At 37.8% G+C, this 72,089-nt stretch overlaps 1 protein-coding gene across 1 annotated transcript; it reads right to left on the bottom strand.

The window, feature by feature from the left end:
- Nucleotides 38,679-71,795, bottom strand: NUP35 (nucleoporin 35). Its single transcript, XM_005675883.3, has 9 exons — nucleotides 71,662-71,795; nucleotides 65,775-65,945; nucleotides 63,470-63,597; nucleotides 59,871-59,931; nucleotides 46,134-46,275; nucleotides 43,352-43,421; nucleotides 42,477-42,605; nucleotides 40,307-40,471; nucleotides 38,679-39,324 (listed from the first exon to the last, which is right to left on the bottom strand). Exons 1-9 carry the CDS (start codon nucleotides 71,699-71,701, stop codon nucleotides 39,247-39,249), a joined length of 984 nt encoding a protein of 327 aa, XP_005675940.2. The 5' UTR covers nucleotides 71,702-71,795; the 3' UTR covers nucleotides 38,679-39,246.

The following is a 72,089-nucleotide window of genomic DNA, read 5'->3' as shown; positions in this document are numbered from 1 at the left end:
TTTCTCCGTTTATAGCCTTAGCTACACCCTTTGTCCTAACACATTTTTCATAACTTTCTACTCTTCATCTAACCTAGTATGGGTGTGTAGTCGCTAAGTCATGTCCAACTCCTTGTGACCCCATGGACTGTAGCCCACCAGATTCCTCTGTCCATGAGATTCTCCTGGCAGGAATACTGGAGTGGGTTGCGATTTCCTTCTTCAAATCTAGTATAAAAATATTCAGATTTAACCTTATCTTTAGGTCTTCATATATATCCTTTGATATCATGTATATCCTTTGGCTCAGATGGTAAAGCGTCTGCCTACAATGAGGGAGACCCGGGTTCAATCCCTGGGTCAGGAAGATCTCCTGGAGAAGGAAAAGGCAACCCACTCCAGCATTCTTGCCTGGAAAATCCCATGCATGAAGGAGCCTGTTAGGCTACAGTCCATGGGGTCGCAAAGAGTCGGACACAACTGAGCAACTTCACTTCACTTAGGTCTTCATATCCTTATGAAGCTTCCTGTGTCGCACAAAACATGAGTTTTACATGACATGGGAGGCTTCATAAGGAAATTAAATAAACTTGTATGCTTTTCTTTCTTTTTTTAATCTATCTTTCACCAGTCAGGGCACCAGCCAGAGAGAACCTAGGAGGTTAGAGGGGAACGATATTTTCCCCTCCCCTACACACACAAAGCAAAATGTTTTGGACTCATCCATTATTGGCAGGCAATTGAAATATGTTTTGTATGATAACCTCTACCCAGAAATTATGTCAAGTAAATTGCTGAATGTGTCTTTGCCTGATACCATTATGTCGAAATGTTACTCTTTATAGTTTTAATGGACTTGCCTTGGGGCTCAGCTGGTAAAGAATCCACCTGCAATGTGGAGGCCTGGGTTCGATCCCTGGGCTGTGAAGATCCCCTGGAGAAGGGAACGGCTACCCACTCCAGTCTTCTGGCCTGGAGAATTCCATGGACTGTATAGTCCACGGGGTCACAAAGATACTATAATGTTGAAATGTCACTCTTCATAGTAGATTTATTTAATGTATCTTTTGGTGAACAAGTCATTTTAGTGGGAAAAAAGAAGAATCATTTGATCAAAATGGTATCACTTTTCAAGAGTCATCATGGTGGGTGAAAAGCCATTGGCTGAACATTCATTATGGGGGCAAATCTGAATAGAGTTATAAATGTAAAATAGATTATTCATTTAACAAGAATTGCTTAAATGCTTACTTAAAGCAGGTTGGACTGCTCATGTAATCTAACCCTTAGGATTATTTAACTACCAGATGCTGAAGCTGAAACTCCAATACTTTGGCCATCTCATGCAAAGAATTGACTCATTGGAAAAGACTGTGATGCTGGGAGGGATCGGGGGCAGGAGGAGAAGGGGGCGACAGAGGATGAGATGGCTGGATGGCATCACCGACTCGATGGACATGAGTTTGGGTAAACTCCGGGAGCTGGTGATGGACAGGGAGGCCTGGCGTGCTGCAGTCCATGGGGTCGCAAAGAGTCAGACATGACTGAGCAACTGAACTGAACTGAACTGAACTGACTTTATCTTTCCTTGAGAGTTTGCTAGTGGAAATATAAATACCACAGACTTAACCTCTCTAACCTCAACTATGACTTTTCTCTAAGAAAGCTCTACAATACAAAAGATATATAATTTTTGCTACATTTAGCCTCATCTATTAGTAATTTCAGCTATATCAACCACACAATTCACAGATCAATCTCATACACTGAGCAACTATGATTATTTCATCTCGAAATCTCTTTCATTGGGGAGGTCAGGAAAGTCATGGGTGGAAAAGCACACTCACCTGGCCAGCCAGGGTCAGCCACCTCAACCCTGGCATGACTACAGCTGATTTCCCTTTCCTCTGAACACTATACTAACATCATCTCCTCCTTCTTCATAGCTAAGCCAAGTAGCTCCTGTTCCTTAGTGCTTTATACAGGTAGTTAATACTTCACCATTTTCGTTATCTTTCAAAAGCATATGACAATTAAATATGGACTATTGCTCCATTAGCTGAGTCTATTCAACTGTAAATTTCATTTAGATGTCAAGAAAGCAATATAGCCAACGGAACACAAGGCTGAGAGGTGATGCTGTTATGTCTACTCACAGTTCAAGTCCTTTAGCAACAAACTAAGGCAGTGCTAGCCAATAGAACTTCCTGCAGTGATGGATGTGTTCAATATCCAGACTGTCCAATAGGATAGCCACTAGCCAATTTCAATTAATTTAGATTTAAATAACCATATGTTCCTGTGAGGCAAAGGAGAGAAGCAAACAGTGAAAGGCTGGAAAGTTCTGGCAAAAGAGTCCATGTAGCATAGCACAGAAATTTAATGCAATGCAAACTGACATCTCAAATTAATGGTTTCAAGCAAGAGGCCAGAGCTGGCAAGCCCTCATCTCTTTATCAAAGAAGCAAGAGCCATAACTCTGCTTGTTCATACAGCTAGAGTTCATCTAACACTATTGAAGGGGAGAAAAAAAAAATTTCCCTCTACCCTCTTAGGTTCAGTGTCTGAGGCCTGTGAATTAAAGTGACAAAAGACAGATTATACATACAGGTAATTCACTTTGTTGTACAGCAGACACGAATGCAACATTGTAAAACAACTATACTCTAATAATTTTAAAAAGTGACTACAAATAGTGGCTCCTACGACAGTACACAAATAACAGCTTTTGTCTACGAGGCCTTCCCTGGTGACTCAGATGGTCAGAAATCTGCCTGCAATGCGGGAGACCCAGGTTTGATCTCTGGGTTGGGAAGATCCCTGGAGAAGGAAATGGCAACCCACTCCAGTATTCTTGCCTGGAGAATCCTATGGACAGAGGAGCCTGGTGAGCTACAGTCCATGGGGTCACAAAGAGTCAGACAAACCATTTTTTGAAATCTAGAAGTGGATTAATAGGGTAAGAGGATAGGTACTAAAATTTTATCACAAATCCTCTCAAGTCCTCAGAACGATGCCTGAGATTTACTAAACTATTAGACTGTAATATGATGGTTATTCAGGTGTAGATAGCAAGAACCCCAAAAAAGGAGAAGATAGAACAATATGAAGAAATAATGAAGTTATAGGACTTGGTGACAGAAGGAGTACAGGGGATGAGAAGAAACCATGAGATACTGGCAACAGGTAACATGACTCAAACCCAAGACCACACAGTTGCCAAGCAGTATTTGTCCATTTGGAGCTCTACATTTTACTTCGCTCACCTAGAAGATGGGTATAGCTAGAGCTTCCAAACCAAGGCGGTACTGTGAGGATTAAACGACGAGTAAATACGAGCCCTTAGAATGGTGTCTCAAAAAGTGTAGCTGGTTCAGGACACATACAAACTCTATTGAAATAAATTTAAGTAAAATGTCAGATATCTCATGTTTTGTTTTGACTTCAAATAATAGCAATTCCATATTGCAATCTAGGAAAATTGAAGTTAATATTTACAAGGTCTTTTCAATATAAATTTTGTTGACTTATATGGTTTAGCTGCCCCATTTTATTAACTTTAATTTTTTGGTTAGTTATTTTATACACACTCAGGTACCTCCTTTAGAAATAAATCTTGTTTATTCACTTTCTGGCTCCCTATTGAGTTTAATAAGATGTTTACTCTAATAATGTAATAATTCTAGGTAAAACAGCATGAGTAGTTTGAAATTTATTTTCTAAGTTAATAATATATTTAAATCTCTAGATAGAACTCTTTGGCAAGGCTAGGATCAACTAAGAAAATAACTGCCTTCAAGATGATGAATAAAGGTCTGGGGACATCAGACAAAAAAAGTGGCAGTCTTGTACTTTGAAACATCTTTGGGAAAGGTCAAAAAAGGAAGTATTTTTATCTGAAAGATGATTCATACTGCTCTTGCAGTGATTACAAACACAGTAGAAACTATTTCATTATATTTCAATACTTAAACTGTAAATCAAATAGCTATTTGGAGCCATAAGTATTTACAACATATAATAAAGGTTTCAGTCACAAGTGTTGATAAGAATCAAAAGTAACATTTCTATTCCTTTCTTTGTAAAATGATTAAATAATGAACATAGCTATCACAAAGGAACTTAGGGACTGAAACTGCTTTAATTGTTACTAAATCCTACATCCTGTTCTGAAATCGAATTTCTTCTTCTTTTAAATTTTAAAGCAATAACAGTTTGAACTTAGTCTCCTTTTTATATAAATGCTATTTATTTCTAGCAACTCTCTTTTAATAATTATTTTAAGTTATTTAAATGCATGCAGGCTTCTTACTGGGTACTGAAATTGTGTACCAGCACTTAAGGGTAAAATTAAACAACTCATTTCTTTTATGATCAAAGCTGCAAAACTTTTCTCATTATTGTGTTATGAATTCCAGCAAGTAACTCCACTTATTGAATTTTTTTCTTTCAGATATTCACATTCCAAGATATTGTATAGTAAGTGAACTGGTGACTTTTTTCAATGTACCTCAAAATTTCATTTTAAATGCCCTGCAGCAAAGACAATACAAGCTATTACCTAGCAGTGGAGTGAGCCAGTTAAGCCTTTCCAGATTTTGACATTTAAAAGAAGTCTAGAATCATAGATAAAGTACTTCTTAAATTAATGCTGTAGATCAACATCCAGTAAATAACACAGTTGCCATTAACTATTTCTGAACACATTTCCTCCTCTAAAGGAAAAAAAAAAAAAACCTGCTTTCCTAAACAAGGTATTCTCTTGTGAGTAACCTTGAAATATAATTTCCAAAGTCACAAAGCATCTTTGCTCTTTTTCTATAAATATAACAACTCTTATACCCCTTCTTACATCACAGCATCATCCCATTGAAAAAGAAAAAGAACCAGAAACTACAACTACAGCACTCAAACCTGGCAATTGCTAAATGGCCAGTCTCAAGACTCAAGAACAAAACATCAGTATTAAATGTTAAGAATCCTGGTAATTGTTTTTTAAAAAAATCTGTGAAATCTTGATATGACTATCTGATGGTGGTTCATCGAGGTAGCTTTCTAACCTCCTTTAAAATAAACTCTCTTTCCCCCTTTAAAATCTTACTCAAGATCAGTTTGCCTGTAGATGGAGAAATATTTTAACTCATCAATCACCAATAAAAACATGATCTTCATATGTCAAACAAATTGCATTTCTGGTCTTGATGAAGACAACAACAAGACATCAATTGGTTGACATGCCGTTCCAAAAGATCTCTTACGAGACAAATTAGGGCAATGTTATGCACCACGTGACTATTAAAAATTATCGGGGCACAGTACAGTGTGGCAGGCATCTTTCACTCTCTCCCTTCTGCTTCTGCATCAGCCTGTCGCCAGTACCGTCACTCTCTCGTCATCATCCTTTCCTTCGCTTTTCTTTCTGCTCCTTTCCCCGGTTCTTATCATCTTATGCCTGAATAATTATGATATTCTCCTAGCTCAGAAAATCCCAGCCATCGATCTGAGGAGTCACGCAAGTGTATGACAAAGAATCACTGGTGAAAGAGGAAATGAGAAAATAAGGACCAAATGCAGTTAGTCTTTAATAACACCAAGATTATTCATTTATAATGTTCTGTCCTTTACTCTGGAAGGACACTCTTGCCCTTCCTACCTATAATTTGAGGTTAAACTTCAATTCTTTTCTGAAATAGTGAAGATAAAAATATGGTGAGTTTTTAAAACATCCTTCCATAGGTAAATAAATATTTGACAACTGTATGCTGGTCCTCAACAATTCTTTTAGGAACTTCACTAGTCTATGAAACCAAAACTTTGTGAAATAGTAAAAGCTAAGCTTCTTGAGTCTGGTTACTTCCTTCCAAATTCCAAAACTCAAAATCAGGCCCAACAGATGTAATATACAATATGATGACTATAATTAACAATACTGAATCTTTTTTTGACAGATGCTAAGAAAATAGATCTTAACAGTTCTCATCACAAGAAAAATACTGTGTAACTATGTGAGGTGATGGATGTTACCTAAGCTTATTGTGGCAAATATTTTGTTTTATACAACAGTGCACATACAAATATCAATGAATCAATACATATACTGATAATATCAATGATATTATAATATCACTAGTGCTGTATGTCAATTATATCTAAATAAAACAGAGAAAGAAATAAATGTCTTTGAACAGAAACAGTTCTTTTCTGCATTCAACATGCATTCTAACACCTACAGCAGCCCCTACAACCTGGCCTTACTGTACCTGTCGACCTCCTGTAGAGAGGCAGGTGCCTTCACTGTTTTCCACATAATATGCTTTTAGCTCCAGGGTTTTGATCGTGCTCTTAGCTCCTGGAAGAGCGCCTCTGTCATTCTCAATTTAAACATGCCTGAAACAAAACAATTCTATTTCTTCCAGCAAATGATTGCTCATCCTGTTTCTTTGTTCTGCCTCTCTTCTAGAACCAAATTCTCTGAATTTCTTTTCTTGCTGAGTCAGCGATAAATGTTAATCTTATTGTCTTGAGTGTTTCCAGTAGAGTGTGCATATTCTCAAGGAGGCTGCCTTTGAGGCTTTTATTAATATAAATTTGAAGTGGGAAAAGTAAGGCCAGATTTTTGAATCTAGTGTTCACATATCTATTCCTTTAATTTTTAAAATTATCTTGAGAGCCTATTTGTTAATCATATACATATCAGCCTTACAGACAGAGTATTGTTTTGAAGATTCATAGACACAGATAAAAAAGCCAGAGATGCTGACAAAATTTTGTCATGAATATTTTAGGACAGACCAAAACTTAAATCAACAGTCTGGTGGGCTATATTTAAGATAACAATGATATCCAATTACTCTTCTTACTGCTGCTGCTGCTAAGTCGCTTCAGTCGTGTCCGACTCTGTGCGACCCCATAGACAGTAGCCCACCAGGCTCCCCCGTCCCTAGGATTCTCCAGGCAAGAATACTGGAGTGGGTTGCCATTTCCTCCTCCAATGCATGAAAGTGAAAAGTGAAAGTGAAATTGCTCAGTCGTGTCCAACTCGTAGCGACCCCATGGACTGCAGCCCACCAGGCTGCTTTTCTTACTAGCTCTACCCAAACTTCTTTAACCTCTTCTTATTGCTGAAGAGTATCAAACAAAAATAAACAAAAAAGAGTATCAAAACATCCATTTCTATGTTAAAGACAGTGTAACCATGTCTGTTCAGAGAAGGATGATACAAAAGAATATATACTAAAGTGCGCAACAGTTCTTTACTGCCAACCTAAACTCACCTAATATCTAAACTCATTCAACATGTAAGATCTTGACAAAATAACTTAAATTAGGAGAAATGTATGGTCTTGCCAGCTTTGAACAAAAATGTCCACTTAAAAAATTAATTTCCTTTGAAGTGTTACTGTATCTATGTTGTTAATTAGTACTCGTACTGCATATAAGCAGCTGAGGATAGTAAAACAGCTCTAAATTCAGAATCAGAAAACCCAGACTTAAGCAAACACACACTCATAAGCTGCGGCAATGTAACTATGGTAATTTATCTTCCTCTCTGAGTTTTCATTTCTTCATCTGTAAATAGGGGGAAAATAAAAAACCCTTCAAAAAAAGTTGTTTGAGGATTAAATGAAGAAAATCTTTGTAATGTTATTGCATTACTATAGAGAAGTCTCAAATTGAACGAGGCTTCATTATATGTGTGCTCAAGTATCGTGACTGTAAGGCAGGAGGAAAAAAAATTAAAAGCAAGCTGCCTGCAATCAAAATCCCAACTAAAATAAATAACAGAAAATACATTGGTACTTTCAAAACTTGCAACCAAAGGTAATATTTCAAGTGACACAAAAATACTTTTATTGTACAAGTTTCTGTTTACTGCTAATAAAAATGTTATTTCTTATTCCATACAGTTTGACTGACAGTTTCAATTTTCTCTCTGGCTAAGAGGAGATGAACTACTCAGCAAATAATTGCGCACTGTGTCATAATATAAAATTAAAAAGATTTATGCAGGAAGTGTAAAAACTAATTATATATGGTTTTTATGAAAAATTTCCTTGCCATAAGCCATTTCACTAAATCAATGAGGTCAAAAGTCAATTTGCAACAGGCTGAAGAGGTGAAAAAGTGCCGATTAAAATTATATGCTTCCCTTGTAAGAAGTTCTCCTGAGAAAGTATGGAGGAAGTTATCACAGATTCTAAAGGGCCCAACAGAGACAGGTAGAAGGGAAAGACAGAAGGAGGAGGGTGGTATGTAAGCTCAACGCAATCAGGGAAACGGTAAGGAGAAACTGGTAGACTCATAGCAATTACTGATGTTTGCAAAGTAAATGAGAGGCAAGGAAACGGCGATAGTAAGAGCCTCGCTCTTTCTGCAGTCCAGATCTGGATCTTCTCCCTTTGGTTGTCATGTGAAAGGTACTGTTTCTTTCACATTGCATAACTTACTAAAATTGCAAATGACCTCCTAAATGCCAAATCAAATGAACACTTTTCAATCTCTATCTTGCAATGGAGCATTATTTTCCTTCTTGAATCTCCTTGAGAATCTCTCTTTCTTATGGCCCTCTCTGAATCATTTGGATAGAAAAGGTTATGAGTTGTAACGAACAAAACACTGGTACTACCTAACAAAAGTGTCTCCCTCGATTACGCTGCAAGTCTGGGACCACTCTTAAGGAACTTTGATACTGATAATCACTCAGGGGATCAGGGTGACAGAGGCTTCAGCTCAATGCATTTTATAATCATCAGGACAAGGAAAAAGGAACCAGCTGACTCCTGTATTGCCTCTTAAAGCTCCTCCCCAGAAGTGATACACATCATTTCTGTTCACAGTCCAGTGACCAAAGCAGTAATTTCACAGCGACCTGAGATGCACAATACTACCCAATGTCCAAAAGGAAAAGAAACATTCCCTATAATTATATTCTTTCCCTCCCATTATAAATGTTTTACAAAATTAGACTCAATCTTCTTTTTCCACATTCTTCCTGAGTGACCTTGTTCACTTCCTATGTGACAGTAACACAAACCTCTCTCATAAACTCCAGACCCACTTATCTCTATTTGAATATCCCGAAAGCACCTTTAATTTAGCATGTCTAAATCCAAACTAATTACCCACCCTATGCCATCGCTCATACTGAAGAGAGATGTTTGCTGTCTTTTCCTTTCTATTCAACTGTAATTTTCTTTAGACTGCAGCTGTTTTATTTATGCTTGTATTCCCAGGACCAAGCAAAATACCTGTCACTTAATATAAACTCAAGAAAAAAATATTTGTCAAATGAATGAATGATGGAGGCCATGTTCATGAAGCTTGCATATATCCTTCAAAAAGTTCAAATTGGTTATACAAGTCTCAGGATTAAGTGCTTTAAATTAAGTGGATGCCTGGTACTAAAGAAAGCACTTAAAAATAAGACTAAGAAAGAGGCTTCCCAGGTGGCACAGTGGTAATGAATCCCTCTTCCAACACAGAGATGCCAGAGACATAGGTTTGATCCTCGGATTGGGAAGAACCCCTGGAGAAGGAAATAGCTATCCGGTCCAGTATGCTTGCCTGGAAAATTACATAGACAGAGGAGCCTGGTGGCTATAGTCCGTGGGGTCGCAAACAGCACGCATGACTGAACAACCACCCTCCCCACCGCCACACACACACACACACACACACGAAAGAATGAAGGGTAGAAACAGGAGACTGTTAGGAGACAGTGAAAGATGATAGTGGGGTAGAACAAGGCGGAACAATGGTAATAAAAGGATTTGGTGGGATTCTTGATATATTTTGAAAACAGAGTTAGCAGGATTTACTAAGAGATGAATAAAATGAGGACTATAAGAAAATGAGGGAAGTCAAAAGTTGACTAAAGTCACTTGGCCTGAGCAACCACGATAGAGGTATCATTCATTAACATATAGAACTGCAAAGGGAACAACCTTGGGGGTTAGCATGAGCAGTTCAGTTTAGACATTTTAAGCATGATATATCAAACATCTTCAGGAGAGACGTCAATTAAGCTGTTGAATATTTGAATATGAAGTTCAGGAGAAAAGCTGGAGAGAAGATATAAATTTGAAAGTTGTCAGCAAAAATGATGTTTCAAAGCATGAGAATAGATGAGCTCACCTAAGGAATGAGAGCGGACACAGAGGAGATGGCCTACGATTGAGCTCTGGGCACTTCAGTATTAAGAAGACAGAGAGAAAAAGGGACTGAGAAGGAGTAACCAATAAGATAGAATGAAAATAAGAAAGTATGCTGTCCTAGGAGAGAATAAAAGCATGTATCAAGGGGAGAGGAGGGACTGCTCTGCTGTATTAGTTGCTGTTAAATCAAGTAAGCTGGAAGGACTGACGCTGAAACTGAAGCTGCAATACTTTGACCACTGGATGCAAAATGCTAACTCACTGGAAAAGATCCTGCTGCTGAGAAAAACAGAAGGCAGGAAGAGAAGGTGGCGACCGAGGATGAGATGGTTGGACGGCATCACCAACTCCATGGACATGAGTTTGAGCAAACTCCGGGAGATAGTGAAGGACAGGGAAGCCTGGCATGCTGCAGCCCATGGGGTTGCAAAGAGTTGGACATGGCCTGAGCAACTGAACAACAACAATGACATCAAGTAAGACGAGGACTGAGGACTGACCGTGGAATTGAAAAGGTGCCAGACATTAGTGACCTTGTCTGGTGTAGTTTCAGAGAAGCTGTGGGGACAAACGCCTGAAAGGAATGAGTTTAGAGAAAATGGAAGGGATAGAAAGATCCATCCTCCACATGAGGAGCCAGGGCATGAGTACAACTAGAAGCTAACATATATACTCATCATTTTAACCAGTAATTAAAACCACCTTTATTCAATAAAGAATATGAAGTTTCAGGGATTTCATGCAACCTATTCAAACTGTGGGTTTGATGGGGATAATTTTCTTTCTCATTTGCCTTGCTTTGACCAATAATTAAATTGTCATTAAATAAAAAGTTATAATCTTATTCATGATTTTTACATAGGTCACACTCAAAGGAAACTTTTCATTTCTAGCTTTAAAAATTTTAAGCAACCTGTCTTGTCTCTGTAAATGTTCTCTTCCTTCCCCCCACCCCCTACCATTTTCTTCTTTCCTGAGCTTCGCTTTCAAGTGACGTGCTTAAAAAGTAAAATTCTACTTTTTTCTATTTTTATCACAGTCTCGATGTATTGATTGATCCCCAGTGATTTAAAGAATTTAAAAGTAAATATAATTGTTTTGAAAGGATTCAATTGTAGATGAGTGAGTAAGTGAAAGTCGCTCAGGCATGTCTGACTCTTTGTGACCCCATGGACTATAGAGTTTATAGAATTCTCCAGGCCAGAATATTCAAGTGAGTAGCCTTTCCCTTCTCCAGGGGATCTTCCTAACCCAGGGATTGAACCCGGGTCTCTTGCATTGCAGGCAGATTCTTTACCAGTTGAGCCATAAGGGAAGCCCAAGAATACTGGAGTGGGTAGCCTATTCCTTCTCCAGCAGATCTTCCTGACCCAGGAATCGAACAGGGGTTTCCTGCATTGCAGGTGGATTCTTTACCAACTGAGCTATCAGGGAAGCCCCTCAAATGTGGTTATATTTGTATAAAAATGTGAGTTAAAGTAAATGTTTAAAAATTAAATTATTCCTCATATATCTTATAGTTTATTTTCATCTTAAAATATGCAAAACCATTTCTTAAAATTAAATGGCATCCTGTATTGCAGGTGGATTCTTTACCAACTGAGCTATGAGGGAAGCCCACACTAATGGGTTGATTTTAATAGAAATGATTTAACATGAATAGATTTAACTTTTAAAACATTTATTAATATTATTAAATACTTTAGGAAAAAAAAAAACCATTCCCAACGTTAGCCTTCACTAGCCATCTAGTTGTCAATGTGGTAGCAACTTAATACATGCTGTATCTAAACAAAGAAGCATACAAATTTAAGAATAAAACAACTTGTTTACCACCGCAAAATATTCCTCAGCCATCATGTGCAACCACTGAGAATCCTAACTCATGAGTACTTCCAAAACCGCACGCTGGAACACAAAGTGAAACAAAGAAATGGCACTATTGGGTTCATGCTCTCCACTAGGAAGGACCTGCTAAGCTCATTCGTCTCTCTTCTCTTAAGCGTTTCCTGTTTACATTCTCTCCATGCCTTGAAGCTGTGTTCTTCTAATGTGAGCAACACCACAACATACAATCTTCCCAGCATTTTGCTTCCAGGACTTTGGGCAAGAGAAGTAGGGAAGCTTTCCCAGAGGCCTGAACAGCGAGTCCAGAGAGAATGCTGTCACTGAATTTCACCATTGGCCCATCTCTCCCCTTTCCCACCAAGAGAAAGTTCAAAAGGGATCAGAAATGTTCCCACTTTGTTTCAGCAGTAACCTTGTGTCCCCTACAAGGCCATGGGATGAAAATTAGACCCTCTGTTATCCGTACACAATCACCAAAGAACAAATGAAGAGCTTTGAGACCCAGGACATGCTGGACAGCTGAAGACTGTCACTTTCAGATAGAGGATTGAAAGTGGTGTGGCTAATCTCTGAATATTACTGGAAGCATCTCAAGTGATAAAGAATAAAGAACATGGAAACGTCTTTAAATGATATCTCTTCAGTTCAGTCCAGTCGCTCAGTCATGTTTAATTCTTTGTGACTCCAAGGACTGCAGCATGCCAGGCTTCCCGGTCGATCACCAACTTCTGGAGTGTATTCAAACTCACGTCCATCGAGTCTGTGATGTGATCCAACCATCTCATCCTCTGTTGCTCCCTTCTCCTCCCACCTTCAATCTTTCCCAACATCAGGCTCTTTTCCAATGAGTCAGTTCTTTGCATCAGGTGGCCAAAGGATTGGAGTTTCAGCTTCAGCATCAGTCCTTCCAATGAATATTCAGGACTGATTTCCTTTAGGATGGACTGGTTGGATCTCCTCGCAGTCCAAGGGTCTCTCAAGAGTCTTCTCCAACACCACAGTTCAAAAGCATCAATTCTTCTGTGCTCAGCTTTCTTTATGGTCCAACTCTCACATCCATACATGGCTCCTGGAAAAACCACAGCTTTGACTATTGGGAACTTTGTTGGCAAAGTAATGTCTCTGTTTTTAAATATGCTGTCCAGGTTAGTCATAGTTTTTCTTCTAAGGAGCAAGCGTCTTTTAATTTCATGGCTGCAGTCACCAACTGAAGCAATTTTGGAGCATAAGAAAATAGAGTCTGTCAGTGTTTCCACTATTTCCCCATCTATTTGCCATGAAGTGATGGGACTGGATGCCATGATCTCAGTTTTTTGAATGTTGAGTTTTAAGCCAGCTTTTCACTCTCCTCTTTCACTCTCATCAAGAGGCTCTTCAGTTCCTCTTCACTTTCTGCCGTAAGGGTGGCGTCATCTGCATAACTGAGGTTATTGATATTTCTCCCAGTCATATCCACAACTGGCCGTTGTTTTCACTTTGACTCCGTCTCTTCGCTGTCCAGCAATCTTGATTCCAGCTTGTGCTTCATCCAGCCCGGCATTTTGCATGATGTACTCTGCATATAAGTTAAATAAGCAGGTGACGATATACAGCCTTGTGTACTCCTTTCCCAATCTGGAACCAGTCTACTGTTCCATGTCTGGTTCTAACTATTGCTTCTTCATCTGCATACAAATTTCTCAGGAGGCAGTTAAGGTGGTCTGGTATTCCCATCTCTTGAAGAACTTTCCAGTTTGTTGTGATCCACACAGATTAAAAGATTTACTGAACATGTATTAAAGATTTACTGAGCATGGCCCCCACCCATCAGAACAAGACCCACTTTTCCCCACAGCCAGTCTCTCCCATCAGGAAGCTTCTATAAGCCTCTTATCCTTATCCTTCAGAGGGCAGACAGATTGAAAACCACAATCAGAGAAAACTAATCAAACTGATCACATGGAGCACAGCCTTGTCTAACTCAATGAAACTATGAGCCATGCCATGTAGGGCCACCCAAGACAGATGGGTCATGGTGGAGAGTTCCGACAAAACATGGTCCACTGGAGAAGGGAATGGCATACTACTTCAGCATTCTTGCCTTGAGAACTCCATGAATAGTATGAAAAGGCAAAAAGATATGACTCTGAAAGATGAACTCCCTGGGTCGGTAGGTGTCTATATGCTACTGGAGAAAAGTGGAGAAGTAACTCCAGAAAGAGTGAAGAGACAGAGGCAAAGTGAAAACAGGGCCCAGTTGTGGATGTGACTGCTGATGGAAGTCAAGTCTGATACATAGGAACCTGGAATATTGCATAGGAACCTGGAATGTTCCATGAATTGGTAAATTGGAAGTGTTCAAACAGGAGATGGCAAGAGCAAACATCGACATTTAAGAAATCAGTGAACTAAAATGGACTGGAATGGGTAAATTTAATTCAGGTGACCATTATATCTACTACTGTAAGCAAGAATCTCTTAGAAGAGATGGAGTAGCCCTCAGAGTTAACAAAAGAGTTCAAAATGCAGTACTTAGGTGCAATCTCAAAAACAACAGAATGATCTCTCTCTCTCTTAGCGTCCTAAAATTTCCAACACATTACTATTAAAAATTTCCAAAGGAAGATCTAGCGTAAGACAGAAAATCACCTCTAGTTTTGGCAGACAACTATTCTCTACTTGAAGATCCTTTTATTTTTAAATTCTGTCTTATTTTCTTTAGTTTAAATTTCTTTTAGTTCCTATAAATGGGTTAATTTATGTAATTGCATCATATCAGTTTTCACTCAGGAGAAAGTTCTGTAGTTTCACATATAGTCTGATGTATGGGTATAATTATGCAGAATTTTTTAAAACAATGAAGATTTAAATGTTAGCTTTTTTGGAAAAAAGATTTCTTCCAAGAAAGTGGTGTACTTTTTTTTAATAGTCACAGTGTTCCATACTTAATTCAATGAAAGGCTTAGTCTTCCATTGAGCACATGATAAAACTGATCCCAGATGCAGTTTTTATTTCACTAAATGCAACCTGAAAATGAACACACTCTTTCATCTGTGAACAAAATTCAATTATAGAGAAACAGAAAAATGCAATCTGAGATCAATAGCCTATTATAGCGCCAGCATGAAGGATAATTTCAGCTCAGTTTAATCTACTGAAATATGTGGCTGTATACTGTTTATCTGCTTGTTCATTCCTACATGCAAAGTGACATACATTTAGTTTAATTTTATTGAAATACAAAGGGTATATGTAAAATTGAGGAGTGTTCAAAAGCATAATAGAAAATTCAAACTCAACAAGCTAACAACCTGAGGCCAAAATATGTATATATATATGTATTTTGGTAAGGTATAGAGTGCCTCCTTAAAAATACAATTGGAATTTTAATATCCAGTAGTTTCACTCTAAAGAACACTATATTTTTTAAAAAAACAGTTAACTGAGAGGAAAACAGAAACACTCTCTGAGCTAGAAGTTAATTTTGAAGAAGCATATTTTTATTTCATAAATTTGTTTTTAAGGTAGGAGTTTTGTATAGATCATGTAATTTACTTCTCTGTTCTCATGGATAAGCAAACAAGATCCAGAGGGACTGACTTGTTAATTCAACCAGCTAGTTAGTTGGGATAAGAAGTGTGGTCTCCTAATTGGTTAAATGGGATAGAAAGCCTCCAGAGTTGAAATGTCTCTGACAGGGTTCAGGACATGCTACCCCCAAATATGGCACCTTGACATATTGGATATTTTAAGCTGAAGTTATTTGAGAAACTTCATGTTAAAAGAAATATCAAATTGGTTGCCAATTTGCAAACCAAAACTTAGGTAAGTTTCATGTCCCTGTAAACGTTTCATTTGACCAGAAAAGCCAGTCTCTGCCTGTTTTCTTAGTTATCTGTATATCCGTTTACGTATTTTACTACAAAAGCATTACACGCTTGTCGTAAGAATGAACAAAAGTTACTTTTTTTTTTTTTTTTTTTTTTTGGTTTCTTACAAATTTATCAGCCTGGAGAAAAGAAGTCAGATATAGGTCTTTTCCACATGTTCTAGAACGAGAACAAACAGGCTTCCACTTTTAACATTCTCCTTTCCTTTGGGGTACTAAATCTAATGCTCAGTCTGAATGGAAGAAGGGTTATTTTTGCTATTTTATAAAATAAAATGTTATATTAGTCCTCTTTGCACAATTCTAAGTAACAGAAGCCATGGGTCAACTTGGAACTAGGGATTACTAAAGATAAAAATACCCTGGTGGTCCAGGGGTTAAGGCTCCATGCCGCCAGTGCAGGCGGCGCAGTTTCCCTCTCTGGTCAAGAAACTAATTACCTGCGTGCTGCACAACACAGCCGAAAACTAAACTAAAATAAAGATGTATTGGTTTAGTAGCTCCATACCAACAACTATTTTCTGCTTGCTCTGTGTAACTTGGAGCCGAGTTGAAAATTCTTTGACTTTTCATGATGTCTTTAAAGGGTGACTTTTTCAAACCAGTATTTCCTTCTGTGATTGTTTTAGTTATTCATATTTTGTTGTCATTACTGTCTTTTGCTTTAATTTTAAAATCTGAGGTGATTTCCCAAAGGGCAAAATTTTTAAAAATCACATCAATAGATATGCTTTATTGCAACATTAACTGTAAACCCAAAGTAGTGCATCAAGTGATTATGGTGAGATTATTTATGCACTCCCTTTTAAAGGTCAGTCCTCTAAATCGAAGGCTTTCTATCAAGCTGACATTGCCTTTGTTTTGCTGATCATTGTTTAACCTATGACAATCTATTTTCCTCTTAGGAGAAGAAAACCTCCTTAATTCACATTAATACATCAGGTTTGACAGCCAATGTTGTTAGGACTTCAATGCTTATTAATAGTTACGTACCATGACCTTACTGAGAACTTTTCTTCTTATCAAATAACACACTGAAAACATTATATGAAAATATAGCTTCACCAAAGAGGCTTGCTTGAGAGTTAATGTTGTACCTAATGGATCAAAAATATTTACTCCATTGATTGTTCCTCTTCAATTCAAAGTTTAATAGACTAATTCATTAATCATACAGAGTTGTTGTATGAAAGAAGGAGTCAATTCATTTGCACTAAATGTGTTTTTGTGATGGGGGAACATGGACTTTTCTAAGCTAAACTACAAATACATTGAAGGTGAGATAGATGATATTGAATGGCAAGGTAGAAATATAAATTTTTATAATGAACAAACAACTTTTAAACCGTATAGCAAGAGAAACTTAATAATACTGTGGCTATAACAACCCCAGATTTTATATTTTATTGTAGTTTTTTAATGTTATATCTCATTAGTGGAATTTTTCTATTAATTCTCGTGCTTTAAAATCAAGTACTAAGAGGAAATGTTTGCAGCCCAAAGAATGGGTCATTTTTTCAAGCAGAAAAGGAAAAATGGAGAAAAGCAGAGGATCAAAGGAAAAGAAAAATCAGATAAGGAGACCTACCAGCAAGTTAAGGACTGTAAATGAAACATATTGTTCAAATTGATTGGTGTTATATTTATTCTCTCTAAACCCTAGAGAAGAGCATTAAATAATTTCAGAGAAATAAGTTTGTGATGTGCTGAGGTACTAAAAGGTAAGTAATTCTCTGACAAGCTATAAGTAACCCATTCATTCATTCAAAATCTACTCAGTGCTATGTACTCTGTGAGGGACTGAGGATACAGTTAAACAAAACAGTCCCTAAACTAATGATGCTAATTTGAATACTATTAATAAAGTCTGCCTATAAAGAAAACTGTCACTTTGTTCAAATTATGCTTGAATATTTCCTAATAGCTATAACTAGAAATGAGGGACAAGAGCAGCCCATATTTCTCATTCTTAGGTACACCTGCTTCAGAAAAGAAAAAGATAGTACCATTGTATTTGACTTGCCTATTCAGTTTAGAACTAGTGCTGAATCCCAACAAACAGTGAAAGTCCAACTGAAGTGAACTACTCAGCAACTGAGACAGCTATGGGTATGGATGCAGCTGTGTGACTTGGAGGTTAAGGGAATCAGTGAGTATATGACTTAATACAAAATTACAATTATAATTACTTACAATTCCAAAAGTCAGAAGTAGAAAATGGGTCTTACTGGGCTAAAATCAAGGTGTCAGCAGGACTGTGTTTATTCTGAAATTTCCGGGGGAATATTTGTTTGCCTATTCCAGCTGCTAGAGACCACCTTGCATTGGTCAGGGCCCCTCCGTTCATCTTCAGTGCCAGCTGCACCGCATCTTCAGACGCTGACTCTGACTCTTCACATTCCTGCCTCCCCCTTTCACTTATGACTGCCTTTGCAATCACATTGGGACCAACCAGATAATCCAGAATAATTGAAATCCCTAATTCTATCACATCTGCAAGGTCCCCTTTACAAGGTAAGGTAGCATAATCATAGATTCCAGGGGTTATGACATGGACATTTTGGGGGGCGATTTTCCTGCCTATCACACTCGAGTTTTATTTTATGGCTAGTTATCTATGAAACCTTTTCACGTAAAACTTCCCTGGTGGCCCAGTGGTTGAAACTCCACCTGGACTAATGTCCCTGCAGGGGACACTAGTTTGATCCCTGGTCTGGGAGGATTCCACATGCCATAGGGTAGCTGGGGCTGTGCACCTCAACTATTGTGCCCACGCACCTTAGAATCCATGTTCTGCAACAAGAGAAGCCGCCTCAATGAGAAGCTCGTGCATTGCAACAAAGACTAACCCTCACTCGCCTCAACTAGAGAAAGCCACGTACGGCAACAAAGGCCCAGGGCACCCATAAATAAGTAAATTTTTTCACAAACACTTCCAGGGGATGGAGTTTTATTAGGAGGTTTCAGAAATCAGCTATGTATGGAGGATGCAATATTTAAAGACGTAGCCTATGAAAAAGTCAAAACGAGAAAAGTAACAGTTAAAACCACCAAGAGGAGCCTATTGTTTTCAGGAGACAGATCTACAAGTAATTGTTGTATTTACCCTCTTCCTACCAACAACGTTTTCAGCTGAGACAGGACTATTTTTTAGTAGTTACTGCTACTGCTACTGCTGCTAAGTCGCTTCAGTCGTGTCTGACTCCGTGTGACCCCAGAGCTGGCAGCCCACCAGGCTCCCTGGTCCCTGGGATTCTCCAGGCAAGAACACTGGAGTGGGTTGCCATTTCCTTCTCCAGTAGTAGTTACTAGGCAGTTAGTTGAATATGTCAGTTACCTAACTGACGGACTGGAATGTTTTTGGTTGTCAAAATAATTGGGAGGGACACTAGTGGCCTTTAGACATGCCAGATACACCACAATATGAGGACCAGGACTGCACAAATTATGAAATGACCAAAAAAAAAAACACACAAGATTTTTGTAGGTAAAAACCTGTTTATGATTACTTGGACCTAGGAACTAATTCCATTTTTAGAGGATGAGATGGCTGGATGGCATCACTGACTCGATGGACGTGAGTCTGAGTGAACTCCGGGAGTCGGTGATGGACAGGGAGGCCTGGCGGGGTCGCAAAGAGTCAGACACGACTGAGCGACTGAACTGAACTGAACTGAAAACTATTCTTTGCATTCTTTTATCAAAGATCACACAGAAGGCACTAAGAAAATCAAGCAAAACATGTAGTATTTTTATCTGGCACTTAACCAAGAATTGCTTATTATTTTGGAAAATTATACTATCGTCAGGCATGCTTGCTCAGTTTATCAGTACGATACAGTCTGCCTCCTTAGCTACGGCATTCAGCACGCGTCTCTGTGTATGTGAGAGCCCCTCATGGCCTCATCATGTCTTCCAGTGTGTTTGTGTTCTTGGATTTACACACTGAAATATGTGTGCATTGTATATTAATATTTTTTGTTGTTGTTGGCTTCTATCCCACTTTTACAATTAGGGCATTATGTTTATTTTGTAAAGTAAAAGTAAAGTGTTAGTCACTCAGTCGTGTCCGATTCTTTGTGATCCCCTGAACTGTGCCCACCCCCCCAGGTTCCTCTGTTCACAGAATTCTCCAGGCAAGAGTACTGAAGTGGGTTGCCATTCCCTTCTCCAGGGAATCTTCCCGACCCAGGGATTGAACCCATGTCTCCTGCATTGTAGGCAGGTTCTTTACTGTCTGAGCCACCAGGGAAGCCAAACCCCTGTAAGGGAGGCATAATAAAACATGTTACAGAAAGGGAGCTGTAGGGCTGTACTGGATTTTCAGGGCAATAACGACCACTGATCCTTACTTTGGCGTGATTTTAGATGGCCTTGAAAATTAAGTAAGTAAGAAAGATGCTTCTTACTGTAATTACCAAATAATGATGAAGATTTTGCTTGCCACTTGTTATATTTCAGTTGGCTTCTGAGAGCTTTGTCATATACCATGACTAACTGTCTACAATATGCCTCTCTATTAGACCTCAGGAACTTTTTCTCCAATACTACTCAATCTACAACTGTGGATGGTGAAGGATATAAATGAGAACATTATTGAACATATTTCATTATACTGGTAAATACAGGGTGATGAAATTGTTACGCACCAAGCCCGTATCTCCGAACCGACCGAGAGAGCAAGTCCACCACAGTAATGCAAAGGCAAGAAGGGAGTTTATCTCTAGCGCGCTAGGGCCCAAGTCTCATCCAGCACAGTGGAATCCGACAAGAGCCCCGAACAAAGGAGTATGGCGGCTTATGTACAGGCAGTTCTTTGTCTCAGTTACAGGAGTAGCTGGCGTTACATGATTGGCCAGGCAGGATGAGCGCATGTCCTGTCTCTTTCTAGTAAACATGACTCAGGTCCTAGAGCCCGTCATTTGGTCCCTAATAGAAATAGCTCCCACTTTTTTTAAAATAAAGAAGGTTATGATATCAGTTACCTAGAAAACTACAAGAAGAATTTGATTTGTATAAAGTGTGTTTTATTTCAGTAACAAACAATATGCCCATTAAAAACGGGGCTAGATATTGAGTGTTAGGCAGTAGGTATCTATAAGTGACAATGATCTATTCTCTTTTTTTAAAAAATGAATTTATGTTGTATTCTTATCTCCAAATTTTGGATAAAACTTTTTCATTTCCTAGAGAATTTTTGATGTGGATGTTGAGTTTTTAGAGGGAAGAACAGTTCCTTTAAAAGGAAATATTCTGGATAACCCTAGGTAAAAGGTTGTAGACACATAAAGTATAATGGGGCTTCCATGAAGCCATGCTTATCAGCCAAGAAACAAACAAACAACAACAATAAAAAAACCAAGTATTGCATGAGCCTTGAGAAATTATGTCTTTCCCATGATTTTCCTGAAAGGGGCACTCACTAGGTAAGTTTTACATAACATATCACACAGCATGTTGCCTAAAATTCTTCTTAACATTTCTCTCTCCTCCTAAAGTGCCACATACATGCCTATTATTAAACTTTCCTCACAGTGTCTGTATATTTTCAAATTCTGATCCTTCTTACCAACCTCTTAGAATTATGGATTTGTATTCCATGATGGCTGCTTTTCTTAAGAGATCAGTCCCCAAGACTACTGCCAAACAAAATTCTTCTCAACCTTCCAAGTTAACGTTTATTAATCATACACCCCAATTGGTTATAAAGTTTCTGTTCCCCCTCTTAGGCTGTGTCTTACGGACTATTTCAGATGTTCTGAGCCCTCTGTACCTCATCAGTCTATACTACTACTTCCATCCTTACAAACCAGGAGCCAGACCAGAAGTCCCTAAATCTGTGATACTCTGTGGTACACTGTGATACCGCCTGGTAGCTGCGATAACAATCTCCAGAGACGACCTGCATATTTTCCTGTGCTTATTTTCTTCAAGTACTTTCTGTCTAGAATTTCAAAATCCTTCCTAGATGGACTTTCACTTCTTCAAGAACTAATCGCATTAAACAGATTAGGAAACAACCGTTCCAACATTCCCTTTTCCTACAAATTTATTTGCTTTTGATTTCTTAGGCGTGAGACCATTTAAACATTCATTTTAAAATTTTCTAAAATAGTTACTGTGAAATCATTTATATAGTCTTTACTGAAAGATAAAAATTAAAAGCTTTTTGTGACTCAAGTCTAATTAAACAAATACCCTTTTTTTCGCTTCAGTTTCTCAGCATATGGAGTTAATTAGTTTCTGTCCAGCACTGCCCTGAAGAGATTTTACATTTGGAAAACATAACTCAGTGCTATAACTAGAAATATGTACACTATACAGATGAGTTCTATACAATCTACATCAAGGAGACCACAGAATTCCTCAAGCCTTTTGCTCTAATTCTATTTCATCCCAAAAAATAATCAATGAATTGGAGTTAACTGTATATTTGATAAATATTAACATATGATATGGCATTATATCATATCTATTGATGACTTTCTAGTCCTGAAAATTCTGCTTTGCTTCAACCTCCAAATGGGTCAGCAACTTCTTAGAATATATAGTCTCATTATAAATTTGGTGATATCAACTTTTCTATAACATCTGATTTTCTACTCCATGCAAAAATATTCTTAAACAGAAAAGCAAAGAAAAAGAAAGGAATACACGAAAGGAAGAAACAATTTCCTTTTACGTTCTTCAATTGGTGTTCCCTCTAAATAATTTTCATCCTGTAATAGTATATTTTTAGGTACTTCAAATGCATTTTGGAAAGAACCAAAGTACAAGTATAGACATATACCTACACAACATAGTTATACTATATTTCCTTCTGACCTTTGACAGTGTAATCCCTATAAAAATATTTTTTCACACTTTAGAAAAATCTCTTTAACACAAACTGTGGTTTTAAAAAATAAAAAAAATTAAAGCAATATCTATCAAGCTTAATATAAAATGTAAACAACTATTTTAGGAGCCTCAAAATCACTATTTTTAGAAGGAAGAAAAGGGCCTTATAATTAGCATTATGCCCAGCATAAAAACCAAAGCTAAAATTTTAAGAATGTTTTTAAAGCTGCAAGGAGTTCAGGGGCTCTTTTTTTTTTTTTTAGTAGTCACACAATTGCTAACCTCAAACTTTTATATTCTAAAATCACTCCAGAAAGACTTCTTTAGAACATCTAACAGAATGTACATTTGCTCTGTGAACTGACCTGTAAGAGCTATTACTTTTCTACTGCCTCCTCCGTCTTTCTACCAGCAAGTAAGTCTCAGTAGCATTTTGAGTGCTGTGATTGGGAATAGAATAAAATATTTCAAGCATAGTAGATATATCAAACTTACTAATAAAATTACTCTTGAAGACTGACTTCTTTATAAGTAATTTAAGTGCATAAGCTTTGTAATTTCCCAGTAACAGGATGTCTGCATTTAATGAAACTAAGAATAACTTGCTTAACATTTACTTTTATAACACAGTTGACCCTCGGAGCTAAGGGCACCAACCCTCCACGCAGTAGATGAGGTGTAACTATTCAGTGGAACCTCAGTATCCACAGTTCCGCATCCACAGATTCAGCCAACCTCAGATGGCATCCCGCTCCAGCATGCATTTACTGGAAGAAAATTTGAGTCCAAGTGGACCAACACAGTATAAGTCCTTCTTGTTCAAGGGTCAGCTGTATTTACTACTTGCCGTGCACTCTTCTAAGCACTTGCTAAACATTAATTCATTTCACCCTTTCAACAGCTCCATGTGGTAGGCATTAGTATCATCTCTCAAGATCATATAGATCTTGGGTGGGTGGAAGACTCTATCCCCAGAGCGTGCACACTGAATCATTAGACTAAACAGTCTTTCATTTGTTTCTGTCTAAACGAATTACTGAATAAGATTTTTTTTAATAGATGCAAGTAATCAAAGGTAGAATGAGGGAGAGATGTGCCTTTGTGAAGAACTATGAACTTCTGTCACCACAAAAGTTGTAATACTGTACTTTGAATTTAATTATCTGAGTCTGTAACTCTTTTTTTACCTGTTTCCATGTAAACATGCTTTGAGTAAGTTTAGACCTGGACCACGTGTCAATTATCAATTATCATGTGCATTTTAATAAACTATCCCCCAAACTTAGAATCTTAAATAACAACCATTCCTGTTTCTCCTGTCAGCTGGGCAGTCAGGTCTTAGCCCACCTCACTCAGATCCCTGTCATCAACTGGGTTAGCCAGGCAGCTCTGCTGATCTGGGCCAAACTTGAGTGGATTCAAAATACCTGGGAGGTCTCAACTTTGTTCCACCTACTCTCTCATGTCCACTAGGCTAACCTAGGCTTGCTTTTATGGTGATGGCAGGATAATTGCAAGAGAGAGAAAGAAGAGTGCAAGGGGTGGCCTAGACTTAGGACTTGTACACGATCATTTCCATTGACTCCATTGGTCAAAGCAACTCACTATACCATCCCAGATTCAAAGAGAGGAGAAATGGACCTCATTCTGTAATGCAAGAAACTGCAAAGTCACATTCCAAAGGGGATATAAGGTGAATAATTGGGCTCTTTTGTTATCTATCTACCACTGCATACGTCATTTTTTTTTTGTATTATTCTGAAACATTCTAATATATGGTCTATTCCCAATTATTTCCAACGTATATGAAACATACAAGACAGAGCATCTTCAAGGCCATAAAACAAATAAGAGCTACTCTTAAGAATAGAAATCATAAAATTACATTTTCAAATCGTAACAGAACTATCTAGAAATCAATAGGAAGGAGTTTGGAAAATCCTCAAATATATGGTAAATAAACAATACAGTTCTAAATAAATAAGTCAAAGAAGAAATCTTGAGAGAAATTTTTAAATATTTTGAACTACATGAAAATTAAAATCCAACATTTTTAAATGCATAGAATACCATTAAAGCAATACTTAAAGAAAAATGTATGGCATCAAGCGCCTAAATTAGAAAAGAGGAAATATCTGAAACCAATGACTTAGGGTCTATGTTAAGAAACTGGGGGGGAGGGGACTAAAGAAAATGGATAAAAAGCTAAATATTAGGGCAGAAATCAGTACAATTAAAAATACAACTGAGAAAAATATTAAATCAAAGGTAGCTCACTCTAAATAATGCTGAAATAAGAACTTCCTTGAGAGACTATAGTGCGTTGGCTCTCACACTTTTTAGTCTCAGCACCTCTTCACACTCAGAAAACACTGAGAACTCCCCTGTCACCAAATTTAGAACACAAGAACACACAACCACATATTCCATTAGCCATCATAGAGATATTATCATCACATATTATTTAGCCTCTAAAGAACTCGAGTTCTCACGTAAGAATGGAAAAGGCAAAATAATGTCTTATTATTATGAAAAAATTTTTTGAGTTCATAGATACTAAACAAGGCTCTCAGCAACCCCAAAGGGTCCCCAGATAATACTCTGGAAAATCTGGAAGAGGAAGATACCAAAGGCTTAGACAGACTGGATGCTAGAATGAATTCGTCATGTAGACTTGCTCATCCACCCCCCAACTCTGTATCTCCTGAAGAGTCCAAAGGACACTCCTTTCCCCAAGACCATGTAATAAACACTCATGGGGGGTACCCAGGCATCTTCAAAGCTCTGAGCTGGCTGTTCTTTGCAGGCCAGAAAAGACAGGAACTGCTGCCACTTAACCGAGCTCCTTGAGTTCAGCAGGGACAGTAGCAGAGTGACAGTGACCAGGCCGCAATACTTAATTGTCAAAAACAGGTTGATGTGGTTGCCATAAAGGGTAGTAAAGTCAAAGCCTTAGTCAGAATAACTTGAAATAAATCTGTACCTTTGGCATAGGTAATTGATCATAGTGTTCTTAGGACTGAATTAGAAGGGCAACCTAATAATAAAGTCTTAATTTGCAGAAGTGGAATGTTCTAGGTCTGACTAGAGTTTGGGTCCCCCCAGATCTCAGAATGCAGCTTCTTAACTCATTATGAATAAGTTTACATTAAATTTTACATTAAAGCCCTCAATCTCCTTGGTTTTCAGTAATGCAAAGTACTAACTTCTCTTTCCTAAATGAATCATAATACTGATCATTAATATTTCAAATGTTTTAACTTAAATCTGACAATGTTACATTGGAGTTAGGGTTTCAGTAGGAACAGAAACTTGCTGCCAGGAGAAATTGTATTATGCTAAACATTCAGTGTGACCAGGCTTTATTGACCCTTATGAAAACCAACTGCCTGATGTTTGGTTCAATTTACAATGCATAAATGAAACTTAGTAAAGTGACTTCATATTTTTTAACTTTATAAAGCTGTGGAAGCAGTAATATTCACTGTGCCCAGCACTTTACCACAAAGAAAGGGGATTAAATTCTTTCTTCTCCAGAGAGATGGGAGTTTGTCCCTAAGAATGTTTACTTACTATAGATCTACCACTTAAAAATGATTTTTTTAAAGCTAGTGTCCTCCTAGTGCAGTTTTTAATTATTTTGAAACACAAAAGCACAACAGAGGACTAGCTTCCATCAATATGTATACTATTAATATACTGAATACAGATGATTTTGAGGAAATCTCTTTGAAAGAACATTCTCTGAGTAACTGCTGAGTCCCGTTTTGGGCCTTTCTGCATGTTGGCCTAGAGGTTTTCTTGAGAACTACAATTTCTTATCCATAGCTGATGGAGAAGCTCTGTGGTTCCAAGCCAAAATGTGGTGCCTCAAATGAACTAGGTTTTAGTAAGTTGTTATTCTATACAAACTTAAAAGAGTTGTTTACTGAGAAGCGACTCAAAAAACGCATATGCTGCTTCTGCTTGAGAAAGCCAAAGCGGAATGCTATGGAAAATACAACCAAATTTAAGAAATATTGAGACAGTAGTTTAAAGACAATGTTAATAGCTTTTTATTCCTTTAGTAACTTCAGTTTTATTAAGGACTTACTTTATGGGAAGAAAAAAATGTGAAAAACGGGCTAAAAAGGAAGTGGTAAAGACTGGCTTCAGAGACAATTGACTCTTTGCTACAGATAGTGTCGTTTTTCCCAAAGAGAACGAAGTAACTTTATTTAAATGTTCCAGATCATATTAATCTGGACTTCTTGGAAAAGAAATATATATATTAAAGCTGAAATTAAGAAAATGTAAAAGGGTTTTTCAAACTGTCAAGACAGTATCTGCTGTTAAGGATATAAATTACCCAGCTTTCAACTACCAAAGTCAGAAGGTGATTAACTTTAGTGAGAGATTAATTGTAAAAAACCACTTGTGTTGTGTCAAGAGAGCACAGAAATTTGCATAATTAGTAAAAAGGACGCAAGTCCTATCATAATACTCCTCTGCTAGAAAGGAGCCAATCGCTGTCATGTTTTCTGTTACTGCCAAATCAAATTATCACTAATTAGCAGCTTAAAACAGTGCAAATTTATTAACTCACAGATCCTACAGGTCAGAAGTCCAGAGAGCTCAAATGAATCTGAGTCTTAGAAGGCCAAAATCCAGAAGTTAGCAGAGATGTGTTCCTTTTCCAAGGTTTCAGGAGAGAATGTTTTCTTACCCCTTCTGGCTGATTCCAGAATTCAGCAGTTGTAGGACTGTCTCCAATTGCTTGCTGTCAGCTGACAGCTCTTCTCAGAAGCTCTATTTCTGACTTGGGAGGAGGAGGGGATCCTCTGAGCAGTCTAACGACTGATTGATTAAATTGGGTCCACCTGAGTAACCAATGTACTCTTCCCAACTCAAGGTCCGTACCCTTTTGTTTACTTGCTTGCTTTTTTTTTAAATTGATTAAAGGGGATGAGATGGTTGGATGGCATCACCAACTTGATGGATATGAGTTTGAGCAAGCTCTGGGAGCTGGTGATCGACAGGGAAGCCTAGCATACTGCATTCCACGGGGTCGCAAGGAGTCGAACATGACTGAGCAACTGAACTGATGATTAAAGGGGAAAAGGGGAGGGAGGGATATATTAGGAGTTTGGGATCCCCTGACGAAGGGAATGGCAACTCACTCTAGTATTCTTGCCTGGAGAATTTCATGAACAGAGGAGCCTGGCAGGCTATAATCCATGGGGTTGCACTGAGTCGAACCAACTGAATGACTAACACACAGACACAATACTATATATACAAAACAGATAACCAACAAGGATCTACTGTCCAGCACAGGGAACTATATTCAATATTTTGTAATAACCTATAAGAATCTGAAAATATATCAGTATCTCTCTCTATATATATATATCTGAATCGCTTTGTTGTACACCTGGAACTAACATGTTGTAAACACACTGTAAATCACCTATACTTCAATTACATAATTTTTTTTAATTGAAGTAAGATTGACATATAACATTTTATTAGTTTCATGTGTATAACAATGACTTGATATCTGTATGTAATAGAAAAGGATCACAATAATAAGCCGAGGTAACATCCATCACTACACATGGTTAAAATTATTTTTCTTGTGTTAACTTTTAAGATCTCCTCTCAGCAACTTTCATATGTGCAACACAGTATTATTAACTCTGTGTGTGCACTACACGCCATGACTGACTTTATAACTGGAAGTTTGTACAGAATCTTGTGACTCCTTTCACTCATTGTGTTCCCCCACACCCCATCTCTGGCAACCACCAATCTGTTCTCTCAGGCTGTGAGCTTGGTTGTTTTGTTTCATTTAACATTCCACATGTAAGTGAGATTATACATTATTTGTCTTCCCCATCCGACTTACTTCATTTAGCATACTGCCCTCAAGTTCTATCCATGGTGCCACAAATGGCAGGATTTCACTTTTCATGAAAAGAAAGTGAAAGTCACTCAGTCATGTCCAACTCTTTGCTACCCCATGGACTATACAGTCCATGGAATTCTCCAGGCCAGAATACCAGAGTGGGTAGCCTTTCCCTTCTCCAGGGGATCTTCCCAACCCAGGGATCAAACCCAGGCCTGCTGCATTGCAGGCAGATTCTTTACCAGCTGAGCCACATGGCTGAATATATTCCATCATATACATATATATCCCTCCATCATTTCTTGACCCATTCATATGTCAATGGACACATGTTGTTTCCACATCATGGCTATTATAAATAATGCTGCAATAAATAGACGTGCATATATTTCAGGTTAGTGTTTTTGTTGTCTTCAAATAAATAACCATAAGTAGGACTGCTGGATCACATGGCAGTTCAGTTTTTAATTTGGGGGGAACTCCATACCGTTTTCCACGATGGCTGCATCCATTTCCACTCCTCCCAAGGACGCACAAGGATTTTCTTTAATCCACATCCTTGCCAATGCTTGACATTTTTTGTCTTCTTTATAATAGCCATTCTAACAGGTGTGAGGTGGTATCTCACTGTGGTTTTGATTTGCTTTTGATTAGTGATGTTCAGTATCTTTTCATGTTTACCTATTGTCAAGGTCCATATCCTTAATCACATCTGCATAGCTCCCTTGCCATGTAAGTAACAGACTCCCAGACTTTGGGGACCACTAGTGTCTACCACAAAGAGAAAAGGGAAAGCCCTTATCAAGGTCTCTAAGATCCTATGTTATCCGAGTCTCCACTACCTCTGATCGCTTTTCCTACTAGTCTCCCCCTGCTCATGCAACCCTAGCTTCCTTGAACACACAACTCCTGCCTTTGTCCTTTTTGTTCCCTCTGGCTGAAGCTCTTCCCCAGATTCATCTGGAAATCTCATCCGTCATGTCTTTGCTCAAATCTCACCTTCTTAATGAGGCCTACCATGAGTGCCAGTGTTTGATTGTGTTTTTTTTACCCCATATAACACCTATTACCCTTCAGGAGTGCGTGAAGTAGGCTGTATACTGTCATCCTGTTTATTTAACCTCTATGCAGAGTACATTATTAGAAATGCTGGGCTGGATGAAGCAGAAGCTGGAATCAAGATTGCCGGGAGAAATATCAATAACCTCTGATATGCAGATGACACCACCCTTATGGCAGAAAACAAAGAGGAACTAAAGAGCCTCTTGATGAAAGTGAAAGAGGAGAGTGAAAAAGTTAGCTTAAAACTCAACATTCGGAAATCTAAGATCATGGCATCTGGTCCCATCACTTCATGGGAAATAGATGGGGAAACAATGGAAACAGTGACAGACTATCTTTTTGGGCTCCCAAATCACTGCAGATGGTGACTGCAGCCATGAAATTTAAAAAGACACTTGCTCCTTGGAAGAAAAGTTATGACCAACCTAGACAGCATATTAAAAATCAGAGACATTACTTTGCCAACAAATGTCCATCTAGTCAAAGCTATGGTTTTTCCAGTAGTCATGTATGGATGTGAGAGTTGGACTATAAAGAAACCTGAGTGCCAAAGAATTGATGCTTTTGAACTGTGGTGTTGGAGAAGACTTTTGAAGAGTCCCTTGGACTGCAAGGAGATCCAACCAGTCCATCCTAAAGGAAATCAGCCCTGAATATTCATTAGAAAGACTGATGCTGAAGCTGAAACTCCAATACTTTGGCCATCTGATGTGAAGAACTGACTCACTAGAAAAGAGTCTGATGCTGGGAAAGACTGAAGGCAGGAGAAGGGAGATGACCAAGGATGAGATGGTTGGATGACATCACCGACTTGATGGACATGAGTTTGAATAAGCTCTGGGAGTTTGTGATGGACAGGAAAGCCTTGCATGCTGCAGTCCATGGGGTCACAGAGTCAGACACAACTAAGCAACTAAACTGTAACTTATTTACTATGATTATTTCCTGTTGTCTCTTTCCACTGAGTATTAGTTCCACAAAAGCATCTTTATCCCTCTGATGTAACCCAAGGCTACTACTGATTAAACACATTGTTGTTTAGTTGCTGAGACGTGTCCAGCTCAACCCCCTCTTTTTGCGACCCCCTGGACTGTAGCCCACCAAACTCCTCTGTCCATAGGATTTCCCAGGCAAGAATGCTGGAATGGGTTGCCACTCCTACTCCAGATCTTCCCCACCCAGGGATAAAACCTGCAACTCTTGTGCCACCAGGGACGCCCTATAGTAGACACTGGGAGCTCAATAAGTATTACTTGAATTGGTAGTTGAACGAAGTTTTCGAAATATTGATGGATGGATGGGATTACATGTACATGCTCTCTGTTCTTTTTGTAAGTCAAGTGAACTGCCATAGAGCCGTCTGAAATAATGAATTATTTCCTTGATCCTTACCTTGATCCTTTTTAAACCAATGACATTACTCAGTGTTTTCATATTTTAATTCATTAAGATCAATATTTCTTTTATCCTGGCTCAAAAGAAAATTTTGGGAAAAAATGACTTATTTTTAAAGGGACTGTCCATTCCCTTTAAAAAATACTTTTGATCTTTTGTGATAAAAGTAAATAAACAGTAAGACTAACACCAAGTACACAAAAAACAAAAAAGGCAAAAAGAATCAAAGATGTAAAAAAGAAGCTGTCATTAGTTCCAAAAGCTTGAATACAACAATGCCTTTTTATCTCAGGTTTACTCTAAAACTTTTTCATTTTGGACACTTCAGACAGTCACCACAAGATGGAAGCACATCCGCAGTTTGAGTTAAACATTTTTCTGAAGTAATAGGAACACGAATGGATGTTTTCACAATAAAAAGATTTAACCAGTTAAATTCCACTTGAAATTACACTTCAAAAACTATGTCTGCAAGACTTAGCTACTTACAAGAAAACAGCCAGGAAGAGACAAGACAGCTTAAATTTATAAAAGTATCTTTACTGATTAATCAATAACCTGATCATTCAAGATATGACCCAAAGGTTCCAAAGACAGTTGTTTCACTGACACATCCCAGAAAAAGGTTTTGAGTCTCTTTCCAGTATCAGGGTCTCTACTCCAGCATACACTGCCCTGAGAGTTCTGACTGCAGAAACTTGGAGCTAAACCATCCACATGTGTCCTCTGGGCAAGAGATGCCTTTGTGTCCCCCAATTTCCCTCTGCCTTAATGAATTGAATGAATGAATCAAAATCACTCAGTCGTGTCCAACTCTTTGCTACCCCATGGACTATAGAATCCATGGAATTCTCCAGGCCAGAATACCGGAGTGGGTAGCCTTTCCCTTCTCCAGGGGATCTTCCCAACCCAGGGATCGAACCAAGGTCTTCTGCACTGCAGGCAGATTCTTTACCAGCTGAGCCACAAGGGAAGCCTAACCCTAGATAATAAGTGCTGGCACAAAGAGAATGTAGAATATTTAAATGAAGAATTTATCAAACTTTAATGGTTTAAATATTCACAATTAAATGTGTGCAGTGATTTATGCTGAGTTGATGCTTTATATATTGTAAATTCTTAAGAAACTTTATAAGACCAAAAATAACTCATGTATAGTTTTTAACTTTCTTTTTAAATATACTATTACATAATAGCTACTTTTACAGCCTCAATTGGAATCTAGGACATTCGTTAAAACACTTCTCAACTCCAAAGCATCTTAATTAAATGATTTAAAAATCAAATAATCTTAAGTTTTAAAGAAAATACACTATAATTCCACAACACTGCACTCTAAAAAGTCTGAGTGTCTGTCCAATTGCTGTCACTATATATCTATGTGATTTTAGGCAAGACATGTGTAATGTGTTCTTACCTTCTGTTTCATCTGCTCCATAACCTACCTCCCTTAAGCTTAGTAGCTTGAAACCACCACCATTTACTCTTATATCTCATGATCTTGTGAATTAGGAATTCATATAAGTCTTGGCTGGGTAATTCTCCTGTTCCATGATATGAATGGGCTCCTGGTGATTCTGAGCCGGCAGCTAGGCTATGCTAAGAGTCTGTGACACCCTCAGTGGCATACTTGGTGCCTTGTCAACAGAAGGCTTTGTTGAGAGCTAAGTCCCTCTCCCATTTCATGCAGTCTCAGGCCGTTTCCGTATCTCTCCCATGGGATAATGGGTCTTCCCACCTGGGAGATCAGGAGTTCAAGAGACCAAGGTGTAAGTTGCTGATCTTCTAATAGGCTAGTTCTGGGCCTGGCATACCATCACTTACACTGTATTATATCATTTAAATACATACACACACAGACACAGGAAGGAGAAACAGACCCTGTGGCTCAACAGGGAGGAATGTCAAAAATTTGCAGCCATCTTTAATCCATCACATACTCATTTTTTTAATGAGACTAATTAGCAAGCATATAAACTATTAATAGTTAATGTTTAATGGATGCATAGTGGATGCCAGATGCTAAGTAATTTACATGTAAACCACATTTAATCTTAACAATACAATAATGAATATACTATCATCATTTTATACATGATGAGGCTGAGGCACAAAAAATGTTAAGTAACTTATCCAAGGTTATATAGTTATCAGACAGACACAGGAGTTAAAAATAGTCTCACTCCAAAATCTATGCTTTTAATCATTATAAAAAGCAAATTCCAGTAACTTTAAACACTACCTTTTAATTAACCAGCTAGTATTATAGTAATTTGAACTGTATAGGTTATCAGCATGTTTACTGAAATTAATGTAAGAACACTGAGTCAAGAAAATGAGTATTAGACCAAGATAGTCAGATACCCACTTTGGAAAACTATTTAAAAATATCAGAGGGATTATTTTCACCTTACATTATTACATTACCTTTTAACAATCTAGTTAAAAATTTTAAGCTAAAATAATTTTGGTTCAACTTATTTACTAACATGAGGTGAACTTCCAAAGCTGAATCTCTGAGTCACAATACCTACACTTTTGCTTCATTAACATCCAGAAGTCTTACAAGCTTACTAAGAACTTTAACTTCAATCAGATTCCCACATCACACAGAAATCGCAACCCTTTCCAAGCATGACTGAACCTACAACGTACTAGAGTATTTTACGCTTAGTCTTTTCCTACATATTGAGATTTTTTTTAAATGTTTGGGAAGTACTTGAGGTTTAAGGGTATTTATATTTAAGGTAATGGCACCCTATGCCAGTACTCTTGCCTGGAAAATCCCATGGACGGAGGAGCCTGGTAGGTTGCAGTCCATGAGGTCGCTAAGTCAGACACGACTGAGCAACTTCAATTTCACTTTTCACTTTCATGCATTGGAGAAGGAAATGGCGACCCACTCCAGTGTTCTTGTCTGGAGAATCCCAGGATGGGGGAGCCTGGTAGGAGGCTGTCTATGGGGTTGCACAGAGTCAGACACGACTGAAGTGACTTAGCAGCAGCAGCAGCATATTTAAGGTTAACTGTGTAAATCACAGGAGTGTCTTCATGCCCTAAATCACACAGCTATTGCCAACCAATTCACAGGATATTGGAGAAACAGAGACTCACCTTTCTCCCTAGTGTCATAACATTAAAGTGTCTAGAACTATGAAAAGAAGGAAAGAAGTATAGGCAGCATTTGCCATTTAAGTTACCCTGGACATCTGAGACACAGATGGGCTAGAAAACATGAAACTGAAAAGGAAAAAAAAAAAAAAAAAAAATCAAAACACAATGTCATCTAGCTCAAGATTTGTCAATGGCCATAACCTTTATTTTACATGCAGGTTAGAAGAGAAGAAAGCTGTACATCAAACTTAAACTTTGATTCAAAAATCACAATGCAACAGTTTGTTTTTTTCTAGTATTCTATTTTTTCTATTATTCTTTCTTCATAGTGTGGGGAAAGATGAGGGGGGTGGAGAAGCAATAAAGGTGGTGAGACTAAAGAAGGGTAAACAAGGGTAAACTCTGGGTGTGTGTGTACGTGCTCAGACTCTTTTGCAACTCTATGGATTGTAACCCGCAAGTCTCCGCTGTCCGTGGAATCTTCCAGGCAAAAATACTGGAGTAGGCTGCCATTTCCTACTCCAGGGGATCTTCCTGGTCCAGGGATGAGACCACGTCTCTTGCTCCTGCATTGGCAAAAGGACTCTCTACCACTGCGCCACCTGGGAAACCCAAACTCTGGGTAAACAAGAGTGAAAATGGCAAAGGAGTGGAGGGAACACTAAATAAATTAATCATCTTGAATCTCGGGGAAAAAGATCGAAGTCCTATGCCTTACTGCTGCTCAATCTCCAGCAACTAGCATAATGAATAAGACAAAACAAACACTTTGTAAACATTTGACAAATGAATGGTAAGAACATTAAAAGAGTTAAGATCAGGTAGCAACAGGAGAGATGGAAGGGAAAGTGCTCCTTAGTTTTACAACACTTTATGAAACCTAATTAAGACATTTTGGGGAAAAAAAGCAAAAATATTTCAGAAAGGAATGAGGGGATTTAACTGCAAACTTTGAAGCTACAGATTACTTTTTAACTAAGATTGGTTTCTTTGCAGAACTTAAGCTCCTAAACCCATTTCTACATTTCTTCACTCTTATTGCCAAAAAATAGCTAGTAATAAAACTATTCCCTTCATGGATCACTGCCTTGTCATGGCGAAGGCGGGGTTTGTGCAACTCAATGAAGCTATGAGCCATGCCATGCAGTCAGCCAAGACAGACGGATCATAGTGGAGAGTTCCCACACAGAACTGTACAAAAAAGGGTCTTGATGACCCAGATAACCATGATGGTGTGATCACTCACCTAGAGCCAGACATCCTGGAGTGTGAAGCATCACTACCAGTAAAGCTAGTGGAGGTGATGGAATTCCAGCCGAGTTATTTAAAATACTAAAAGATGATGCTATTAAAGTGCTGCACTGAATATGTGAGCGAATTTGGAAAACACAGCAGTGGTCACAGGGCTGGAAAAGGTCAGTTTTCATCCTAATTCCAAAGAAGGGCAGGGCTAAAGAATGTTCAAACTACCGGACAACTGCACTCACTTCCCATGGTAAGGTTATGCTCAAAATCCTTCAAGCTAGGCTTCAGCAGTACTTGAATGAAGAATGTCGAGGTGTACAAGCTGGGTTTAGAAGAAGGCAGAGAAGCCAGAGATCAAATTGTCAACATCTGCTGGATCATAGAGAAAGCAAGGGAATTCCAGAAAAACATTTGCTTCATTGACTATACGAAAGCCTTTGACTGTGTGAATCACAACAAACTGTAAAATTCTTAAAGAGATGGGAATACCAGACCATCTTACCCGTCTCCAGAGAAACCTGTATGCAGGTCAAGTAGTAAAGTGAGAACCTTACATGCAACAACTGACTGGTTCAAAACTGGGCAAGGAGTACGACAAGGCTGTATACTGTCACCCTGTTTATTTAGATGTATATGGAGAGTATGTCACGTGAAATGCTGGGCTGGATGAGTTACAAGCTGGAATCAAGATTGCCAGGGGAAATATCAATAACCTCAGATATGCAAACAATACCACTCTAATGGCAAAGCAAAGAAGAATTAAAGAACCTCTTGATGAGGATGAAGGAGAGTGAAAAAACTGGCTTAAAACTCAACATTCAAAAAACTAAAGTCATGGCACCCGGTTCCTTCACTTCATGGCAAACAGATGGGGGAAAAGCGGAAGCAGTGACAGATTTCTCTTCTAGGGCTCCAAAATCAGTGGATGAAATCACTGCTGCCATGAAATTAGAAGACACTTGCTGCTTGGAAGGAAGACTATGACAAACATAGACAGCACATTAAAAAGCAAAGACACCACTCTATTGACAAAGGTCCGTACAGCCAAAGTTATAATTTTCCCAGCAGTCACGTACAGACGTGAGAGCTGGACCGTGAAGAAGGGTGACCGCCGAAGAACTGATGCTTCTGAATGGTGGTGCGGGTGAAGACTCTGGACAGTCACTTGGACAGCACAGGGATCAAACCAGTGAATCCGAAAGGAAATCAACCCTGAATACTAACTGGAAGGCCTGATGCTGAAGCTGAAGCACCAACACTTTGGCCACCTGATGCGAACAGCCAATTCACTGGAAAAGACCCTGATGCTGGAAAAGACTGAAGGCAAAAAGAGAAGATGAGACGGTTGGATAGCATCACTGATTCAATGGACATGAACTCAGGCAAACTCTGGGATATGGTGAGGGAGAGCAAAGACTGGTGTGCTGCAGTCGATGGGGTCACAGGAAGGTGGACACGACTTAGTGGCTAAACAATAAAACCGCAGTTCATCTGCAAAAACATCCAACAATTCTGCACACACATACTCATATATGTCATCTATTTCCCGGCTCTCTTTAAATAAATGATGTGATATATACGAAGGTAGGTCGGAGACAATACTGGGTAAAAAGAACAAACTCAACCATAGCAAACAACTATTTTTAGTTAGAAAGCAAAACTTCATGTTCCAGAGAGGTCTATGAAAATAAAATCCCCTCTCAAAACAAAAATCTACAGCCCTTTTACAAAAATGTAACTCAAATACAAATCCAAAAGTTTTAATGGGAGAAGTATCCAGTTCTACCTTGAATAACTGAGCTCTGTATGTAATGAAACAGGACATAAAATACAATCCTATTTTAAGTTGGAAAAGATTTTAAAGTTTCAGGTAAAATGTACTTTATAAATGTAATAAATGACTTTCCTCCACCCCAGCGTATTCTTTAGCATCCCTTCATCTCAGAGAACAAGTCTTCACAGTAGTTTGCTGCAATTTAAAAAGGGTGTCAAAACCTTCCACACACGGCGTTATTTTAGTTATTCTTTATATAAGGAAATATGCAGACTACCTAGATACATGTTCTGTGGTGAAATATTATGTCAATTAAAACCTCCTTTTCACACAAGTGCCAGCTTGAGGAGGTTTTCACTGGCCAAGGAGGATAATTTGAGTAAGACAACGTCTGCAAGCAATTGAAACAGTCAATTAAAAAAAAAAAAAACTTAAAGCCATAAGTACAGCGTGATACAAAAGGACAAAAAAAACTTTGTTTTTTTAACTCAGAACAGCAGTGGAGGTTGCCAGGGCACCAAAAAAAAAAAAAAAAAAAACCACTAATAAAGGAAACAAATATTTATCCTGGCATCCTGCCATGAATGTACTCCATGATAACCAAACAGCCCTAATGGATGGCCCAAAGTTCTTCCATATGAAAAGAATTACAGCTAATAAATGCAATAGGAATGAAAGAAAAGCATCATTTGACATACCTTAATAACTGATTCATTCAAGTATCATTAATGCATGCTTTTAAAAATGCTATATAAAAAGTTAATGGGGACCTTTCCAATGATCGTGTCCAGCTTTTGCCCACGTGCCCAGTGACCAACCTCAGGGTTATTAAAAGTGGGACCACCAGAACTAAATGTCCCCTGGTTTAACATAAAGTATCCCATACTACCATCAAGTATTCTTGCTCAAAAAAATGATATCAGAATCTAATTAACCTCCTCTAGATATAACGTCTAGGATACGGGACAAATGACAGAATAAGTAAAACAAAAAAACTACTGATCAAATTCTGTCTGGGGGATACTACAGAGGCAACTCACATGGTACTTTCAACACGTCAAGGTGTACTGAAGGGTGGAGAAGAACAGAGAAACTAAACTTCAAGACACACTCCAAAGACAAAACCAAATACACTGTGTAGACGTGGTCTCAATAGTGACTCACACCAACCAACTGGAAAATTCAAACAAATTTTGGAAACAACTGGAAAAGTTTTTTAAAGGACTAGATATTAGAACTTAAGAAATTATTCTTCTTTTAGGTGAGATACTGACATGATAATTACATATGGCAATATTCTTTCTTTGATATAACCTCAAGTATTAAAAATCACATCTCAGATATAGTTTAAACAAAAGAGAGATTAAGCTAGCATGGCAAAGTAGTGGTGGTTACATGGTTATTAAAGCTGGATTATAGGCAGATGAAGGTTCATGACATAGTTTCTCTATTTCTGCAAAGACTTCAAACTTTTTGTACTAATTAATAAATCACTCTCAAAAACTGCTCAATACATATAATTGACAAGTTTATTATCAAGAAACTTCAGGTTTTTTAAAAGATTGCATTGGCTTTACAAGGCTGAAAGAGGATCATCCAGGACAGGACAAATAGAAACAAGGATAATTAAAATATTAAATACTATCTAAATTAATAAAAGACCCTCATTCAAATTGTTAATTATAATCTTTGTGTCTTGTTAGAAGCAGCTGTACAGTTACCCTTCATGAAATTCACCTCACCAACTTATGAAGACTACAAAGGCTCACTACAAACTCAATTATATAATTTACAGTAATCAATTAGTTTTTGCAGTAAATCACACACTATCACAGAAAGCCCAAAATCTTCTATACAGGGATTTGTTTCTTTAAAATGTATCTCAAGCATCTTTTAAAGTGCGAGCTACAAGTATGCTATATTCTTAAAGAAAAAAGCTTCCAAAGGAAGTATGAGACAGCTATCCGACACTGTCAAGAGTGGTTATATAACTAACCGAAGAATCCAGCAGTACCCTGCTAACTCTGTTTTAGTGTGGCAGTCTTCTCCTTTATAGTTGGCGTCTCAGCTCTTCCTACACTACCAGCCGAACATGTATTCCATTGCTTTGGATACAAGGCTTTCATCTTTTTTTGGTGTTTGTCTGTCAGAAATCACCTATCAAAAAAACACACATATGTAAATTGTATGGTTATGGTTTTAGTGTCAGAGTCCATTCTAGAGTTAACAGCTAATTTTAAAGTACCAAACATTAAAATGGATTTGTAGCACTAAATTGTTTATTTAAAGATTAAAACACAGGCTTAGTTAGAAGATCCATATGCTTTTAAGAATGGCAAAATTATACTCCTTTGGCAAAGCAAAGTGTATCTGCTGCCCAATTAGTAAAGTGAACGAACACTAAAGTTACAGGAGATAAGGACTTTAAAATGATGATTTAAAAAAAAAAAAAAAAACAACTAAAAGGAAAAATTAAGCCAGTTCTAGAATTATCCCCAAATCTGAAGGGAAGTCCACCTGTTCTATAAAGTGTCTATTTGCTGTCTTAGGACTTGTGTCTGTAGCGGGACAAGTTTAGAACCCCTGGCTAATTAAGCAGGAGACAATTATATACTGAATGAGAGTCATAATATTTCTAGTTTTCTTCAATAAACATAATGAACTTTTCCTTTAAGCTTTTTTGAAATGGTAAGTTTTGAAATGGGAGCTGGGCAATGTTTTCTTTTGATCACCAAAACTACTTCCAATCTAAGGTTCTTCGTTTGTGATACTATCAGATTTAGTTATCACCTAATAGAGTTTTAACATTCTCCCATGCCAGAGATGTCCACAAGAAGCTTTTTATATATGCAAACATAACTTAGAAAAAAATAAAATAACAACTCTCAAAATGTTTTTTAAAATGACAAAGATTTTTTTCTTGAAAATTCAAGATAAATTTCCACTGGCCAAAAGTGTAATTTGTAAAATAGAAAATTTAAAAACACAAAGTTTATTGGTTTCATCAAGGTAATCAACTTCAATAGGAAATATTTAATGGCATTTAACTGCATACAAATCAACCCAGTGAAACAGGTAAACAAACACACTATGCACTGCAGCCTTTAAAGTGTGTTCTTTCATCCAGTCCTTAAAATACCTGATAGTCACTAGTAGAAGCTTTGTATGCTGTAGCAAGAGGCCTCATGGTAGAAATCCGAGGAGCACTTCCAGGTTGGGTTGGTGTACCTAAGGTTTTGATGGGTGGTGTGAAGGCAAGAGATGGAGATGACAAAGCACACCTGTCACTGTTTTCCATGACGCTCTGGAGAAAGAAAGAACTTCTGTTTATTAACATAATACATCTTATCCACTATTACGTCCAAACAAAACATCATTACAAGAAGCATACTTTATTTGATCTAATTCACCTTTCAAATAATTTTAGCCTTGATAAAACAATACCTGCTTCTTAGCTAGCATGAGATCTAATGCTCAAACAGAAATCTCACCTCAAATATCTACTATCAACTCTCAAGAGTAAGACTCTCCTAACAAACACTATGGAAAATCAGTAAGAAAGACAAGAGAATTTTGGGGGAAGTTGAGGTGGGTAGGGGATCAAAGTCCAGTGCTATTTTATACCCAGTTACCCCAAATTTTCCTCTAGCCTCTACGATGATTTGTTACAGCACAATGTAATAATTACACAACTACTCAGCAATCCTAGATTATAGTAACAGGAGCCATGTCTAATTCATGCACTAATGTATATATATAAGTATCAAGAACAGTGCCTGGTAGGCAGAAGTTCACGTATATTAAAGAATGATCATGATTTTACAAGCCACAAAGAAAGTTTAAAGTGTACTCAGTTTATTTAAAAGTATCTAAATATATGTCTGTGTGTATATATATGTGAGAGTCACTCAGTCACGTCCAACTCAGTACAACTCCATGGACTGTAGCCCACCAAGCTCCTCTGTCCATGGAAGTCTCCAGGCAAGAATACAAGAGTGGGTAGCCTTTCCCTTCTCCAGGGGGATCTTCCTGACCCAGAGATCAAACCTGGATCTCCTGCACTGCAGACAGATCCTTTACTGAGCCACAAGGGAAGCCCCATATAAATATTTAGTATTATTTAAATATTTTAAAACAGAAATGACTAATAAAAGAGCTTCACCTTACAACAGCCAAGACATGGAAGCAACCTAAACGTCCATTGACAGAAGAACAGATAGAAATGTGACATATATATACAATGGAGTATTACTCAGCCATTACAAATGATGAAACAATGCCATTTACAGCAACACAGACAGCCCTTGAGATTGTCATACTAAGTAAGTCACATAGAGAAAGATAAATATCATACATATCACCTATAAATGGAATTTTAAAAGATACAAATGAACTTAGAAAACAGAAAGATACTCACAGACTTAGAGAATCAACTTATGGTTGCTGGGATAAGGATGGGCAGAAGGGATCGTTACGGGGACTGACATGAACACACTAATATATTTTAAATGGACAATCAACATGGACGGACCTACTATATAACATAGGGAACGCTGCTCAATATTATTTAACAATTTAAATGTGGAAAGACTTTGAAAAAGAATACATGTATATGTATAACTGAATCACTTTGCTGTATACCTGAAACTATCACAATATTGTTAATCAACTATATTTCAGTATAAAACAAGAAGTTAGGAACTTCGCTGGTGGTTCAGTGGCTACACGCTGCACTGCCAACGCAGAAGACTCAGGTTCAATCTCTGGTCAGGCAACAAGATCCCACGTGCTGTGACCAAGACTTGGCACAGCCAAATAAAAATGCATTTTTTAGGAAGTTTTAAAAAATATACATGTAAATAAGTCTATTTGATATTACATTTAAAAAAAAGCTTCAGTCTTTCAAAAGGTAACCCTCAGTTACCATTCATATGGAACAGTTCCTTCTGAAATAGCACCACTCCTTTAAAGTACTTGAATCTGACGTTGCTTTGCACAAAAAACGGAATGGGTTAAAAGTTAAAAGACCTAGAATGTAGGCCTCACCTTAACAACCCTGGGTAAATTACCTAAGACCTCTTGACCTCTGTACCTACAGAGTGAAGGGGTTAGGATACATCATGCCTAGAGTATTGTGACTAAGCATCTCTGACTTATCATAAAGGAGTGCTATGACATCACCCATCACGTTCTTAAAGAGTAAGCAAAAGCAGCACAGTGAAGCAAAGTGACAGGCCACCAATGTTAGTACCTAGTTCTGTGTTCTTCATATAGATTAAGCTGTTTTCCTTACATCAGCAATAACTTACTTTATCTATACATGGTTTTACACCAATCATGATGGATTCTCCAAAAATTCTTCCATCTTTGCTTAAGGCTTTCCGGGCCTGCAGTTTAGATTGATAACGAATATGCATCCAATTTCCTGTGTTAGACATCTGCAAAAAATGATGTTTTCTCTTAAATTAAAATATAAAGTATATAAAATTCAAATTTTCTATTAGAAAACAGAAACATACAAAAATAAATCTGCTTCTACTTTTTATCTGATGCCCTGTAAAAAGCTGTATACTAGAATTCAACAAAAATTCTTTTTAAACAATTTCAGTATCTCTAATTTTTAAATCTCTTATATAAAGAATATGTGGCAAATATTCTCTACGAGCAAAGTAATTCTCAAAAGATAACTGTTTCTTACAAAAAGGTCTTATCTACACTTGCTATGAAATTTTTTTTTAACTGTATACATTGATCTGATTTTTTTGTAGGAATTAAGTCAATCTCTAGCAATTAAAAAAAATTGTTACTTATAATTTACTGTGCAAGGTAATTTAAAGAAAAAAAATGCTCTCTGTAAAACTAAAGAAACTCTAAGAACTCGAAGTCAGAAATATCCTTTCGTTTACCCCAATAAAAACAAGCTCAAATTGGAAAATTTGTCATATAATCTTTTTTAAGAGACTGTTAACTATTTTTAAAAGGGGGGAAGCCTGAAACTCTCAATTATTTATCTTCTCTATCTCTTTTTATCAAATACTATGCAACTTCTAGCCTGTCAGACTCCAATAGATATATCCTTTGAAAATTTTAAAAAAGAAAGAAAAACTTTTAAGACATTCAGCGGCAAATTCACAGGTTATCTTTCCTCAGCTTAAATCTTGAATTGAAAAAGATTAAGACTTACCACATGTTTTAAGATATTCCCATATTGTGCAAATTGTAATAGTATATAGGAAGCAGATGCCTGAGGAAACCTGGGGAAAAAAACTTGCCCAATCAACTTCAATAATGACGGATGCAAATTAACTTACAAGCGTTTCAAGATACAACTCCCCCCAGCTGTCTAGTACATTAATAAGAGACCCTTGATCATTCTGCTTTCCTCTATTATTAGTTAAATCTATTCATTTGCCCATCACCCAAAAGCAAATTATGTTAAAATTAGTTCTGACTCAGCTGCTTCTTTCCATCTCCAAATTCCACCCCTGAAATTTCTAAAATTCAAGTCACAGTTCTGCATATAACTTACTTTACGTGGGTATGTGTATGTGCATATATGCTTGGGGGCGGGGTGGAGATATACTACTATGGTTATTATAGAGCAAAGAACTTTACATTATATAGAGTCATATCAATATATATTCAGCACCACCTGAAAATCCAAAAATGTGTTCCTGAAACAAAAACTCAGAACCAGAATCAATGGTAAACAATCAATTAAAAAGATGGCTACCAAAATTTTAAATGGCCTTATCTCTGTATGGAAAATTCTAAGTGATTTTTACTTTCTTCTTCATAAAGTGCTGAATGCCTTGACTATAACAATGAGATATAACTTTGATAGTTCAAATAATAAAGGTATTCTCAACTTGAAAATCTGGAGTTTCCTTAACCAATAACTTCAGTTATCTGGAGCTTGAATTAGAAACTTGAAGGAAAAAATGTGAGTCACAAAAATAAATAAGAAACTTCATATATTAAAATCTATGTGACTAAAATACTACATTCAAGACTGGAAATTTATGTTATGTAAGTTTGGATGTAAGGTTTCTAACTTCAGTGAAAACATCAAAAAAGTTGGGGTGACTGCAAAGCAGAACTAAAAACTATCAAAACCAGAGACAGAAATAATGCCTGTACTTGAAGGAGGCACTTGAGAAATAAAACATAAATCTAAGGGTCTAGGACCACTCTGAGGAGAAACAGTCCAATATCCTGCCAAAGAATCACCCTACCTAAGAGGGAGGGGATATATGTATACTTATGGCTGATTCACCCTTTGTACGGCAGAAACAAACACAACACTGTTAAGAAACCGTCCTCCAATTAATAATTTTTTAAAAATCATTACCCTAAAACAATAAATGTTATTTCATGATGACCCTGAGTCAGAAGGAAAAAGTCAAATTATCAAAGGAAGAACATATGTAATGTATTTTAGCTGTACTTCCCTATCATCAAAAGATGATATTTTATCCCTTAGAAGAAAATGTTTCCGTTCTTGCAATTAAACTCATAAGCAGGTTACTAAAATATAAAACCAACAGAAAATACATGGGTGGGAAAGGATAAGTCTTAAAAATGAAGGACTAACAGAAGTGTAATACTTCAATTAATTTATCCAACTACTGAAGAAGCTTTAAAGTGACACCATTACTACTAAGCTTGAAAAACACACTTGAGTGGACGGATACATTCAAAAACAGACAGACAAGCACGTCATGAGAGAATACAAAAACTTAAACACAAACACAGAAAAAAAAAGCAGCAGCAGTCAGCCCAGTGGCTATGGACGTAGGGCTGAGTGTGGGCGTTCTGGAGAACAAGGAAAAGCAATATGACCCCGCTTTTTACCTAAACAGAATCAGCAATAACGACTCTCTCTGGAAGGTGACACAAAAAACAGGTGGCAGTAACTACCTTACAAGGAAAAAAATTGTAGCTGTTGGGGAAAAGGTGAGAAGGAAAACTCCACTATAATCTTACACATCCCTCTGAATTTAAATAAATTGAATAAAGTACACTAATACTTACTGTGTGCATTGTTCTTCCTTCAAGCTCTAATGTTTTTGTATATTTTTCACCCCAAACTAAGTAAAGTAAGGTCCAGCAACAGTATGACATCACACTTTCAGAAACGAACCTTATGTAGTATTGTATAAAGAATCATAGCCTGAAAATAAAAAACCTGGGTTTTTGCTGAAGTTTTACTGATAACTAGATATAAGTCTCTGAGTAAATCACTTAATCTGTCTACCCCTTCAGTTTTTCATCTGTGAGTGATGCAGTATGACTTCTAAGATGCCTTACTTTTTTTTGGATCTAAAACCCTATTCAAACGCATCTAGGACTGTCATGCACAGCTTCTATTAATGTTCGATATTCTATAGTTAGTAAGTACCAATCCTGTGACATAGTATGCATATATACACAAATACAATTCAACTTGTTAGTTCAAAACTGGTAAAGTCCAATATAAGCACAGACACAGTTCCAACAAAGGAAGGGGCTTCCTAAGTCTAGCGGTTCAACCCTCTTCCAAAATTCAGCAAATATACTGAATAGAAAATAATTTAAGAAAAGGCAAACAGAAAAATGATGGAAAAACTATTAAAAATCAGAAAGTAATATACATGCTGAAATGTCAAGGGCTTCCCTTGTGGCTCAGCTGGTAAAGAACCTGCCTGCAATGCGGGAGACCTGGGTTCGATGCCTGGGTTGGGAAGATCCCTCGGAGAAGGGAAAGAAATGTCACGAGAAGAAGAGACGAAATGTCAAGGTGATATATATTGATGTCTGCAACTTACCCTGAAATGTACCAACAGTAAGAAAAAAGATGAATTTAGGTGAATCTAGGTGGATAAATGAGTGTCTGCTGTGCAACTATTTTAGTTTTTTCAAATATATTTGATAATATGCATTAGAAAACGTTGTTGCTTTAAAGGTAAATTATCTAGAAACCTTACCCGAACACAGTCACCCAAGTGTCATCAAGGTGATCTTCAGATGTCAGAGAATCTCCTTGAGTATAAAAAGGATCCAGCTGGGCAGGAGATAATGTTGTCTTTCGGGGTTGACCAATGTTTGCTGGACTAAACATACTCTGCCCTATATTAGTATATTTAGTAAGTTAGTTACCAATATAAACATCTTGGTTTATTTTAAATGAAAGCTTTAGTTCTAAATGGAAAAGTATATTAAAAGTTGGCAATTCCATAAATAATTCAAAATATACACTGTAACCAAATCATAATTATATACTACTATACAATGAGAGGAAACCATTAAAATTTGAGTGTAACTTATGACTTTGCAAATTCATTTCTTATTACAAATTTCTAAATGTTTCATTAATTTCCAGTTAAACCTACACCAGAATGATGTCCAGTCAACCTCAAGGACTTCTGCTGGACTCATCTTCCAAACCCACCACTTACATTATGGCACCTCTGCCTTAAAAATACTCAATTACTTCTCATTAGACACTACAAAATCCAAATGCCTTAACCTCCACAGTATCAGTTCAGTTCAGTCGCACAGTCATGTCTGACTCTTTGCAACCCCATGAAGGAGGCACGTCAGGAGTCCACCCAAACCCATGTCCATTGAGTCGGTGATGCCGTCCAAGCATCTTATCCTCTGTCGTCCCCTTCTCTTCCTGCCCTCAATCTTCCCCAGCATCAGGGTCTTTTCAAGTGAGTCAGCTCTTCGCATCAGGTGGCCAAAGTACTGCAGTTTCAGCTTCAACATCAGTCCTCCAATGAACACCCAGGACCAATATCCCTTAGGATGGACTGGTTGGATCTCCTTGCAGTCCAAGGGACTCTCAAAAGTCTTCTCTAACACCACAATTCAAAAGCATCAATATACTTCCAACCTTATTTTTCCAGTGTGCCCCTAAACAGTACTACCCTAGTCCCTAAGATGTGAACGCAGTTTTCTCTTATTCAGGATACGTCTATCTGAAATGTCTGATTCTATTTTTTCTTTTCTTATCCTTCAACAACTATAATTAATGAGTGCTTCATGTCCAACATGCCAAGCTAAACACTTTACATGTTCATTTTATCTCAGAAACTCTGTCCTATTGAGACCACATATTTCTGGGAAGCAGAGATTTTAAATGTACACTAAGGATCATTCCAGGTATTAAAGATATAAAAAGTGACCAAGTTAGACCAAAGGGAGGAAAAAAAAATCTCTAACAGAGCTTAAATTCTCATGGAAGAGAGACAAGCAAATACCCAGCATGTTAGAAAACAAAATCCTGTTAAAAAAAAAAAAATCATAACGCAGAGAAGAGTGATAAGGAATACATATGCAGATAGGAGTTAATATCCAAAATACATAAGGACTCAATTCAACAGCAAAAAACAAACAAAACCAATCCAATTTTTTAAAAAAATGGAAAGAGGAACTCAACAGACATTTTCCCAAAGACATACAAATGTACACAGGTACAAAGACAGGTGCTCAATATCACTAATCATTAGGAAAATGCAAATCAAAACCAGAATGAAATATCTCAGGGCTATTCATCAATGGCTATCATTTAGGAAAAAAAAGGTAAGGGCTGGTAAGGATTTGGAGAAAAGGATTCCCTTTTCTCCAAAGGAATATAAGTTGGTACACACACTGTGAAAAACAGTATGTATGGAAAACAGTGTGGCAATTCCTTAAAAATCTGGAAATTAAACTGCCTTACGACCCAGCAATCCCACTGCTGGGCATACACACCGAGGAAACCAGAATTGAAAGAGACACATGTATCCCCGTGTTCATCGCAGCACTGTTTATAATAGCCAGGACATGGAAGCAACCTAGATATCCATCAGCAGACGAATGGATAAGAAAGCTGTGGTACATATACACAATGGAGTATTACTCAGCCATTAAAAAGAATACATTTGAATCTGTTCTAATGAGGTGGATGAAACTGGAGCCGATTATACAGAGTGAAGTAAACCAGAAAGAAAAACACCAATACAGTATACTAACACAGATAGATGGAATTTAGAAAGATGGAAATGATAACCCTGTATGCAAGAGAGCAAAAGAGACACAGATGTATAGAACAGACCTTTGGACTCTGTGGGAGAGGGAGAGGGTGGGATGATTTGGGAGAATGGCCTTGAAACATGTATACTATCATGTAAGAAACAAATCGCCAGTCTAGGTTTGATACAGGATACAGGATGCTTGGGGCTGGTGCACTGGGATGACCCAGAGAGATGATATGGGGAGGGTGGTGGGAGGCGAGTTCAGGATGGGGAACTCATGGACACCCGTGGCGGATTCATGTCAATGTATAGCAAAACCAATACAGTATGGTAAAGTAAAATAAATAAATAAATAAATAAATAAGAACGGTATAGAGGGTTCTCAAAAAAATTAAAAATAGAGCTACATTTGATCCAGCAATCCCACTTCTGAGCATATAGCCCAAGAAAATGAAAGCAGGATCTCAGGTATCTACACTCCCATGTTCACTGAAGCACTATTCACAACAGCCAAGATATGGATACAAAATAAAGGTCCATCAGTAGATAGATGGATAAAGAAGATGTGCTACATAAGTCCAACGAAATGTCAGTCAGCCATTTAAAAGAATGAAGTCCTGCCATTTGTGACAATATGGATGGACCTTGAGTGCACGACATTCAAGATGGTAAGTGAAAGAAGTCAGACCAGTACTGTATCACCTCATTTATATGTGGAGTGTAAAAAAGCAGAACTCCCCGCAGTGGTTACCAGGGACCTGGGGATAGGGGATAAGGGGAGTTGTTCTGGTCAAAGGGTACAGATGAATAAGCTCTGGGGATTTAAGTACAGCATGCTGATTATCACTAACACCAGATTACATACTTAAAAGCTGCTAAGAGAGTAGAGTTTTCTCACCCAAAAAAAAAAAAAAGAAAGAAAGAAAGAAATGGTAATTAAGTAATATGATGAAAAGTGTCAGCAACACTAGGATCATTTTGTAATATATCAGTGTAACAAATCAGCACATAGTATACAATTTAAACTAGACTGTCAATTACAGCTCAGTAACTCTGTAATGTTAGTTTCCATCTATTTTATTATATCCATAAATTAACCTGTAACAGCAGACTTATACGTTACTTCAAGATTCAAATGTAACTTTAGATAGATAGAACTCACAAAAGTTAACTATTTTAACAAGATATAACTTCAATACTATGAATGATGCACTTGGTACAATTATTATTTTGCATCAACAGCACAAATATATTCAGAGTCAAATCTAAAATAAAAGACTTCCTAGAATGATCTCCATTCTCTTGCCTCCAAGCAGTATCAAACCAAAACTACAGCCTCAACAGAATTAAAAGTCAAAGGCATCAATAAAGTAAAAACTGCAATGTAACAATGTGATTCTAACTAAAGAGGAAAAATATGATCATTCACAAATTTCAAAGTTCTTAATTCTTTATTCCACACAACTTGAATTTCCTTACATCATCTGGACTCAAGTTTAGAAATCAGAATTAATCTAACACATTAATATAGCCTTTCCTTATGGAAAAAAATAAATAATTTCAGATCACCTCAGATCTGCTAGGCTAATTAAGAAATCTATTTAATTCAGAACACTATCCTAGCCCCTACTAGAAAATAAGAGAAGATGCTCAAAACTGATTTTTTTATGTTCAGTTGTCAAGAAATCAGGCTAAAAACAATTTAGCAACCAGAAACTTGACAAACAAATATTTAAATATTTTTACAACAGTAATCTAGCAAAAGAAGGTATGGAACAGTTATTAACTCTAGAGAAAACAAAAGGATATCCAAGACGGACATGGAATTCTAGTATATTACATGGTTTAGTCTACAGATACACCTAATTTTAAAATTAAATTAATGCTTAAGAGAGACAATACAAACAAAGTAAGTAACTTAAAGAATGTTAAACTGCACAGGATGCTGTAATACATTTGGCCACTTTTCTTTCCCTAGCAATTATTCTTTTCTTCATCATCACAGAGGCATTTAATAGGTATAAAATATTTCTAAAATAAGCCTGATTTAAAATGAAACACCCTACTTTAATAAGTGAGCTAATCAACTTATCAGCTTTCCTGCTAGGAAATATGGAGAAGCACACAAAAGATAACCTTAAATAAGTTTAGTTCTTACTACAAAGACATGCCTTTAACACAATAAAAGACATGGTAAAAGGCATTTTAGTATAAAATCTAAAGCCAATTCAAAAATTTTATGTCCTGTATTACCACTAAGAAGGTACAATTTAGCTTTGCTATATCATGTAATAACCTTCAAGGAAGAAATTAAATGAAGGATCAAAATAAGACAACCATTATGACCTTTAAAAATAAAACTAATCAAAATTAAGTCTCAAATAAGCAATCTAACTTTTGCCCCATCAACTACTCTGAAAAACATAAATCACTAATACATAACCTAAAACTATGTACATAACTTTAGCATAATTGCCCCCCACCTTGTTACTGTTTCATTGGTCCAGTAATTTTACTTCCTTTCAATCAGACTTCTGGCACCTGCAAGCAATGCTTTGTAAAATGAAAAAGTATGCCTATCATACCACATCAAATTGTGTCTCCCTTAGTAAATCATTACTCAAACAGTCTTAAGATCAGACTGGAAGTGGAGGGCAAAAGAAATTACCTTTTGTGAAAATGTCTTTAATTAAAGACCAGATTCAATTATTTCAAAACAGACCACTAACCTAAATGAAAATAAGAGACAGAAAGAGTGGGAAATTTTAAATAGATACATGGCATATGAAACTTGGGAGAAAAAGAGGTTCCTGGCAGTGCTGTTACCTTCTTAGCATGAAACAATGTAGCACAAAGTATAAAAAAGAATTCAGTTTCAATCCAAAGAGATGTTTGGCCTTTCCAGGTTCCTGGGAGATAACCCCTATACCCTAGGAATTTCCCCAGCCAGGAGAGTGTTTCTGGTATTTGTGGCAGGCCCCTCAACCTCAAGTGAGCCTGACAGTTCATGCTAACAAGGTGACTTCTAGTGAAATAGGTCGTGCCATAATGACCACCCATAAAGATCATTCATGTTATTTAAAAAGGTCACCTCTGGGCAGAAGAAGGGATGGAGACTGAGTTTAGCCACTTGATCAATGATGCAATCATTTTTACGTGATGAAACTCCAATGGAAACTCAAGGCATGCAGGCTCCGTGAGCTTCCCTGCTTGCTACTCTGTGCGTAGTGCCATGTGTCAACGGCCAGAGGATGACACGTCACAGCTCTTGCTTGGAACAGTCCCAGACTTCAGCCTACGTAGCTCTTTCTTTAGAAGGTTCTAATCTGTATCTTTTCTATAATAAAACTAACTGTAAGCATTGCACTTTCAGTGGATCCTCAATCTGTCCAGTGAATTATCAGACCTTAGACTAGGCTTGGGAAAGCCTGAATTTGCAGCCAGCAAGTATGAAATGAAAGTGGCCCTGGGGACCCCTAAACTTCCTGCAAGGACTGTATGCTCAGACTCGCAGTTTGATAAATGCATTGTACCCAGATGAATATAACAATATCCAAAACAGTATGATGAAATGAATACCCGTATTCATCTCCAGTGTTTGCCAGGTAACTAATATCAATCATTCTGGAAAGTCCAAGGTTTTGGAGACCACAGATGGTGTGAAACAGACTCCTGGTTGAAATCAAGGAAAACTAGTTTAAGAGAGAATATAATAAGAGATGAAAAGGCAAGCCCTTCCTCATCTTGTGCAGCTTACTCCACCCTCAAAAAGCCAAGGTGTTAATCCCCAAGGTAAAGAAACGTCAATAGCTCAGGACTCAGTGGGTCCCAGTCACAGTGGAGAATAACTATGTAAGAGACTAAGTGAAAATCTGCATATTGAAAAGAAGACTTCCCCCTTCCTACATTCAGAACAGCTTAGACATTAATACCAAATATTAAAGAATTTTTCTTTGGGAAATTTAAGAGAAAGGACCTATATATGCTGAAATCAGATAAATTTTTGTTGGAAAAATCTCTAACTGTCCAGTGCTCCTACAGCAAAGCCCAAAAAGAGACAGAATAACCTCTCTCCACTAATTTCCCCCTTCCTACCATTGTCAACACACACAGAGAGACTCCAAGTAGCTATTTAGTGCCTCATTCAATATATATGCCTTCACTAAGAATAGGTGTAAGAGTTTAAAAAAAAAAAAAGAAAAGAGAGAGAGAGAGGGAAAAAAAAAGATCTAGAAGGAAACAGATGATATGAACAGGAATAAAAGTCCAACGTGAACTTCACTGGTAAGTTATTTTAACCATGAAACAAGAGAGGATGCTACATTTTAAATACTTTAAGAGAACAGCAGCAAAAAAGATCATTGAATATTAAAATATTAAAATAAATTATTAGATGCAGTGGAAATTCAGATTATGGACTTCTTTCAGAAAGCAGAATACAGATATAAAAGACACTCCAACACAGAAAAAGTAGAAATTTAGAAATCTCTGCAGCACTCACAAACAGAAGAAGTTCCAGAGAGACAGAGAACACAGAAAACAGTGGGAAAGCTATTATCAAATACAAGTGTGCCAAAACCCAGGCCAAGTGTCTTGATTTAAAGGATCCACCAATTCCCCAGAAAAATAAAGTCCCAGACCAAGGCAGATCTGCGAAACTGACAACACTAACCCTATGGAGACCTTAGATTGTTTGAAACCAAGCCCCTACAACAACTTAGGAGCCATCACTGAGTATGGCTTCTGCAGAACTCTGGAAGCCAGAAGACAAAGGAATGATGCCTCCAAAATTCCAATCCAGAACTCTACGCTTGGCCAAACAAGCAGCCTGCTTATAAGGAAGAGAAAAAGCATTGCAAACTCAAGGTCTTCAAGTTTATTTCCCATGTTAACTTTTCCTAGAAAGGTACTCAAATATGTCCTTCACCAAAATGAGAAAATAAACTAAGAAAACATGTTAACTAGGAAAAATAGAGCAACTCTAGAAACTTGCTAAGGCAAATTCTGAGATAAGATAGGAAACAGCCAGAAGAGAAGCTGAGAAAAAAAAAAAAAAATGAATCCATGAACATTTTTAAAAAGACACAGCAGCAGAACAGTTGCTTAAAGGAAGCAAATGGCACATAGAAAATTAGACAAATGGAAAAAAGAAACTATTAACTAAAGAAAAATTAAAATGTTACAGGAAGGATAAATTATACTACTTGATGCAACACTAAACAGCACCTATATAATCATAGTAATTAATATAAAACACTGACAAAGGAATAAAGTTTGATATATTTCAATTATATTCAGATAATGCAAGGGAGATAATTATATTCAATTACCTTAAGATAAATATAGCAACTTTAAAAATGAAAATCAAGAATTAGCAATATAATTATATACAGTCGACTAAGTAATGGCCCTCCAGGATGGCTACATCCTAATCCCCAGAACCTGTGAATGTTACTTTACATAGCAAAAGAGATTATGCATTTAGGATTAAGGATCCTGAGATGAGAAGACTATGGAGGATTATTCAGGTGGACTCCCAATACGTCCACCAGTGTCCTCCCAAGAGATGTGATGATGGAAAAAGACTGGAGTGATACAGCACACTTTTAAGTTGAAAGAAGGGACCACAAACCAAAGAATATAGGTAACCACTAGAAACTGGAAAATACAAAACCAAAAAGCAGGGGAATGGATCCTCTCTAGGGACTCCAGAAGGTACCAGTCTTACCAACACCTGGACTGTGGCTCAGTGAAACTGACTCTGGACTTCTGACTTCTGGAATTACAAGAAAATAAATCCAAACTGTTTTAAGTCACAGAACTTGTGGTAATATGTCATAGTGACAACAGAGAGCTAATACAGCAACTTATTCAGGTAAGGGAAGCTAAATTCCAAAAGGAACAGCTCTAAGATCTGGACGGGCTAGTTCTGGAGGAATAAAGCTAAAGATTGCAGCATTTCATTATAGTACTGCATTTAAGTACTATGTGCTATTTTTAAACAATTTGCAATTAGTACTTTGACTAAAACATAAGATATTATCCCACTAAAATTAAAGACCAATCAATGATCCTATGGCTACTTTGGCATGAAACTAAATACATTTTGGTCATTAATTTTAAAAAGTTAATGCCACAGGCAGAAAAATGGTCCCCCAAAGATGCCTATGTCCTAATACCCAGGAGTTGTGAATATGTTCCATTACATGGTAAAGAGAAATGAAGGATGCTATGGAATTAAAATCACTAATCATCTCATCTTACACAAGAAGATTATGCTGGACTAATAGAGTGAACCCAACAGAAATCACAAAGGTCCTTAAATGGCGAGGGGAAACAAATGATGTGAAATAAAGGCTCAACTAACCACTGCAGGCTTTGAAGTTGGTAAGAATGCATGAGGCAAGAAACATGGGGAGTTCTAAAAGCTGGAAAAGAGAAGAAAACAAGATTCTCCCCTAGCACCTCCACAAAAGAATGGAGTCCTACTAATACTCTGACTTTAGCCCACTGAGACCTATTCCAGACTTCTGACTTCCAGAATTTTAAAATAATAAATGAGTTATTTGAAACCACTATAATCTGTGATAATCTGTGTCAGCAGCAATAAGAAACTAATATAACCTAGATTAAGGCTAATTTTACTCAATATATTAAAGAAAAACTATGCCACGCCAAGTTGGGACACAAATATTCCAATCATCAGTGTTGGGATGTCATTGCCTCAAAACACTATATACATATAGCAGTTTCCTCTGTCTGCTGTAACAAACTACCACAAACTGAGTGGCTTAAAACAGCAGAAATTTATTCTCCCACAGTTCTGGAAACCAGAAGTCTAAGAACAAGTTTTCAGCATAGTCTAACACCTATTGAAGGCCAGCAATCAAACAATTCCTTGCTTGCTGGCTCCTATAGCTTCCAGAAACCCTGGTGACTTTTGTGTTAGAGAACACAAAGGTCCTCGCCATTTAAGAACCTTTGTGATTTTGCTGGGTTCATTCTATTAGTCCAGCATAATCTTCTTGTGTAAAATGAGATGATTAGCAATCTTAATTCCATAGCATCCTTAATTTCTCTTTACCATGTAATGTAACATATTCACAACTCCTGGGTATTAGGACACAGACATCTTTGGGGGACTATATTTCTGCCTCTGGCATTAACTTTTTTTTTTAATGCAAAATAAATTATGTTTATTGATCAATTTCCCTAAATTGCAACAAGTTTTATAAGTTCTTTTTAAAATTAAACTTTTTAAAATTAATCACCAAAATTTATTTAGTTTCATGCTACAATACTTCAATGTTTGCCTCACTTCATATCACCTTCTCCTCTGTATATCTCTCCTGTCTGTGCCAAATTTCTCTGCGCCTCTAAGAACACTTGTGATTGGATTTAGGGAGCACCTGCATCCAGGTAATAACCAGGATTATCTTCCCCTCTTTTCCTCTCTCCTTAACTGTCCACCCTCGAGAGATATCCCTCTCAAGATCCTTAACTTAATATGTTTTGGCCACAAAAAGCAGTACTCAGGGTTCCAGGAGTTAGAATATGAACATGTAATTTTGGAGGCCACCATTCAACTCACTACAACTTACATCCATCAAGCCATTCAGTCAACCAACATTTTCTGACGTCCCTTTATACCCAGCTCTGTGATAGGTAAACAATGAAGGTATATAGAAGGAATCTCTGTCCTAAAGATCATAACCCAGTAATGGAGTAAGATAAGAGCCTAGCAGAGAGAGTTCTACAGGCGTACACACAGGAACAGCTAACCCAGATCAGAAAAAGAAGTGTCAGGGAAAAGTTGCTCACAGAAAAATCAGTCCTTTATCTGCTCTTCTGGGAACACTATTAGAATTCTGAGTTCCTGGCATCAACAAAAGCAGCCAGAAATGGCTATAATCTAAATATCAGACTTAACCTGTTAACAGTATGCTAACACAAATAAGGACTCTAGCTCAGTACAAGTAAATGCTATACTGCTTGCAAAGGGTGACAAGTAAAAGAACTTCTCAAGAAAAAAAAATGTAATTAAAAATAGGATGAAAAATAGAGGAATACTTAAATAGCAGCAGAAGAAACCTAATCAGTGAGGATGGGGAAAGACAGGGCAAACATTCAATATTCTTTACCAGAGGCAATAATGATTGAAAAGTTTCTGAAATTCTTTAATCTTGATTACCTACTTTGTTGTATGACCAAGGTTTTCCTGCACCAGAAATAAGATTTTAAGAGATTTTTAACTTCGGTTAAAGAATTAAAAACTATCCAAAATCTCCTTATTATATACAAGTTCAGTTCAGTTCAGTCGCTCAGTCGTGTCCAACTCTTTGCAACCTCACAGACTGCAGCACGCCAGGCCTCCCTGTCCATCACCAACTCCCAGAGCTTTAAACTCATGGGTACAAAGACCTCAGCATAAATCAGTAATTCATACCATTAAGTCCTGTGATGTCTCTTTATAAAAGCTGTCAACCTCCAAAAGTTAAAATTTACAAATTATAGAAGTTTTCATGTATTTAACATTAAATGTAAGAGTTTAAAAAACGAAAAGTCTACATATTCTCCCTCAATTTTCTCAGCTCTTTTATTCAATTTCTTGTTTAGTATCGACCACACATCATAGTCCTCATACCTACAAAATGTTTTCAAAAGTATTCTTTTTCAAGAAGAAGCATGCTTTTTCACTTATGTCCCATTAAGACTTTCTATACATAAATTCTTTAAACTTAAAGAAGCAGCAGCAGTGGCTCCCAGTGGCCAATTTTATGACAGGGATATTTTCCTATCACAGTTTTTATATTTTCACATATGGTTTCTAAAATTACAAGAACCTCATAGAAGTTACAGTATTTAAAAAAAATAGATTAACAAAAGAAAGTTTAATTAGCTTTAACTCTGTACTCTTCTACTTGACAGCAATAAGAATATTATAACGCTTTTTAGAGAACTAAGAAATGCTTTAAAACATAACATATTACTTAAATTACATGCTTTTCCATTTCCAAAGTCTCTGGAATCACTTACTGACTCAGCCAAACAGTCACTATTATAGCAAACAGTCAAGTAGCAAGGTATTATCACACAACAAAGCACTGTCACCTACCTATTTGTTTGATCAGATTAAGATGGCTAAAACCTGAACTAATTCCCCCAGAACATTTCACCTCAAATATGTAACTGAAATAGAGGTGACATCCTAGATTTTTTAACATGATATGTGATAGTCAGAAATCTAAAGACATCACCCCAAGGTTTCTGTCCCCCAGTTTGATTGATTGGTAATTCAACCAAACTCTAATCCAAGTATTGCTGTGAATGGATTTTACAGATAGAATTAGGTTATTTATCAGCTGATCTTAAAATAAAGAACTACTGTGGACTACTGCAGTGAACCAAAAGAATCAAATGATCCCTTAACAGCAGCAGATGGCAGAAAAGTCAAATCAGAACTACAAGAGAACAGAGAGGTCAGAGAGACTCAAAGCACATAAAAAGACTTGATCTGCCACTGCGGCGTTTGAAGACAGAAAGAAAACTAGAAGCCAAAGAGTGAGGGCAGCCTCTAGACACTGAAAACAACCTCTGGCGACAGAGACCTCGGTCCTCCAACTGAATGCAACTGAATGACCAATGACCTGGACGCAGGTTCATCCAGTTTCCAGAAAAGAACAGAGCCCTGCTAACATCCGAGCTCTGCCCGAGACATCTGACCACAGAAACTACGAGATAATAAACGTGTGTTGTCTTAAGCCATTAAGTTTGTGATAATTTGTTACAGCAAAAGTTTTTAAAAATACAGATTTTGGTACCAAGTAGAATGCTGCTGTAATATCTCTAAGTGTGGACATGCCGTTAGAATAGGGCAGTGGGTGGAGGCTGGAAGAACTTTGAGGAACATGATAGAAATAGCACTGAACAAGCCAGAAACCTACACTTTAAAGAGCACTGCCAGTGATGGCTCACACATCGCTTGAAGAAATCAAGATTTGGAGGATAAAAAGGTCTGTCTGTCACTGGCTATTATTTTGTCATCCATTTTGCCTTTAAACAGGAGTGTTGGGCACATTTCATTTATATAATTGTCCATTCAGTTCATTTTAAATCTACTGTCTTGCTAGTGCTTCTTTCATTTCATCTGTTTTTGCTGTAGCTTCTCTTTTCCTCCTTTCCTGTCCTGTTTTCCGTCTAAGCCACCCCCATCTCTGACCTGGGTTAAGGTAGTAGCCAACTATCTGATCTCCTTGCTTCCACCCTGTCCCTTACTCCCTTACTCACAGGGGCAGTCTCGTCCTATTTTTTTCTACCTTTTCTGGGTAAAGACCAAGTGCTATTAATACAATAATCCCCATTACCTCTCTGGCCTCACCTCCTAGTATTCACCCCCTCCCTCACTCCAGTTCACACTAACTTCTTGACACGTATTTGAACACTCCAGACACAATCCCACCTCAGTGCCTTTGTACCTGCTTCTTCCTCTGTTTAGGAAACTTTCCCTAAACATTTTTGAGTGAATGTTAGTTTTCCATAACTATTGGTAGTAAGCAGAATACCGCCCTCCCACCCCAGCTGTCCATGTCCTTATCCCTAAAACCTAGGAATCTTACATCACATGGTAAAGGAGAATTAGGACTGCAGATGTTAATATTGCTAATCAGATGACATTAAAATAGGGAGATTATCCTGGCTATCCAGAAGGGCTGAAGTCTTCACCCTGATCCTTAAAAGAGAAAGAGCAAGACTTGACATGAAGCAGAATAATCAGAAAGATACAATGTTGCTGACTTTAAAGATGGAGGAAGAAGACCAGAAAGAAATGTGGCCAGCCTCTACAAGATGGAAAAGGCAGAAAACAGATTCTTCCCCAGAGCCTCCATAAATTAACATGGGCTACCAATGCCTTGATTTTAGCCCATTGAGACCCATTTCAGATTTCTCACCTCCAGAACTGTAAAAATAATACACTGAATTGTTCAAACCACTTTTAAGTTTATGGTAATATGTTACGGCAGCAAAAGAAAACTAATACGCTACCTTAGTTATATAAGCCCTTATTTCCTACTTCCCTTTGCTGCTTAATTTTCCTCCACAAAATATGTTACCTTCTAACAAACTATTTACTTTACTTATAAATGTAAATTTCGTAAGTAAATGTAAGCTCCATAAAGGCAAAGATTCTATTTTTTTTTTCAGTTTCCCAGGGCCTGGTACATGATTGTATGCCAAGTATTTGCTGAATGAACATTTGATAGATTATAAATATAAATACATAAATATGCAGGAAAAGCTGTGCTTATGATGATGCTGACAGTGACAGAAATACCATTAATCTTAAAGAAAAACGAGATATAATCAATGGCTATTTGTAGTCAGTGACATTCATATTTACAGCTATGCATTAATATCTCTCAAAACATCTTTATTATTCACTCTGCATTCCTCTTCTCAATTGCAACTTTTGTTTTTAATTACAGTTTTAACAATTCAGGAGACACAGCAGAATATCATAACCTTATCTGCAAGTTCAGAAAAGAACCAATATACAAATATTTCCTTCCTAAAGAAAGTTACTGACATTTGAGAAAGTCTCCAAGTTTGAAAAATAAGACAAAAGTTTGGCAGTTACCAACAAAGGTCTTACTATCTTCATTCAAAGAGTAAAAAACTGTCACTGTATTGGAAGGCATTGCTTACCTGTTCCAGGAGTAGTTGTCACAACTCCAACGAGAGGACTCTGCATTACTGAAATGTTTGCCTACGCGAAACAGAAGAAAGTGTTCAGGTCAAATGCAAAGTTCTAACCGTAAAACAAACACAGTAAATGTCGAAGAACTTCATTCAACAGACAACTGAATGTCTACCAGGTACTGGCAATGCCTCTTATTAGCTCACAATTGAAGAGTACTTTCGAAGTTTGCTTGTTTTGTTGTTGTTGTTTTAAGTTGAACACTACTAATCTAAAAAGGCAGATTCGTTAGCGTATTATAATGTTTAACTAGGTAAAAAGACACTATTTTCATTAACAGTAACACTGCTATTTGTTTTTAGTACCTAAAATACAGTATTTGAAATAACAGATATAAGGGTGATTCTTCAAATCATCGAAGTTCAAACTGAAAAATAGAAAGCTGGCAAAATTGTATTTTTAAATTGATATTTACAAATCATGAAATAGTATAGATTCAAATCAGTCTACACAGTAAACAACAGCATATCTCTGCCTCTACAGGTAAAAAGTAACAAAAACTAATTCCTTTAAATCTGAGAAAATTAAAGTTTCAAGTAGTTAAAAAATCTTTCTATAAACAAAATAGAAAACAATAATAGCTAATCGAGAATGAGAAAGACTCTCTAGAAGTAAACGGAGGGAAAATTTTTTTAACCAATTTTGATTAAACTAAGAAAATCTAAAATCTGGTTATTACCCAGCAACCAGACCAAATGTCAAGAGATTATTAAAGGAGGATACAAATTCATTGTTCAATTCCTAATGAGAACTTATGAGTAGAGAGAGGCTGACCAAAGTCTCAGCGGGTAAAACTAATTGGGACTTTAATAATATTCTTAGCAATTTTCAAGTCAAAAGCTTTATCTACAAATTATGGCTCACAAGATTTTTAAACATTTTGAACATAGCAGTAACTATAAACTCCTTTTCTTTCCAGGTATTATCAGAGGAGTAATGAAACGTGGCATAAACTTATAAGCCAGAGGTCCTCATACCAAATTAAACATCAGATTTACCTATCAACCTTTAGAAAAATACAACAGAATATTCTGGACTTAGTTAAGTTTATCACAATACTGTCCAAATATAACACAAGCCACACAAGTAATTGTTTTAGAGTAGGCATGTATATCTGTTAGGGAAATTATAAATAAAATGGAGGGAGTCTTGTTTAGGCTTCAGAAGCTGGAGAGCAGGCCTCTGACTGACTTCTCACCATGTCAAACTATGTGCTTGCCAGCAAGCACACCAACTGTTACCAGCAAATCAAGTGGCACTTTAGGTAAGAAAGGGAGTGGCGTTTGTAATTTCTTGAGCCCCTGGAGGCCTAGCCAGCCTCCCAGGATCTAAGAAGTCTTATGACTCATAAGGTAAAAGAAACAGCAATGTAAAACTTAAGAACCAGAGCTGCATTTTTGCACACAAACTGATGACGGTATTGTTTTGCAGCTTGGAACTATAAGCGGGAGTCCCCAAAAACCTCACCCGTGGAGTGGACACACCGCCCAGGTCTCTCTTCCCTAAAAGGGACTCCAGACTGCTGTTACTCTGGACTTCCCAGCACCATTCAAGTCTGGATGTGGGTTTCAGCACAATCTGGTGATATGCATGCCACAGTTCTATTGTTTCTCTACAGTTCTATTGTTTCTATTTCTTTTCTCTTAGTGGCAGTATATTGAAATTAATCAAATAAGCCTTTATTAAGAATTGAAACTGTTTACTGTGTGTGTAATGAATGGCTTCTTTTGTTAACCAATCCTTCTAACCTAAAATGAAGGGTTTAAAACTTTCTGCAAAACAACATCTCAGTTAATTACGGGACTAGCCACATTTCAAGTGTAGACAGCCATACTTGGCTAGTAGCTACTACACTGAACAGGAGGGCAGGTGTACAAGTGTTGGTAAGAGAAAGTATTCTGTCTGACACAATGAATTAATTTTGCTTTGCTTTACAAATAGGCCCAGTAGGCCAGGTGTATCAAGCCTACAATTAAAATTTACTGAAAGATTTTTCTACTTTTCTTAAACTTGCCAATAAACATACTATATTTGATTTAAAGAAAGGCCTTTAATATTCCTCCAAATCAAACAGCATAAGTATCTTTATACAACAAACTTACCAGTTTAGCTGAAACACTTTGTTTCTGTATCCTACTAGGCATAACAGTAATAGGAGAGAAAACTATAAAAGCTCTCAAACTTGCTACTTAAAAGAAAAATCCATACTACCTTTCAACTGACAACCAAGACTAATCATAGTAGTATTAGCACAACATTGTTCTTGTAAACACTGGCTCTAGAGTCAATATTCCCTGGGTTTAAAATCTGGCTCAACTAGACTAACTGCCTTGGGCTTTTGGTGTCCTAGTTTCCTCAGTGATAAGATAAAGCTCCTAAGAGATTCATTCATCCCAGAGTCACTGTGAGGATTAAATGAAACAATACATGAGATCAGGGCATGTACACTACAGGCACTTCATAAGTAGTAGACACTTTTTTGTGCTATCAGTCCCATCAAAACAGAGACTCTCTACCTTGCAATCCATAACTGAAAGTAACACTGACAGAACACCTACATCCACACCAGCCACGATTTATCATCACCATCAGAACACCTACACCAGGAACGTACTAAGCCATCACTCATAAACATGCAGAAGCAAGCATTTTTAGTAAAATAAGTAAACAGTGAATAGCTCTAAAGGAGTATTCAGTTCAGCTCAGTCGCTCAGTCGTGTCTGACTCTTTGCGACCCCATGAATTGCAGCACGCCAGGCCTCCCTGTCCATCACCAACTCCCGGAGTTCACTCAAACTCATGTCCACAGAGTTGGTGATGCCATCCAGCCATCTCATCCTCTGTCGTCCCCTTCTCCTCCTGCCCCCAATCCCTCCCAGCATCAGAGTCTTTTCCAATGAGTCAACTCTTCACATGAGAGGGCCAAAGTACTGGAGTTTCAGCTTTAGCATCAGTCCTTCCAAAGAACACCCAAGGCTGATCTCCTTTAGAATGGACTGGTTGGATCTCCTTGCAGTCCAGGGGACTCTCAAGAGTCTTCTCCAACACCACAGTTCAAAAGCATCAATTCTTCGGCACTCAGCCTTCTTCACAGTCCAACTCTCACACCTATACACGACCACTGGAAAAACCACAGCCTTGACCAGACGGACCTTTGTTGGCAAAGTAATGTCTCTGCTTTTCAATATGCCATCTAGGTTGGTCATAACTTTCCTTCCAAAAAGCATTAGTCTTATACTAATAAAACCATCCCTAAAAATAATGACCTCAAATCATCACAAGGTACCTGAGATCTGGATAAAACCCTGGATCTTCATTTGTTAAGTCACAAAACTATGCATATTGAACTTTTTAAACAATCGCTGACTGTTTACCATAGAGTAAACAGTAGACTCTATGGTAACTGTCCCTAATGCTTATTCCTATGCAACAGAGTTATACTAAAACAGACTTCAGGGCAACATTTCAAATTACTGACCCTCACTGTATAACGACATGAAAACATGAAATCAGTATGCATGGTCATCAATGAGGATGTGTATATCACCTGTCTTCTTGAAGTTAAAGGTGTTGATCCAAGTCCTGGGCTGGAAATGTCATCATATATACTTCTAACTGGCGGAGCTCCACTTTTATCTTTATGAGCTGGCACAACTGGCTGTGGTGGTGATCCACCTAACAATGTACAAGAGACAGAGTCAGGTGAGAAAACAAAGATATCTTCCATCTATCTGCTAAGATCCTTTAATATTTTTAAAATAATGGCTTACACTCCTGTCTCCCAATGTTTCTCAAACCTTAATACACAGAGTCACTTGGGCATCTTGTTAAAATTCAGGTTCTGTCTCAGACCATGTGGGATGGAGCCTGAGATGATTTATTTCTAACAAGCTGCCAGTGATGCCAATATTGGTGATTCATAGATTGCCCTTTGAACAAAAGCTTCCAGAAGAAGGACTATATAGAAATTTTAGTTTTTAGTGAATGCATACAACTTTTGTCTTCTCTACAAAATGCTTAACAATTCAATACCAAATTTAATCCTATTTCTCACTTGAAAGTAGAATATTAAACAGCTCCAGTTTGTATATACCTGAAAAAATATAATATTTTAATGTGGAATTTGACTGTCAAATTCCCATGTTTCTCACAGTAAAAATTTATTAAAGTACATAATAAACATACAGGAAAAGAACCAACTTTGGGGGCTACAAAGAGGCCTTCTTAAGTCAGAGAATCATCAGTGCCAACTGGTAGAGCGCCCACACCGTCTGTAAGACTAATGTCTGAGTCAAGACAGCGCAGCAAAAGCCATTCACACCAGAGCACAGGCTATAGAACGAGACTGGCCCAACCTTTGACCGCCTGTGGTCACTAACCAGCAAGCTCCAGCAAGCTCTATGCCGCACTTAGCCTCAGTTTACTCCTTTAAGAAACGGAGACAGTACCAACTACTTGTTAAGACTGATAAAAGAACAGGATGACATATAAAACGCTTAGGATACTCCCTGGCTTATAAATACTTAATATATGGTAGCTACAACAATAAAATGATACACTTGAAATACGTAAAAATAAATAATCTGTCCCAGATAATGTTTCTAACTGAATCGCTTCAGTTATAACTTATGATAATTCTCCCTGATAAATCTTTAAAAAAAAAATTATAAACCACTTTAACACAAATAACACCGCACATGCATGAGTACGAAGTTGCTTCAGTAGTGTCTGACTCTTTGCCACCCTATGGACTGTAGGGCACCAGGCTCCTCTGGCCATGGGATCCTACAGGCAAGAACACTGGAGTGGGTTGCCATGCCCTCCTCCAGGGGATCTTCCCCACCCAGGGATCAAACCCAAGTCTCTTCCATCTCCTGCACTGGCAGGTGGGTTCTTTACCACTAGCGCCACCTGGGAAGCCCAATAATACCTTAAGGACAATTAAAGAAAGAAGAATTTCCATTTAAATATCTATTAAAACACTTATTAGCTCACATTTGGAATTATTAGCAACCATTTCTGTAGCTCTCACTACCCATGGTCAAAATTTCCAAACTATCTTTTAAAATATCTGTTTGCTAAGGGTCCTATATTAGATGTTTCATTTACGTAACAATATTTTGTGCTGGCAACTGCAAAGCATAGTTTGTGGAGTAAATCCCTTCACTAAACACACTGAGTGAGAATCTTAACTCACTAAGACTAGAAGTCAATTTCATATCTGCAAATTTACAAATTATACTTCTTTTGAATATCTGCTGTAATTATATTAAGACAAATTTTTTAAACTGAATCCAGCTGAAGCTGAATGACCATATTCTCCTCCCCCTATCCAAACCCACTTTAACATCTCTGAAATAGGAATAATTTACAAAACATGGCAAATGGTGTATCATATTTAGTGTTTTTCTTTCTTAGTGGTGCTTAATGGTGAGTGTTACAATCAATGCTAGATTGAATAAAATGCAGTATGCGTATTTTTAGAGATTCTTAGAATTAAAGTAAATTATGTTGCTTACACCTGTTTCAATTTTAGTTGATGAAGGTGAAAGCTGTATCACTACTCTTTTTAAAATTCTAGTACATGTACTGATAGTACTTAAAACTACACTAAGCAATTTACCTTTGTTGCTGTCTAGTTACTAAGTCATGTCCAACTCTTTTGAGACCCCATGGACTGTAGGCGCCCAGACTCCTCTGTCCATGGGATTTCCGAGGCAAGAATACTGGAGCAGGTTGCCACTTCCTTCTCCAGGGGATCTTCCCAGCCCAGGGATCCAACCTGCATCTCCTGCATTGGCAGGCAGTTTCTTTATGGCTAAGCCTCCAGGGAAGCCCAAGCATTTACCTACCTGCAAGTAAAGGTGATCTCATTTCCATTACTCCTATAGAAGGGCCACTAATTGATCGAGGTTGTGGAGTCACTGGAGCTGGCAAATCCCCCATTAAAAAACCAGGTAAGAACTGGGCATTAACCCCTGGCTTTGGAGACGTGGGTGAACCCAGCATCATTGGTTCAGATCCTAAATGAATCAGAAAATAAAATACAGAGAAAGGACTTTGATGTAATAATAGGTGACAAAAAGATACAAGGACTAGTATACACAATTTTGAGAATTTAATAAAAATTGTTAAATATTACAGAATCACAGTTAAATTATTTTAAAACCCATTAAAATTTTTTCCAGAAAAATATGAAAATATTTTGCATTAACAAAATAATATTTGACAGCTGTTTACATTATTTCATAGATTTAAGAATCAACGTTCATTTTTAAATTTTTGCTTATTGACTAAAAAAAAATCCCTAATACATACAGAACTTTCTGGCAGTTTCTACTATGTAACAACTAAAAACAAGGACAGGATGCACTAGCAACATAAAGTCTAAGCAAATTAGACACAACAGGTTTAGCTGTATGTCCCGTTTTTCTTTCCCCATACACAAAAACCATGTCATTTCTGTAATAAAAGTGTAATTATGCACACATTAAAGCACATATGAAATAACAGTGATGACAGCGTACCAACTAAGAAATATGCTTTGGGTAATTTTTTAAAACCATTCATTTTAAAGTTAGGAATAATCAATAAATCTCCCTAACAGAAAACCAATTAAGAGGTGAACTGATACTTTGTGATGATCCGTTCAAAATTATTTTTCACAATTTATAGGATAGGTAATATTATTCCAACTATGAAAATAAGGAAGCTATAACTTCCTCTAATTTCAAAACAAAATAGCACAGTAAGGAAAACATGAGCTCTGGAGTCAAGAGACCTGGTTTCAGTCTTTCAGAAAACTGGACATAATCACATCTCCCAGCTTTGATTAGAAAGATAGCAAATAAAGCACTTAACTCTAGTGCCTAGTATACAATCAGTACTCACAAATATTAGTTATTATTATTATAGTACAATAGCCAAATCTTACTGTGTACATGTAGAATTTGCAATTTCTGCTTATGAAAATTTAATTTTTCAATTATCTGACAAGGCTGATTTGTGATTTATGGAACTCAGAAAGTTCAAACACTTGATATTTTATACAGCCTTTATTAACTACACCGTAACTTTTAACTGCCTCAAAACTGTGTTTAATGCTATCCAAATGCTGTCAATTAATTACTCTTCCTCTTATTTCTCATTACAGCAGACCTTGATAGTAACATGTGGATCACAATAAACTGTGGAAAATTCTGAAAGAGATGGGAATCCCAGACCACCTGACCTGCCTCTTGAGAAACCTGTATGCAGGTCAGGAGGCTACAGTAAGAACTGGACATGGAACAACAGACTGGTTCCAAATTGGAAAAGGAGTACGTCAAGGCTGTATACTGTCACCCTGCTTATTTAACTTATATGCAGAGTACATCATGAGAAACGCTGGGCTGGAAGAAGCAGAAGCTGGAATCAAGATTGCCGGGAGAAATATCAATAACCTCAGCTATGCAGATGACACCACCCTTATGGCAGAAAGTGAAGAGGAACTCAAAAGCCTCTTGATGAAAGTGAAAAAGGAGAGTGAAAAATTTGGCTTAAAGCTCAACATTCAGAAAACGAAGATCATGGCATCTGGTCCCATCACTTCATGGGATATAGATGGGCAAACAGTGGAAACAGTGTCAGGCTTTATATTTTTGGGCTCCAAAATCACTGCAGATGAGAGACTGCAGCCATGAAATTAAAAGACACTTACTTCTTGGAAGGAAAGTTATGACCAACCTAGATAGCATATTGAGAAGCAGAGACATTACTTTGCCAACAAAGGTCCGTCTAGTCAAGGCTATGGTTTTTCCTGTGGTCATGTATGGATGTGAGAGTTGGACTGTGAAGAAAACTGAGCGCCAAAGAATTGATGCTTTTGAACTGTGGTGTTGGAGAAGACTCTTGAGAGTCCCTTGGACTGCAAGGAGATCCAACCAGTCCATTCTAAAGGAGATCATTCCCAGGGGTTCTTTGGACGGAATGATGCTGAAGCTGTAACTCCAGTACTTTGGCCACCTAATGCGAAGAGCTGACTCGTTGGAAAAGACTCTGATGCTGGGAGGGATTGGGGGCAGGAGGAGAAGAGGACGACAGAGGATGAGATGGCTGGATGGCATCACCGGCTGGATGGACATGAGTCTGAGTGAACTCCGGGAGTTGGTGATGGACAGGGAGGCCTGGCGTGCTGCGATTCAAGGGGTCGCAAAGAGTCGAACATGACTGAGCGACTGAACTGAACTGAACTTGATGGTAACAATGCAAGCACATGAAAAAGGAAAAGAAAGCAAATACTGAAATAGGTGTGAATAGCTATATTACACTTTAATTACTTCAAAGTGCTAATTAATTACCATGTTACCATGGTACTACTACATATTTCCAAAGAACATAATAGTAAAATCAAACCAAAAGTCTAAACTAAAGCATATTATGAACATATATTTATAAACTCAAAGTACAAAGTTTTAGGTACCATCTCCCAGCCCCAAAAGAGAGAGAAAAACACATATATGGGCTTCCTAGGTGGTGAAGTGGTAAAGAATCGCCTGCCAAGGCAGGAAACACAGGATCAATCCCTGGGTTCGGAAAACTCCCCAGGGGAGGAAATGGAGATCCACTCCAGGATTCTTGCCTGGGAAACCCCATGGATAGAAGAACCTTCCATGGGGTCGAAAAAGAGTCAGATGTGACTTAGCGACTAAACAACAACAGCAGCCAAGTATACTAAAAATTAAGTCAAAAAAATTTTGACACATCTAAATACATATTGTGATACAACAGAAATAACCAGAGTGAGGAGAGCCAAAGGACTCTTAACTAAACTGTCACTGACCACTGAGCCCTCAGACTAATTTTCCTTAGAGAGTTACATTGGTGGATCCTCAAGTCTTAAATTTCCATTTCCAAGTCTCTACTCCCAAACTGTTAAGTGTGTCTTACTCAGCTAGCATCGTTTGTCAAAGTAACCATTAGTTTTAGTGTTCCATTAGGTGCTGCTGCTGCTGCTGCTGCTGCTGCTGCTGCTGCTGCTGCTAAGTCGCTTCAGTCATGTCCGACTCTGTGCGACCACATAGCCGGCAGCCCACCAGGCTCCCTGGTCCCTGGGATTCTCCAGGCAAGAACACGGGAGTGGGTTGCCATTTCCTTCTCCAATGCATGAAAGTGAAAAGTGAAAGTGAAGTCGCTCGGTCGTGTCGGTGCTAGGAATGCTCAACTACTGCACAACTGCACTTATCTCACACGCTAGCAAGGTAATGCTCAAAAGTCTCCAAGCCAGGCTTCAACAGTACATAAACCGTGAACTTCCAGATATTCAAGCTGGATTTAGAAAAGGCAGAGGAACCAGAGATCAAATTGCCAACATCCGTTGGATCATCAAAAAAGCAAGAGAGTTCCTGAAAAATATCTACTTCTGCTGCAAGGAGAAGATCAAAACAAACTGTGGAAAATTCTTAGAGACAGGACTACCAAGACCACTTGACCAGCCTCCTGAGAAACCTATATGCAGGTCAGGAAGCAACAGTTAGAACGGGACATGAAACAACAGATTGGTTCCAAATAGGGAAAGGAGTACATCAAGGCTGTATATTGTCACTCTGCTTATTTAACTTATACACAGAATACACCATAAGCAACACTGGATGAAACACAGAAACACCATAAGAAAGGCTGGATGAAGCACAAGCTGGAATCAAAATTGCGGGGAGAAATATTAACCTCAGATATGCAGATGGCACCACCCTTATGGCAGAAAGTGAAGAAGAACTAAAGAGCCTCTTGATGAAAGAGGAGAGTGAAAAAGTTGGCTTAAAACTCAACATTCAAAAAACTAAGATCGTGGCATCTGGTCCCATCACTTCATGGGAAATAGATGGGGAAACAGCGGAAACAGTGACAGACTTTATTTTGGGGTGGTCCAAAATCACTGCAGATGATGACTGCAGCCATGAAATTAAAAGACACTTGCTCCTTGGAAGAAAAGTTATGTCCAACCTAGACAGCATATTAAAAAGCAAAGACATTACCTTGCCTACAAAGAGCCATCTAGTTAAGGCTATGGTTTTTCCAGTAGCCATGTATGGATGTGAGAGGTGGACTATAGAGAAAGCTGAGCCCCGAAAAATTGATGCTTTTGAACTGTGGTGTTGGAGAAGACTCTTGAGAGTCTCATGGACAGCAAGGAGATCCAACCAGTCAATCCTAAAAGAAATCAGTCCTTAATATTCATTGTAAGGACTGATGCTGAAGCTGAAACTCCAATCCTTTGGCCACCTGATGCGAAGAATTGACTCACATGAAAAGACCCTGATGCTGGGAAAGATTGAAGGAGAAGGGGACGACAGAGCATGAGATCGTTGGATGGTATCACCGACTCGACGGACATGAGTTTGAGTAAACTCCAGGAGTTGGTGATGGACAGGGAGGCTTGGCATACTGCAGTCCATGGGGTCGCAGAGTCGGAAAGGACTGAGCGACTGAACTGAACTGAGGTGCTGGGAAAATGTTTATACCTCGTCTGAAATAAGGATTTAAACAATATCAGCTAATATCAGATTTCGGACCAGGGGTCCATAATTGTAACCCCAAGAAATATATACACCAGAACGCTTTTGTTAAGCAGAAGACTTTCATACTGGAAATGAACATTTTTCTGACCTCTAAAATAATACAAGACATAAATACCTAGACCATCTTTAAATGTAGCTGAGTATCTCCACTAATATTATACATTTAGATTTTTATAACTAATAGTAAAACAGTTCAAGTTACTCTATTGTCAAAAGAAACTGATTTTGTACAAAATATGGCCAACATCATATATCCTTCAATTCTAATAAAACTCATTCTACACAGACGTATCGTGCTGCTCTCCTTTCCAAACTCAGAAAGTTGTAATCGAATTTTCAAATACGTCGCTATTATAGTAGACCGTTTATTTTCTGTTTTAAGCTATTCCACGGTTCTCACAAAACCCACAACTCAACCGACACACATACACACACACACAATAATCGACATCCAAGGTTGACATGCAAGATTTTTTTTTAATGCCCCCATTATATAACGGAAATGATTTTTAAAATCATTACGTGACCGTAATGCAGAGGAATGTACTGTAGAGGAAAAGATTCTCTACAATTGAGTCATTTTCCCAAGAAAAGGAAATGAAGCGAACTCATGGCTTCCTATTAAGGGAATATCTCAATGGCTGTCATCACCTGGTTAATTAAATATCGAACAACTCAAGTTTCCATTAAAAACACATTCCTTTTGCGAATCCCGGGAGGAGTTGGAATCAAGCAGCAATGAGAAGCCTAGATGATGGAACAGCGGTGAAAGGTGACCGCGCTCCAGGGCACCGCCCACCCACGTGTTCACAGGTGAGGACCTTCCCACCGCTTCACACGATCCGGGGATCCAGCATCGCGTCTGCCGCGCCGGCGGAGTCTCAGGTATGGACAGGTCTAGCTCTGGCTTGGGGGGAGGATACAAAGCGGCTTAGTCACCACCAGACCGCCGTTTCTTCGACTTCCTCGGAGCCCGCAGCGTCCCGGAGCCCCCTTGGTAGCTACAGGGTGGCGACGCCTAGAGAAGGGGGCGGACTTGGAACCTGGGGGCGAGCCAAAGGGCTAGCTCCTTGCGGCTTGAAATTAGCAGACAAGACCCTACGATTACTGTCTCGCACGTGCCCGCTTCCAAGCTGACAGTGTGCATCGCAGTGCTAGCAAGGAAAAGCAGTGTTTTACTCACCCAACGTGGGCGCCTGGGGTTCCACGGCAAAGGCTGCCATCACAGCAGCAGCTGTACTCACCCCCGGACCCTTCCTGATTTTCAAAAATGGCGGAAACTCTCCCCACGGGTAGGGCCGCGCTACCTTATGGGGTTGCGTAACTTCCGGACATGCGCTGTACCTGTTGTGGCGCCGGCGCTGCCTTTTTGGCGTAGGGCAGCAGTCTTTGCTCAGACTACTTGTGCGGGAAGAATTTCTCTGGCAAAGTGATGAAACAACGTGGAAGTTGTGATTTCGGGACGTCATTGCTCACCTGGGAGCCTCCTGATTTGTTGGTGCTTGAGTCGTATAGTAACACAAGTTACTGTAATGCTTTCATAGTTAGCGAGAGTTTACCCAGTGCTCTTTCTCAAGTACCCCGGGAAAAGTTGCCTTTGAGAAACAGATG

This window comes from Capra hircus, chromosome 2, assembly GCF_001704415.2.
Source record: "Capra hircus breed San Clemente chromosome 2, ASM170441v1, whole genome shotgun sequence".
NCBI classification, from domain to species: Eukaryota; Metazoa; Chordata; class Mammalia; order Artiodactyla; family Bovidae; genus Capra; species Capra hircus.
This window is presented reverse-complemented; position numbering and strand designations above follow the sequence as displayed.

Bases quoted from the DNA above. Each gene is read 5' to 3' on its own strand.
- NUP35 (XM_005675883.3), bottom strand. From the start codon at position 71,701: ATGGCAGCCTTTGCCGTGGAACCCCAGGCGCCCACGTTGG. The intron at 59,932-63,469 runs GTGATATACACA...TGTTTCGCGTAG, and splicing joins CTTTAACTTCAAGAAGACAG to GCAAACATTTCAGTAATGCA. The intron at 39,325-40,306 runs GTATTTTAAGGA...TTTTTTTGATAG, and splicing joins CTTCTACTAGTGACTATCAG to GTGATTTCTGACAGACAAAC.